The following is a 69,316-nucleotide window of genomic DNA, read 5'->3' as shown; positions in this document are numbered from 1 at the left end:
GAGAGAGGGATGGGAGGGAGGGGAGGGGAGGGGAGGGGAGGGGGGGAGGGAGGGGGAGGGAGAGAGGGGAGGGGAGGGGAGGGAGGGAGAGAGGGGAGGGAGGGAGGGGAGGGAGGGGAGAGAGGGAGGGGAGAGAGAGGGGGAGGGAGGGGGGGAGGGGAGGGAGGGAGGGGAGGGAGGGAGGGAGAGAGGGGAGGGAGGGAGGGGAGGGAGGGGAGGGAGGGAGGGGGAGGGGAGGGAGGGGAGGGAGAGAGGGGAGAGAGGGGAGGGGAGGGGGGGAGGGGAGGGAGGGGAGAGAGAGGGGAGGGAGGGGAGGGAGGGGAGAGAGGGGAGGTAGGGAGGGGAGAGAGGGGAGGGAGGGGAGAGAGGGGGGGGGGAGGGGAAGGGAGGGAGGGGAGGGAGGAGAGGGAGGGGATGGAGGGAGAGAGAGAGGGAGGGGAGGGGATGGGAGGGGGAGAAGAGAGGGAGGGAGGGAAGAGAGGGAGGGGAGGTTCCCACGATTTACCCCCACCGCGAGAGAGCGGAGCATTGACGTGGACCGGAGCTGAGCGCTGCTCGATAACGATGAGCGGCGAGGAGGAGTCCCTGCCGGCGCGCGGAGGAGACGCGGAGGAGACGCGTTCATCCCATTCAATTAGCGCCGCGTCCTGGGGGAGGCGGAGGGGCGGGGAGCGCGCGAGGACGGTGACCGCACACGCGGGCAACGACCGGCCCGCTCCCCCTCCCCCCACACTCCCGCCTCTCTCCCTCCTCCCTCCTCTGCCTTCATCCTTAGCTCTCTCTCTCTCCTTTCCTCTCTCCCTCCATGAATCTTTCCCTCCCTACATGGCTGTATCCTTCCTTGCCCCCCTCTCTCTCTCTTTCCTCGTTGCTTCTCGTCCTCCCGCTTTCCTTCCCCGCAGTCCTGCCTCCCTGCCTCTCCCCCTGCCTCCCTGCCTCTCCCCCTGCCTCCCAGCCTCTCCCCCTGCCTCCCTGCCTCTCCCCCTGCCTCCCAGCCTCTCCCCCTGCCTCCCAGCCTCTCCTCCTGCCTCCCTGCCTCTCCCCCTGCCTCCCAGCCTCTCCCCCTGCCTCTCCTGCCTCCCTGCCTCTCCCCCTGCCTCCCTGCCTCTCCCCTTGCCTCTCCCCCTGCCTCCCTGCCTCTCCCCCTGCCTCCCAGCCTCTCCCCCTGCCTCCCAGCCTCTCCCCCTGCCTCCCTGCCTCTCCCCCTGCCTCCTGCCTCTCCCCCTGCCTCCCAGCCTCTCCCCCTGCCTCCCTGCCTCTCCCCCTGCCTCCCTACCTCTCCCCCTGCCTCCCAGCCTCTCCCTCTGCCTCCCAGCCTCTCCCCCTGCCTCCCTGCCTCTCCTCCTGCCTCCCTGCCTCTCTGCCTCTCCCCCTGCCTCCCTGCCTCTCCCCCTGCCTCCCTGCCTCTCCCCCTGCCTCCCAGCCTCTCCCCCTGCCTCCCAGCCTCTCCTCCTGCCTCCCTGCCTCTCCCCCTGCCTCCCTACCTCTCCCCCTGCCTCCCAGCCTCTCCCCCTGCCTCCCAGCCTCTCCCCCTGCCTCCCTGCCTCTCCTCCTGCCTCCCTGCCTCTCCCCCTGCCTCTCCCCCTGCCTCCCTGCCTCTCCCCCTGCCTCCCTGCCTCTCCCCCTGCCTCCCAGCCTCTCCCCCTGCCTCCAGCCTCTCCTCCTGCCTCCCTGCCTCTCCTCCTGCCTCCCTGCCTCTCTGCCTCTCCCCCTGCCTCTCTCCCTGCCTCCCTGCCTCTCCCCTGCCTCCCTGCCTCTCCCCCTGCCTCCCAGCCTCTCCCCCTGCCTCCCAGCCTCTCCTCCTGCCTCCCTGCCTCTCCTCCTGCCTCCCTGCCTCTCTGCCTCTCCCCCTGCCTCTCTCCCTGCCTCCCTGCCTCTCCCCCTGCCTCTCCCCCTGCCTCCCTGCCTCTCACTCTGCCTCTCACTCTGCCTCTGCCCCTGCCTCCCCCCCTGCCTCCCAGCCTCCATCCATGCTGCCCTGCATCCTTTTCTGATTTTCTCTCTCCCACAGCCTTTCCCCCCTGCTACTCTTCCCGTTCCTCTCCCTGCCTCTCGCCTGAAGCCCCCCCCCCACCCCCCTGAGAGGTCCAGGCGTGTCGACATCAAACCTCCCTGCTCCCCTGAGCTGTCCGCCGCCAAATTGGCCCTCCACACTGCAACAATGAGGCGGTACCTCGGACTCGCTGTGCATCGCTGAACATTGGGGGCGGGAGATCCCCGGGTCGCTGGTGGTCTGGAGTAGGTGGCACGCGGCAAGTAGTAGCCAATGGCGAGATGCATACTGAATGTGGCGTGCCGGGTGTATGGAAATGTCTTCGACTCGCGAGCGACTCCAAAGTCTCCTGGCAGCCACGAATTCAAGGCCGACGTCGAAGGGCAGAGGCCGCTGTGGGGTTGGGAGGGGGCCGGTTTCAAGGCCGGTGCCTCGAGGCCAAATCGTGGGACCGAGCGCCAGGTGCAGGCCGAGAGACAATGTCCTGGAGGCCTGCGTCTGGTCTCCGAGACCCGACACGACTCCGGTTTCACGGCGTGGCCCCGGGGCCTCACCGCGGGGGGGGGGGGCCCGGGGCCGCCCTGCACGGGGAGGCGGCGGCGGCGCTCCGCCCGCCAGGGGGCGTCGCGGCGCCGCGGGGAGTTCGCGGCCGCGATTCGTCGCGGGGTCGTCACCACACGGATCGATTCCTTTATCCAGATCGGTACCCGGTGGTTCCTTCCTGTGCCAAGTCCCTGCCGGCGCTCCGAGGCCCCATACGGGTTGTGAGAGTTTGAAAATAACATCTCATGATGACGGTGATGATAGCGATGATGTGGATCATGATACGGATGAGATGAACGATGTGGACGACGTTGATGATGATGATGGCTGATAGTGTTTGATGATGTGGCTTGGAAAGGATCGGCCGAAGCGACTCAAACCGTGGATCGGATACCGAGAGGCGACGACGATTCGGGCGCATGGCTCGCAAAGGAGGAGGCGAATTCGGGTGGAGGCCACTTGGCCTGGGGGTACCGCTCGCTGGAGTCCTGGCCGCGGGCCTCCCGTCCTTATCCCCTCCCTCTGCACGATCTCAGCTCGGTCATAATGTTGTCCTCGGCACCAGAGACGCGAACTCGAGATAAAAAAAAAAACTCCAACCACACGTGCCAGAGATTGTCACTCGAGGAGATGGAGCGATACAATCAGTTCCGTGTGCAAGCGTCAGATGGATTGTCGCACACAGGATTGTGAGAGGCATTCATCCAGCAGTGGAATAATCAAGGCTGATGATAACCAGTTGGCACTGGAACTCGTAATTTGGATCTGACCTCACGAGGGGGACACGGCAAAGGGGCTCCGTGTCTAACGGACTCGAGACAGGAGCGGCTCCCCTGACAGACCACTTGATGTTAAGAGCCCACGCCGCGTGGTGCACAGTGGACGTGGGGAACAGAGACGCAGAGAGGGGGCCGTCTCGCGTCGCACGCGCCGCTCGGCGTTTGATATGTTCCAGATGACACGGGCACACAATGCCCCTGCTCCTCCTCTTGCGAGTAAATGCACCCCCTTCCCCCGAATTCGTTACCTTGCAAATTTCGGAGCCTCTGAGCTCCTCCCTTGCAGGGGCAGAGAGAACGGCGAACGCTGCTGCTTATGATGCCAATGGTGACAATGCCGCTGCTGTTGGTGATTCTTCTGAGGATGATGCTGCTAATGGCAATGTAGCTGATGCAGATGGTAATGATGCTGCTGATGGTGATGCTGCTGATGGTAATGTAGCTGATGCAGATGGTGATGATGCTGCTGGTGATAATGGTACTCCTGATGATGGTAATGATGCTGATGATGGTAATGATGCTGGTGATAATTATGCTGATTATGGTAATGATGCTGGTGATGATGATGCTGATGATGGTAATGATGCTGATGATGGTAAGGATGGTGATGATGATGCTGATGGTGATGATGGTAATGATGCTGGTGATGGTAATGATGTTGATGGTGATACTGATGGTGATGATGGTAATGATGGTGATGGTGATGATGGTATTGATGCTGATGATGGTAATGATACTGATGGTAATGATGGTGATGATGGTAATGATGCTGATGATGGTAATGATGCTGATGGTGATGATGGTGATGATGGCAATGATGCTGATGGTGATGATGGTAATGATACTGATGATGGTAAAGATTCTGATGGTGATGATGGTAATGATGCTGATGGTGATGATGATGGTGATGATGGTAATGATGGTGATGTGCTTCGTGGCTCTGGAATCCATGAGCTACTCGCTTCTCATCCCTCCCCCCCCCCCCCCCCCCCCCAGTGCGTTCCCGCGGCTCTGCTCCGCGCGCCGAGATGAATGAACGTTGCGTCTCCCCTCCTCATTACGACGCTGCGACCTTGCGGAGATATTCGAGCACTTTTTAATGCAAGTCTTTTGCCCAGAAATGCCAACAACGCTGCGTATTGCCAGCCTTAGCTGTGACGGATGGACGGGGGGGGGGGGGGGGGTCTGGCCACGGCTGGGGTTATCGGGGGAACCCAGAGAAGGGTGTCTCGCCCGCCCGGAGGAGGGGGCCTTGGCTCCCTAAAGCAGAGGGCCCCTGTACGCCGGCGCTGAGTTCAGTGGCGGCGTGGGAGGCACGGGGGTGGTGAGTGAAGGGATTTGAAGGGGGCGGGGAGCGATGTGGCTGCTTTATTTGGGCCCCGGAGACGGTCACTCGGAGGGGCGCGGCACGGGTGTTCGCTCACAAGGGGGCATTGTTAGGCTGGTGGAGGGGAGCGGATGAGGGGGTCCCGGTGGGTGGGCGCAAGCGCGTGTATTGGTGTGTGTGTGCATGTCTGTGAGTATCTCTGTGTGCTCTCTGTGTCAGTGTGTAGCCCACATGCCCAGCCACCCCATGGCCAGGCAGCTTCTGTTCGGCCGGATCGAGGGGGCTAAACGGGCGCGGCACGGGCTAGAGAAGAGATGGAGTGATGTGGTACAGGAGGATGTGGAGCTGAGTGGACTTGCCGATGACTGGTACCGGCAGTATCAAGATCGGCCTCTGTGGAGGAGGCTCATGAAGGACGCTACTGGACAGTTGGAGGCAGTCGCCCTCCAACAACAACGGAGGGCGGAGGAGCGACGCTCACAACAATGAGCGGAGCGCCGGGTGGCTAAAGCGCAGAGTTGGCGCAGTGGGGAGCACAGTTGGTGCATCTGCCATTCATCTCAGTCGGTCAACCCATGGCACCTGGGTCTGTTCTGTGACCTCTTGCCAGCGGGCCTTCGACACTTCACGTGGCCTCAAAGTGCACCTACCATGGCACAAGCGCCGTGGTAAAGTCACCATTTAGTGGTGATCAACGGTTATGTTATGTTATCGCTATGTATCTCTATGTGGTGTATATATATCTATGTGTATGTATATATGTGCGTGTCTCTAATTGTCCAGCAAAACAACCCCCTACCTCCCCGTGCCGGACGGGCAACGCTGTCGTGGGCAGTGCTGTGGGGGGAGGGGCAATTCCGATTGGCCTTTCCCCTTATGGCGTTTGTGACCACCACTGCGGCCAAAAGGGGGCTCTGGACGGGTGTGAGGGGCTGGTAACCCCTCCACCTTCAATTAATTACCGCTAAACCACGACGGAATTTTTTTATTAATAAACTTGTGCCAGAGCTCCGGGGGGACAGGCGTCTATGATAGCTCCTGGCCAAACCCCATTTGGCGGAGCCAGGAGACTTAATCCTTACCCTCGGGAAAGGTCCTGGCAAGGTTTATTCAATATCGCCTTGCTAGGCACGCTGAGGAGAGGCTTGCGGAGCCTCAATGCGGTTTCAGGAAAGGGCAGTCCTGCACAGATGCCATATTTTCTGTCCGTCTGCTACAGCAGAGGTGTAGGGAATTCCAACAAGACCTACATCTCTGCTTTATTGACCTGGTCAAGGCCTATAATACCATCAGTAGGCCTGGGCTCTGGGTTGTTCTTCGTGCTTTTGGAGTCCCTGACCCTCTGATCACGATCATTAAGGACCTTCATGATGGTAAGCGGGCCCGGGTAAAACTACGTGGCCAGGAGTCGGAGCCATTCCCTGTACACCTTGGGGTGCTACAGGGATGTCCTCTGGCTCCCACATTATTTAACATCTATTTTGACCACGTAGTTCGTGAAGTCTTCAATGGCTGTACTGGAGGAATTTCCATCTGGTACAGATACAATGGGAAGCTGATCGATGCCCGGGTGCGGTCAAGGCATGTCTCCCTATTGCTCAACCATGTTATGTATGCCGATGATTTGGTAATTGCTGTTCACTCAGAGGAGGAGTTGGAGGCGCTGCTGCTGAACCTGGAGCTTGCCACTAAGAGGTGGGACCTTACCATCAGCCCCACCAAAACTAAACACCTGGCTGGGATATTTTCTACCTTCGGACACTCCACCCCCACAACGCCCAATTGATGATAGGGCAGTTGTGGAGAAAGTGGAGAGTTTTCCATACCTGAGCAGTGTGCTCAGGTTTAACAGCAGAGGTCTCACTCCGAATCAGTCGAGCGGCAATATATTTTCATCGGTTGCGTAACGCTGTGTGGAAGCTACCTGGTCTGTCGCTCCACACGAAGCTTCAGGTCTTCTCGGCCACAGTCATTCCCTCCCTTCTCTATGCTTGCGAAACGTGGACCCCCCTAATGGAACATCTTTGCCGGTTAGGAACATTTAGGCTAGCCTGCCTACGATCCATCCTGGTTTAACCAGGCTGGGCGGCTGTTGTTGTGTCTCTGATCGTGTATATCTGGAGGCTGCTAGGCTTCTAGGGGTGCCATGGTGTCGAGATGTTAACGACCTCGTCTGGTATAAAGGTGGTCGTGGGTTCGATCGCGATGCTGACGCCTGTATATTTGGAGTGTATATGTCTATCTCCCCGTGGTCACGTGGATTTTCTCCGGGTACTCTGGTTTTTCCCTCCGAATTTTTGGGTGCTCATAAATTTCCACGTGATAAGCTACTTCCTTGAGCTCTTATGTGTGGCCGCGTCGCTTCTGGAAAAGCTATATAGCTCAGTGGGCCTCACCTGGTAAAATAAAAAAAAATCATTTAGTTTTTGTGCATACCATGGGCTTATAAACACAAACACGGTGTTCCAGCATCGCCACATTCACACACCATTATGGGTAGATGTCGAGTCAAAGTAAGAATTTTTGGTGGACTGTATAGTGACGGAACAACAGCGAATGCGGGCCCATGTCCTTGACACCAAGACCTACGGTGCACCTGGTCAGCCCACTGACCATCGGCTTTGTCGTCTCTAAAATGCGCCTGCCATTCTGCAATTGTGATGGTGGACGTCCACCTAGGACCCCAATTAAAACCATAATAGCCTGGTATAGGCTCGCTGATTAATGTTGCAAACGAAAATTCACCATCGCTTGTAGGTAGTTGGAGTGGTCGTCATCCCCCCTCTACCTGATGCCGACAGGAAATTGGTGAGGTTCAGGACTGTGGCTCATATAGCTGCTATGGCTGCATTGTATATGCATTCCAGACCTCCCCAGACACACTGGCTGATGAAGGAGGTGTTCCATCTAGCTAATAGAAAGCCGCAGACCCACTCACCATCTACAACGTCCCATGACTGAGAAGGGGGAGGGTTACTGCAGCATATGTTCAGAAGTTCAGAGAGCCGTGTCGCACTACACAGATGAGTGGTGGTCATAGATGAGGAGATGGAAACTGCAATAACAAGTTGTGATCATGAATCGCTGTTTTATTCCATAGAAAAAGTAACTTGCAGCGTCATGTCTATCATCCTTGATATAAAAAATCTCTGATCGCCAGGAACAGGTCTGGAGGTTTGCTGAGCATTTCTGTGATATCTTGGGGTAGGGTAAACCCCTCAACCCAAATATCATGGGGTAAGGTGGGATTGACCCTGCTAGGGCTGCTGTGCCTCGAATATTGGGGGGAATAGTCACCCCCTGTGAGTGACTGAGTGGCTGGTTAATGTGCCATCTGCTGATAAATTGCAAATAACAATCCAGAGCTCGAGACCAGGTTAAGCGCAGGCAGAGATGACCTCCCAAGTGGACTGCTGAGGCAGGGTGTCAATCGTGTGGCAGGCTACCCGTTTTATGACAAAACTGTCTGGAATTAAGCCCTGGTCGTCCCTAATTTTCAAGAACTCACCGGGGCATTTCTTTCCTCAGTGTGCTGAGATAGGTTCTGGCAAAGATGTGGTTTCAGGCCAAGATTGTCCTGTACAGACGCAATTTCTTTGTCCGTTTGCCACAGCAGAGCTGCAGAGATTTCCAACGTGGCCAACATTTAGTTTTATTGACCTGGTCAAGGCTGATGACATCATCAGGAGGCCAAGGCTTTGTATTAAAATTCGTATTTTTGGGGTCCACGACCCTATGCTCACAGTCATACACGATCTTGATGGTGGTGGGCAGGCCTGGATAAAGCGGTGCGATTGAGAGTCAGAGCCACTTTATATACACCTTGCGGTGGCCCCTTCACGAATTAACATTGTATTATTTGTATTATCACGTAGTTCAAGGCGCTTTCTATGGCTGTGCCACAGGAATTTCCATATGGTACAGACACAATGGGAAGCTGACCGATGGCCAGGTGTGGTCAAGGGATGGCTCCCTACTGGTCAACCATATTACATATGCTGACGATCTGCGAATGCTGCTGGATCAGGAGTGTGTCAAGAAGAGGTGGTGCCTTACCATCAGCCCCACCAAAATAAAGAAACCTGCCTGGTTATTTTATGTCATTAAATACTCCACTCACTAAACACTGAATGACCAGTGGTGCTTGTGGCCAGCTCCCGTTTGGCAGCAGAGGTCTCACTTTGCATTAGTCGACCAGCAGTATTTTTAAATCGGTTACGTAACATTGCGTGGAAGCTACTTGGCTTGTTGCTCCTTACGAAGCTCCAGATCTTCTCGGTCATAGTTATGCACCACTGTATCTTCACTACGAATAGCTGTGCTGGTTCGAAACATTCAGGCTAGCCTGCCTATGATTCATCCTGGGTTGAACCAGTCTAGATTATGTGAGGATCTCACAGATCTTTGAAAGATCTGGGCACAGTTCCATCAGTGAGCTAAGCTGGCAGGCGAGACTACGTTGGCTGGGCATGTAGCAACTTCTGTTCGGATGGAAAGTTCACGTGACCTTAAAGTGTACCTAGCCTGGCACTCGCACTGTGGTAATGTCACCCACACTAAGTGAAGAATGGCGGCTGCTGTTGTGAGTGTATCCCTATGTGTGTGTGTATCTACATGTAAATGTATCTGTGTGCATCTGTCTGTGTGTGTGTGCACGCGGCAGACTGCATGGCAAGGTGCCACGCTACCCCGTGCCTGGCCCTCCGCACCCCGCGACGCCCACGTGGTGCCACCCCCACCGCCCTGCCCCCTACCCCCCCACTTCTCCCCGCTGTTCCTGAACCGGGCACTGTTGGAGAGACCGCTGGCCGCTGTCTCGCGGACTCCAGATGAGAGCGCATGAATCATTACGCGAGTGCGCTAACGTGTGAGTGAATGTGTGAGTGTGTAAGTGAAGGAGTGCGTGCGTGAATGTGCGTGTGAGTGAATGAATGCAAGTCGATACATCTGCTGTTTGTATTTACCTGGCATCTCAAGGCAAAAGCAGCATCTGAAGATGCTGATACAGAACAGTGGGACATGGGCGGCAACATTGGGGAAAGGAGGCGCGTGTATTCCTTGGTTCATTCACTTTGCTGACAGAAAGATACAGCCATCGCGAAAGGGAAACCGATTAACCTGAACTTAAGAGAGCGACGGGGGGGGGGGGGGGGGTTGTCGAGAGAGCCGAGAAAGAGACCTCCCACAGAGCGAAGGTTGACTCGGGGCTCCGGTAGAACGCCTTCGATGCCGGAGCAGAGAGCGCGCGTGGAGGGGAGCCGAGTGAGAAGCGAGGGGAGAGCTGTCAGGGTGAAATGATGGGGGGCGCGAGGTAGGCGCAGGGCAAAACTTCTGGAGGATCATGAAGACGGTGAGTGCGTGATTGTGTTGGGGGGGCAGTGTAGGGTTCAGAGTTTTTTTTGGAGATGTAGTCTCGTTTACGGGTGCGGGTGAGAGGTCTAGAAACGTCACTCCAATTCTTAGGGCTGTTAGGAAGCCTACTGGTGTAAGCCCTCCGTGCTCCCCCTGTAATTTCTGATCCCCCTGCCCCCCCCTGCCCTCTACTCACCCGTATATGCTGCTCCCTCCTGATCCCCCTGTCCCTTGCTCTCTCAATCTCCGCCTCCGCTGCTCCCCTCTCCCATGGGAGTGCTCGCCGAGATCCCGCGGGATGGCCATGGGTGTCGGAGCAGGGTGAGGGGACGATCGGCATCCCCACGAGGGGGGGGGGGGGGCGGGGATGTGTGCGGTATCCCCCACCCCACCTCCCCCCTTGTTGATCCATTCTCACAGCGGTGCCCGAGGAGAGCCGTGGAGGTCTCGGATTGCGCTCCGATTCCCAGGAATGGAGGAATCGTGTTTTCATTCCGAGACGTTGCTGTTTTTGGCTCAATGGGGTCGGACGCACGCGGATTTATGGGGCAGCTTCGGAAAACAATCGCGGGGCTCGGCCCGCCCAGGAATGAGGGCAGCCGCGAGACTCGGGGACCCCTCCTGCTCAACACCTGCTCAGCCACAACGCAGAGACACCCACAGGAAAACACAAAGATTCCCCGTTATTGCCCTAACCGACTGTTGGGGCAAGTGCTGTCAGCGAGTACCTATGAAGGCCGGCACGGCACACAACAGGGTGGGGTGACGATAACTGCGCCCGGTCGCTTTTGTGTCCCGAGCGACGATGTTTACAAACTCCACACGAGCACGAACTGTGTGCTGTAGGTGACACTCATGCCTCGCGGTACAGGGCACGTGTGGCCACTTCTAATAATGGGTGATTGGCTTTCACTGGGGTCATCTCTCACCTGAGTCTCCCACCCTTAATCTCCCACCTGAGTCTCCCACCTGTGTCTCCTCTCTCCCCGCGGCTTGCTGCTTTCCGGTCCCGTGGAGCCACCGAGGCGGCGGCTTTGAAGCGCCGGGGCTGAAGTCTCGGTCTCGCCAGGATCGTAAAACAGCGGCTGGAGTTTATTTTCTTTTTTCCGCTGTTTTCATGATCGCCAGAAGAAGAACAAAAAACGGGTCGCGGAATTTGCGTTAAAACACCGCGCAGATCCCGTGCTGGAGAGCTCGTCCCCATGACCCTGGCGCACCTGTCTACCGCTCGCCCCGACGCACCTGGGCGCCCCTACCCGCATACCCCGTCCCTCCTCCTGCAGCTCCCCCCCCCCCCCCCCCCCACTCCTGCAGCTCCCTCGCCTCCTCCAGGACCCCAGATCCATCCATTGATTCCTCCACCCTTGTTGAGAACTCGGCATGCCCACTGTTTCGTCTCAACAATACTGTTCAACCAGCTCCCTGCAGGTCCCAACAACACACTCACCCGTCCTCACCCACTCACCCATCCACTCACCCACTCACCCATCCACTCACCCACTCACCCACCCACTCACCCATCCACTCACCCATACACTCACCCACCCACTCACCCATCCACTCACCCACCCACTCACCCATCCACTCACCCACTCACCCATCCACTCACCCACTCACCCACCCACTCACCCACTCACCCATCCACTCACCCACTCACCCATCCACTCACCCATCCACTCACCCACTCACCCACCCACTCACCCATCCACTCACCCACTCACCCATCCACTCACCCACTCACCCATCCACTCACCACCTTGCCAGGTCACCTCACTCTTCCCTTTGCTTCTTCCTCACGCTGCTCCACTTTGGAATTCGCTCCAATTTGGAATTCCCTCCCATCATCGTCTCTTTACCGCAGCTCTTACAATAATAATGTCGCTCTATTACAGACACTTGTTACACTGTTATCTCCTACAACTCTGATAAAGGGTGCTGTTTATGGCTGGCCGCTTACGATTTGGGCTTTTTGGGACTGTGTCCAACTCAAACCTCAGAATATCGCCTCTCTGGGTGAAGTGTTCATACTCGGGACTCCGTCAAAGTGAGAGCCGGAAGGTCACCAGCCTGGATTCACGCAACGCCTGACTCTGCTGATGCGACACTAAATGTCGAAACCAGTCCACAGTTTGTGTTGAACCAAGGCTGCTGTAACGATGCACTTCCAGGCCGTGTGGCTGATGGGATGTATAAACACAGACGGCTGTGTGAAGGAGGCGCATCGTCTGCGTGTTCCTGTTGCTATATTCTTCACCACGACGCTCATGATTGTGTGCCATGGAATGGGGGAGTGGTTCTTGGTCTGCGTGAACCCTGCCGTCTGATCCGTGGTCCCGAGTTCCTGCTCCCTGGTTACTTGGCATCTGTCTGCTGCTGACGGGACGGGAGAGGAGGGGGGGTAGGCTTGCCCCCTGTGACTCCGCTCTCCTGTACTGCTGCTTCTTCTGATGCTGCTGCTGCGCCTGATTGGGCTGTTTAACTTCTACTGCTACCTCCAGACATCAACAAACCGTTGTCGTCTGCCGTCCACAGGTGACGGCGATGAGGACCGCGGAGAGTTGGGGCGCAGGAGTGGGGAAGAGCAAGGAGAGTGCAGGGGAGGATGGAGGAGCGGGGGGGGGGGGGAGCAGCGAGAAGGAGAGAGCGGCTCGAGTGGAATGCGTTTGTGGTGCTGCGAGAGCTGAGGCACGACTGAGCACAGCAAGGGTGTGTGGAGAAGGAGTAGAAGGAGAGGAAGCAGAAGCAGCTGGGGGAGGGAGGGGATCAGGGAGACGCGCGGAGTCGAGGAGACAGCCCCGACACAGAGAAAACGGTTACATCTCAACTACACACGCGCGTGGGAGTCGGGGAGGGGGAGCGGGGAGAGCGGGGAGGAGGAGGGAGGGAGAGAGAGCTACTCCAGCCCGGCCTCATTAAATCAGCTGAGCTTGGCGTGAGGGAGACCCCGTCGCGGGGTCGGGCCGGGGATAACGAGGCGTGATTACGGGACGCGACCGGCTGAGCCCGCGGGACAGCGGGAGTCGCGCGCGCCCGCCAGCCCCTTCCCCTCCCTCTCGCCCCCTCCCGCCGCGGGGCTCCACGCAGCACGTGTAGAGACGACGCCTGGTGGAGTGGCTCTCCCTGGAGGGCGTCTGTCTCGCTGGTTATGGACGAAGTGCTGTGCTGGTCGCGGGGCACTCCGAACGCCGCGTTTATCGTGGTTTTGCCGAATTAAGATGGAGAGAGAGAAAAAAAAAAACCCACACGAATTTAGTGCGATGGGTTTTTTATGCAGTCGTCCGTGGTGACCTCGCCACGACTGAGAACCCGGATTAATCACGGGCGGCCGGAACCCGGTATCCACGGTGCCGGCTCAGGGGATTTGTCACGACCGTGTCAGAAATACTGAGCCGCCGGCGGTCAACCTCTTCTGTGGATCTCTCACTGGGACCCTGACCAATGTCTGTAATCAAAGGCGTGCGCACGGGTGACGAGAGTGGGGCTCAAGTCGCGCGCAATCAAATTTATTCTGCGTTCTGCAGATCAAGCAACACGATCCAGAGATCAGAATCACCGCGAGACACAATCTGCAAGAGACGTCACGCACCGACCGTGCTACTAAATGTCCACGGCTTGGCCGTGACTGCAGAGGCACCCACAGCGGAGGTCGTGCCATCGGGGCCCTCCTTCAGAGCGCCGAGTGGAGCGCAGGACACGCGTGTCCCTTGAGACGGCGCAGCGCGGCGCGCGCGGCCCCGCCGCCACCGCCGTCGAGGCGGAAGGCGGCCGTGAGCAGGAGGCGCGGTCCCGCGCGGCGACCCATGACGAGGAGGGGAGCGGCCCCGCGGGGCCCGTCGAGCTGCGGACACGAGCAGCGCGCCCCGTTCCTCAGCGTCAGTACGAGGCGCCGCAGGTCCCGGGGCCGCAGGGGCCCCGCGCGCAGGATCCGCCGCCTCTTGCGGCTCCCGATGACGCGGCGGTCCCGCTCGGTGCGACGGACCTCCTTGATGCGCATTCTCAGGGCTGTAGGTACGGGAGGGCACGGCAGGTGGGGGCAGGTGAGTGCCAATACGACGGAGCACGTGTGCGCACGGCAGGTCATGGGTGGTCACTGGAAGTCGTGGGCTCAGTGGAATCACAAATGTAAGGAATGCCATGGACGAACTCCCTAGGAGATCACATCGCAGGTGGGCACAGGACGTGGGAGGTAACGAAGATCTTGCGAGGTCAGAGACCATCACTAAAAGCCATGGCGGTCACGAAAGGTCATGGACGGGCACGGGAAGTTGCAGGCAGCCACAGGTGGTCGTGGGGGAGGGGCGTAGGAGTCTCGGTGGCTGGAAGCGTCTGCATGGCGGCATTTGAAAAAGGCGTCGTGAAAACCCACACGATAACAATGATGAGAATGATGATTCTAACGATGGTGATGCTTACCCTAAAAATGTAAATGATGATTTAATTTGACGCTGAAATGTCCCCGGGACGTAATACTGAGTGGGCAGAGAATCTCATTGACCTCCTTGCTCCCTGTTAAAGCGAAGGACTGAGGGATCCAGACACCCGTCTACCCCCTCGCCTCCCTCCTCCTCGCACTCCCCCCTCCTCATCTCCCTCCGCCCACCCCTAAACCCGGGCACACCCTCTCAAGCACAAAGCCGCGTCTCTCTCCCTCGTGCAACTCTCTGCGCTTCCTGGGATGGAGGTGATGGTGTCGCGGCCTCCTCCGTGTGCCGGAGCCGAGGGCCTCTGTGCGGCAACAGCGGGGCCTTTGTCAGAGACAACTCCAGCGGAGGAGGGGAGGGGGACAGTCGGGGGGGGGGGGGGAGTCTCCCCCCGCGAGGAGGGGGAGGAGCGGCGCAGCCAAGGAACTATCTCACGCAGAGAGACGATCGAGATTCAGTGAGTGCATTGTGCAAATTCTAAATAGCTTCGAGGAGGACCAGATAACTAAAGTTCGGCACAGGTGCGTCTATCCCTGTAGCTGTACAACATTAACACCAGTACGGTAGTTTAGAATATTCGGGCCCACACAGGACCAGTTGGATTCATCCTCTGTGCCAGACGAAAGTTCTGCGTCGCTATTACTCTCGTGCCGATCGTTTACGAAATAACCCCCAGAATCGGCGAAGTCGTTGGGCCCCAATGCCCGTCCGGTGTGACGCTAAAGCCAATACAAAGCGGCTGAAACGCGCTAGCGACTGCTCCTCTCGGAAATTCTCCACGAGTCTCAATATTTTTATTCTCGAGGGTCCTGCATTGGCATGTTTGGCGAAATGAATGCTTGGCTTCGTGTAAAGAGGGCACTGAATTCCAAAGTAAAAAAAGATCACCACGCACACGACAGGAACGCACAGAAGGGTTCACGAACCCACGTGTTGTGCGCCCCATAACCACCTCTCTCATCCCTCTATCGCCATATCCCGTAGCGCATCTCACTCTGCTCATCTCCTGATGCGCGATTCGGGAGTTCGAGAAGAACGACTTGAGGGAGGAGGGGCGGGGGGTGTTGAGACGCGCGGATTAATCAAAATCAGAAGATATTTTTCATACGTGTCCAGTAAGGGGCGGGTCCGAACCTCACAACAACAAACAATACAACGACACAATAGGCGTGTTAAGTTAGGAAAGGTAAACAAATCAAGGCCATAGCCATGGAGTCAACATTTGGGGGGGACCAAATCTTCCAGAGTGTCTGGGGGTCCCAACCCAGAAAAATATGTAAATTTGAAAACCCATTTCCTGCCTAAAATATAAAAAATTGTATTGTATTACATTGCTCTGTTTTTACTTTGTTTTACCATTTCTTGTTTCATTGTATGTAATTGCAGAGATTAGGGATTAATAAAGTACAACCATAACCACAATCATATAAACATAAATTTATGCATTGATTTATATGAAGACAAGTCCAGATATTGTGGCCAAGGTTGAGCAAATTCTTGTTTTTATTTACAGAGCAATTATTTCTTCTAGCAATATATTGGGGGGGGGGGACATTTTGAGTATATTTGAATATTGGGGGGGGGATGTGTCCCCCTCCAATATATATTATAATTACGGCCGTGAAACAATTAACTTAAAAATACATACAAATAAAACAATTAAAAAAATCCTTGCCAGGTAAAGCCAACTGAGCTATTAGATTGTTTTTCAGAAGCGACCTGGCCTCAAATCATTGCTCAACGAAGTGGCTTATCACGTGGACGGACATGTATAGCAGCAGAATCTTCTAAATGCATATTTCTAAATGTGGATGGAAAAACCGGAGGACCCAGAGTAAAAAATCCGCGCGACCATGCACGACGGGGAAAGAGATGCCGCAAACCCCAAATATCGAGTCCGCGTGCTGCTCCGCATTCGTCTCACCGAACTCGCTGGCGCAGTACAGATCCGCGATGGTGTCGGGCAGGACGTCGCTCTCACACTGCGGGCAGAGCTCGGAGGCTGAGGGGAGGAGGCACGGGATCCGAGTGAGGCGGGGGGGGGGGGGCATGAGGGCACGGTAGTTAGGGGCCATGGGGGAACAAGGGGGGCAAAGGGTAGCGTCACTGTCACTCGAGATCTTGGGGCGATGTCTCCGTGGTGAGGTGGCGCGTCACCACACGGGACCCCTGACCCCGTCTCTGGCCCCCGTTCGCGCTGTGCCCCTCCGAAATCTCTGACCTCCGTGTCCCTGTCCCCATCTCTGTTCCCACGCGTGTCCGTGGGCGACTCCGCGTGGCTGTGCGTGTGCCCGTAGCCCAGTGGCAAAGCGAGCGTGCTGCGCGACAAACCCGGCGACTCGACGTCGATTTATGATCACGGATAACGTCACCTACGTGTGTAATCAGAATGATTATTGGGCCTCTCCAATGTCGACTAAGCCTTAGAAGAGTACCAGATTCGGTGTGGGAAGTGGTGCTGGCTCCACAGCCCCTCGTGCTCTATTCTCGCCTTATGAGTCGCTCGCTAACAGCGCGTGTACTCACTCGTGTGCCCAATGTGTGCGCGTGTACCCGTCTGCCCTTCAGCCCTGCACCTGTAAGTATACACCCGGATCTCCCCGCGTCCCCTTTGTGCCCACGCCGCGCCTCATACCCGGCTGCGCCGCGTGTTGCCCGCCCTTGGACTGGAACTGGAGACCGATGCAGAGGTCTCGATCGAGCGGGAATCTCTCGCAGCGCAACATCTCGGGCCACGGGAAGCCGAACGCGTCCATGAGCGGAGCGCATGCGGCGCGCACGGACGCGCAGAGCGCGCGGCACGGCGCCACGGGGCGCGCCAGGCACACGGGCGCGAAGAGCGCGCAGAGGAGCAGCCGCGCGTCCGGGTGGCAGCGCCGCGCCAACAGCGGGACCCACGCTCCCGCCTGCTGCAGCACCTCGCCCATGCTGTCGTGGTCCAGCAGGTTGGGGAGGCGCATCGACGCGTAGCCGATGCCGTGGCACAGCCGCAGCTCGGGAGGGATGGGCACGCACGCCGGCCGCCGCGGGTGGAAGGCCGGACCCCACGTCCATCCTCCAGGGCCCGTGGAGATCTCGGAGTCCTCGGCGTGCGCGTCGCCCTGCCAGCTGTACGCGTACTCGTAGACGTCGCCCTCGTCCGCTGGAACGGCGGGCAGCGGCAGGTCAGCGTGTGTGTAGCGGGAAGGCAGCAGCAGCAGCAGGAAAAACGACACCACCGCGTCCCAGAGCAGGGCCCCGGGAGGGCCCCGTGCGCGCCTCATGGAGGGAGCAGGGACCCAGGCGTGGGGCACTCCTCGTGTCGGGGCGCTCCTGGGTGGTTACCTATGCACGGGATTGGTACTGAGTTGAAGAGCCAACCCAGAGCCTCACTTCCCCCGTGAGTCTCAGATCCTCGTTTCGTTTCTGACCTAGTGAATTCGGACTCACAGAGGTCTCAAAATGTAGACCCTGTAAGACGCCTCCCAGGCACAAAGCGACGCACATCGACAGTGGATATCCTTGCCCTGCACTTTGATCCTCCGCACAGAAATTCTGCTGTATGTGCGTCTCTACCCTTGTCAGCGAATATATATCTCACTGATTCTATCGGTGTGTGTGAGTGAGTATGTATGTGAGTCTGCCTTATCGTCTGTGAGTCTCGTCGTGGAGTCGGTGTCCCTGGGTCCCTGGGCGCTCCGCCCCGGGTCTCGAGACTCCGCTTTATTGCGTCGCGCCTGGTCCGGGGGAGGGGGTGCGGGAACTCGGCCAATCGAGGAACAGGACCCAGCTCTGACGAAGCGACTCTCGCCGTTGGTCCCCCATGCACCTGACCCCGCCTGGCCCCTGGGCGGGGGGACCCGGCTCCGTGGACTCCCGCGCCTACCCGTTGCCCCCCGTCCTTCTCCAACGCCGCGCCTACCCACACGCCCGCCTACAGAATGCTCACGATCCTGGCTGCCCCCGTGTCTCTCTTTCTCGTGACGTTGCTGTTCACTGCATGCCCTGCTGTGCCTACCGCCGACGCTGCATCTCCACGACTTTAATTGTGGTCGACACAGGTGACGACACAGGTGACTGAGCAGTGCCGTCAGGCGCAGTTGCAGGACCCAGCCGCGTGCAGTGTTGCTCGTGCCCCTTGTCTCGGGCAGGTGACAGGCACTGGGCAGGTTACAAACGGTGGACAGGGGCACGTGTGACAAGTAACATGTGACCTGTGACAGGTCTTGTGTGATGGGTGACGCGTGGGCTGTGACGTCTAAACAAGTGACATGATGACAGTTTCGATGTTGCGGGTCACATGTGCCGGGAAGCATGTTTAGCCTGACATATTACAGATGTCACGTGATACACGACATATGGAAGGCCAAGCCACGTGCAAGAGCTGACATGTCACAGGCGACACGTGTCGCGACAGGTGACAGGGCGGGTGGCATCGCTCCAGGCTTCACGGTACAGCCGAGGAGATGACTTTCCCGACGCGCACGAGTTTACCAATCAATAGGCGCGGATGGTGGCTCATGCAGGCGACTGGAAAACGGGGGGGCGAGGGGGGGGTGAGGTTGAGTGATTCCACTCTCCCGCTCCTCCACCGCGCCCCCTCCCCTACCAAACACGTGTCCGTGCCGCGGGTAATTAGCGCTAATTGGGAGCACTCACGGACTCAGTCGCGTTCAACCCGCGCCTGTGCAACGTGGCTCGCGCGCTTTCACCTCCATTATCTCGGCTTTCTGCTCCGCTTAGTGTGAGATCGTTAGCGCTAATTAGGCAATAATAGCTTTGTTTAAAACGCCACGCGCTCGATTGTTGCTCCAAACTGCGGCGCGGGGGAAGGGAGATCGCAGCCTCATCTCGGCCCAATTAAGTCCCTCGCCATCCCTCCGCCCCGCGACGGTGGCGGCGGAAACGGGAGCTGGCGGGGAGAGGCGCAGGAGAAGCACAACCACCACTCCACGGCATCCTCCAATCCTCTCCTCGGAGCCGAGGTGAGAAAGTCCCAACCCCCCCCCACCCTCCCACCACCCGAGAGCTCTGGGGAGCCGGAGTGGTGTGGACCGTGCATGGGCAGGGAATACTCTTTGAGTGCTCACAACATTCTTCAGTGGGCTGCGAAGATTCGTGAAGACTCACGAAGCCTCACGAAGCCCCCCATGAAGACGCGTGAAGCTCCGTGCCTGCGCGTTGCCTGGCCGGATCCCGCCTCGGAGTCCGTGGGTGCGCGGCCCCTGGGGCCCAGGGGTCCAGGGGCCCAGGGGCCCAGGGGCCCAGGGGTCCAGGGGCCCAGGGGTCCAGGGGCCCAGGGGTCCAGGGGCCCAGGGGCCCAGGGGCCCAGGGGCCCAGGGGCCCAGGGGCCCAGGGGCCCAGGGGCCCAGGGGCCCAGGGGCCCAGGGGCCCAGGGGCCCAGGGGCCCAGGGGCCCAGGGGCCCAGGGGCCCAGGGGCCCAGGGGTCCCGTGTTTGTCCGCGGGGGAGGGGGCTGCGTGTGATTAATGGAGCCGCGCCGCAGTATAAGGTCGCGACCCCCCTCCCCACCCGCATCGCTAAAAGTACAAAGTGTGAGTGTTTGAATTGGCTGCTGTGCGCGATAAGCGAGAGGCGTTTAATGTCCCATATCGCGGTTCTTGGTGAATCATTCATCGCGCCACAAAGCCCCCCCGAGAACCGCACCCCGCACAGATAGGGAAGGGGGTGGGGGTAGGGGGCGAGGGATTGGTGGATGGGAGGGGAGGAGGTGGGCTCCCCCCCTCCCCCCCCTACGAAACCCTTCGCGTTGAGGAGGGGGGGGGGTTCCCCCGCGGCCGTATCCGTTTTGAATCGGTGAGCGAAGGAGACCCACGCGGCTGGACCTCCCCACCACCACTGCAGCTCCCCACGATATCGGGCGCGCTCCACGCGCCGAACGGCACAACGTCTGGTGAGGTTGAAGAGTGGTGGGAGGGGGGGGGTGAAGAGTGGTGGGAGGGGGGGGGGTGAAGAGTGGTGGGGGGGGGGGGTTGAAGATTGGTGGGAGGGGGGGGGTTGAAGAGTGGTGGGAGGGAGGGGTTGAAGAGGTGGTGAGAGGGGGGGGTGAAGAGTGGTGGGAGGGGGGGGTGAAGAGTGGTGGGAGGGGGGGGGGTTGAAGAGTGGTGGGAGGGGGGGGGTGAAGAGGTGGTGGGAGGGGGGGGGTGAAGAGTGGTGGGAGGGGGGGTTGAAGAGTGGTGGGAGGGGGGGTTGAAGAATGGTGGGAGGGGGGGGTGAAGAGTGGTGGGGGGGGGGTTGAAGAGTGGTGGGGGGGGTTGAAGAGTGGTGGGGGGGGGTTGAAGAGTGGTGGGAGGGGGGGGGTTGAAGAGTGGTGGGGGGGGGTTGAAGAGTGGTGGGGGGGGGTTGAAGAGTGGTGGGAGGGGGGGTTGAAGAGTGGTGGGAGGGGGGGGGTTGAAGATTGGTGGGAGGGGGGGGGGGTTGAAGTGTTTCCATTACAGGTAATACAATTTTTTTTATTTAAAAAGTTATATATGTTTTCTTACTCTGATCACATTTGCAATTTCCCCACACAGACAGGCCCACCGGCCCTCAACGCAGAGGTCACCACAGTCTCCGTTTGCAGTCAGCGCCTGGAAGGAGGAGGCAGAGCTGTACTAAAGGAACCAGGTTATCCGAGATCATCCCAAATTATTGTTCATTACACTCCTCCGTAGCCTTCCACAGTGGTGTGTGTGTGTGTGGATGATGGAGGGGTCTTCTGATGCAGAGCTCTCTGACCTCCATTTGAATGATGTTGTGGGATGTCTCAATGCATTAGACATCTTGCATAATGCACCCGTGTTTGTGTCTCCGTACTCATTCGCTCCGTCTCACTGATATGGTTGGCAGATGATGTCCAGGTCCCCGTGATGTCCTGCAGGATTTATTTGAGCATTCGTGTTTTGTGTGCGTGGGTTCGTTCGTGCGTGGGTCGTGCGTGTTGCACCGGGACAGTCTCCTCCGCAACCGTTTGAGACTGTGGGTTGCGAGAGTGCTGGAGGTCGGCTCCCCATGTTGCTGTTTGGCAGTTTCTGGAGAACACCGTTCCTGGAATTCACTTTCGATGTCATCGTCGTGATGCCCTCTTTTGAATGTCGTCGGTGTTCCGGTGGAAAGTGACGCCTCGGCCACGCTGGATGCTGATGGTGCCTCGAGGACTGTTCCATCTCGTAACGCCTGGCGCTGCCGCTTCGCCTGGTGGTATTCCAGCTGGAAGGAGCACACTCGCGGCTTGCTGGACTCGTATGTTGGCGTCTGATGAGTTAATGCGTTAAGACAATGCCACGCATTTATCCACGAAAGCCTCGGTGATGCTCATGATTATTTTGCTTGAGGGTCCTGCTACACAGGGATGTTTAGCCAATTCATGGATGAGTGTGCAGTAGCACTGTAGATAACCAGAGAAAAGACACGCACACGATAACACACTCAAAACTCCGTGCAGATAGAATCAACAATCCGTCTATCTACTGCCATCTCCTGATCACCGCGCAACGCCTGCTATTCCCAGATCGCTCCACCCAGCCCCATGTACTCGACCAGCAGCGGCGTAAGCAGCCTCCTCCGGCTATTCCGGAGCGATTGTCGCAGCTTATTTATTGTAAAATAGTTACGAATGTAGCGGCCACTAGTGGCTGCAGGAACTATGTTCACCTATTATTTGTGAGACTACGAATGCAAGTAAACGATCCTCACACCTGCGGATGTATCGTGAGATTAATAATCTATATCAAATCACCATACTTCAATGGGGATTGCCGTTGAACAGGCAATAACAAGTGACTGCGCTATTTTAGTGCACACAATCGACAAGCGGTACAAGAACAATAGGCCTCGTATTCAATGGGCTTGTATAATATTGTATAATACTGTATTGTATAATGTTGTATAATTTGCATCAATAAGTTATGTTGATTGCCATTTATAAATAACCCAACCGGCAATGGACACCTATTGTCATGCATTTATTACCCCCCCCACCACCCGTTTCGCTCAAGAAGGGCTCTCAAGTGATGTTATCACATCTACCCCTCTAAGGAACGAAACGGGAGGATTTCTTCAAAAAACCTGGCTGTCGCCTGATGAAGCTAGTTGTAATTACTGGCGAAACGTCGTACTCGGATTGTAAATATTGTGGCTTTGCTCTCCAACACCCCAGTGTGCTGTATTAGTACCGAATTGGCATGTTCTGTTTAGGCCACAAACCTTAATTGGCTGTCGGGTGGTGGCGGGTTTGACAAATATTTACGCAAAAAAAACCGCTGTATAATGGACGAAATAAGATGAATAATTGCATCTTGACTCGCCTTACACCAGGCTGAAGACTGCTTGGCTTAAGAGATCGGCGGAACTTGGTGCATTCATCCAGTGCCGGATTATTATAGTAGCAAAAGTATCATATGTTACGGGCCCCGCACTTTCAAGGGCCCCGCGCTAAATGCTTTCAAGCGACCAAATTTGGTTCAGTGATTCTGCAATTGCTCTTACTATAGTACTACACCGCCTTCAACTTTTATGAACGACTGGATGTTTAAGGTTAGCAATTTGTCGTATTATCTGGCTGCAAAGCAAATGAGAAAATACAATTACTTTACTGTGCAAGTTAACAATTTGTATTGTAATATATCTTTAAAATATGGGGGCCCCTTTTTAAAACATGCTACAGGCCCCGCACTGGCTTAATCCGGCACTGCGTTCATCGGCGTTTCGGGTCCGCGAGTGAAATAGACTGCGTGAACTCAGCCGTGGCCCTCCTTGGAACGAACTGATCCTCGTCACTCGCTCGGGGCAAGGCAGGAGGGGACGCAGCGCCGCCTCGCGTTTGCTTGGCCCGGCGCGGCGAGGGGACGCGGACCCGAGCGGCTCCCGGGCGCCACCTCGTGGCGGCGCCCGGGAGCGGACTCCGCTCGTGCAGCAACAGGCGCGGCAACAGCAGCTGCTGCTGGCTTGATTTGTTACCAAGGCAGGGTCGTGAGAGGTGGCGATGGCTTGAGGGAGAGCCTTCATCAGACGTGGAGTGATCATGGCTGAAGGCTTGGGGGGGGGAGGGTGTACACTACCTTATTTACAAGGTACACCCAATCCTGCCGATTTTACAAGGTGCACCCAAACCATAATTCGTTTTTTTTATTAGGTGCATCCAAACCGGAATAATTTCACAAGGTTCACCCAATCCATAGCGTTTTTAAAATGTGCAGCCAAACCATAGACACATTTACAAGGTGCGCCCACACCGATTTGTCCCGTCTCGTAGAAGAGGCACGTGGGCTCATTGGTCCACTATCCCGAGCGCTCGCACACCTCACGTGGCCACCTCATTAATCTCCCCACGAATCGCACCAATCCACTCATTAACCTCATCAATCAGCCAGCATCTGTCCCGCGCGCCGCCGCTGATTGCCGCCCGTGAGCGCCACGCAACTCGCCATTAATAACCGCGGCCACTTAGCGAGTCACGCTGCACGGGTGATAGACGCTAATTACGAATTCACTAATTAGTGTTCACTCATTACCCTCACTAATGAAGCTTACCGATTACGCTTACTCATCGTGCCCGGGTTCTTAAATATACGTGTAAAATATATACGGGACAGGTTGCTCGTTTAAACATGGACTTGGTACAGGGGTGTCACTTAAATGATCGGAAGACGTACAATGAGTCTCAAGGCTCTGCAGAATGGTGTCCTGCACGGTTTTCGGGGGCGACGATTATTGTGTTTTCCAATGTGCGCGTTTTTAAAATTTGGCAATGCCCAACTCCCTCTTGAATGACGTCACGGAATCTTTCACCTCTCCTGTGAAGCAGACGGCGCGTTGAAAAGTCGTGTTAATACTCAACTATACAAAAAAAATGTTTTACCAGGTCAAGCCCACTGAGCTCTATAGCTATGTTTCAGAAGCGACCTGGCCGCCAAAAAATGTTGGCTCGACAGTGGTTTACCACGTGGAAATGTATAGCAGCCAACTACTTTAAACGCGCGGTGTTGATTCTAAATATGGAGGGGGAAAACCGGAGGAGAGGACTCTGATGAGACCCGGAGAAAAATCCACGCGACCACGAGCAGAGAGACATCGCAAAATCTAAATATACAGCAGGCGTCAGGGTTGGAATCGAACCCACGACCTTCCGCAGTGTTAAACAGGGTGGCCTGCGCGGATCGAACCATGAAACTCAACAACCAGCGAGTCCACCGTCCGTAGTACTGGGGACCGTGGATAGCTCATGGAGATTGCTGTAGCTCAATAGAGGTGAGGCGCGTGGCTGGTATGGGCCTCGGTGCAAAGGAATTAAATTGACTTCTCCTGTACACCCCCCCCTCCCCTATTCGTCGTCGGGCACCTGGTCCACTTCGGTCTGTGCAGTTGCACTGCCTGCACACTCGCTCGATAATACCTCCATCCACAGGGCAGACGGCGATAGAGATAAGGGGTTGCTCAAGCCGGATTCGCCTGCGTCAATAGCACGATGGAACATTGGCAGGAACCTGGGTTCTCTGTGCATGGCCCCTGGCACTGGAGGGCGCGGGGAGGCTTGAGAAACCGGCATCAGATCAGGCCGATAGACGTTTGGAATCGAGCCGCGTCCTTGGCAGGTGCGTAATCGGGTTGTTGCGTAATGTTGTATAACAGCGCCAGGGTTATGGCGGTGGCCGTGCCTCCAATCACAGGGCAGCAGCGCACCTGTAAATGGAGAAATGCTGCCTGAGGGGGTGTGGTGACTTGTACAGGTGCATATGCTGGGGGTGAGTGGGGGGAGCAGCAGATAAACAGGTTGTAAGGGGCATTACTGAAGCTGTGGGCAACGTGTCTCCTCGTGGCTCCAGGTTGGAGAGGTTATGAACTCCACCCCGGATGTTTCAGTCTCGAGCGACAATGCGTGCAGGTGGATTCGGCGAGGAATTGGATAGTGCGCTGGCAGAGTGGCGTCATCGTCGGTGCTTCCAATAGACCCAGGGAGTGGCACATTCGCCACTCATTGTCGATGTTCGCAATGTGAATTCGGTCGGTCGCCCTGGTTAATACTGCTGGTATATAAACCATACAATACGCACCATCTGCTTCACAGTGGACGTTAAGATCCCATGACGTCATTTTGAAAAGAAGGCCATCGTGTAGCGGCGTCGTGGTCCAAATTAGCCAAAAATATAAAAAAATGACTCGCAAAGTACTGGATGTGTAAACACGACAGATCGCGCCCCTTCTGCGAAAACATAGCAGGACCCTCGCGAACGAGCCTTAATTTTAGATTAGATTTTCCTGTCAAAAGAAGTTTGGTAATAACAGATTCACAGAACGAGTGACTGGGGTACTGGAAGTGGCTTCCCAGGAGACCTGGTTTGGTCGAGTTGGTGCAGCAGCGTGATCATCATCGAACACTGCCTTCGTGCCCCAATCATTAATCCACCAGACTGCAACACCAGGGGTGGTGTTTGTCCCCGACTTTCCTGCCACACCTTGCTCTGGAATTATATTTGCACTTTTTTTTAATTCGCGTCTTTCGTTTACCACCGTTAAATACCTCCCTTGTTGAGCAATACTCCTTGTCGGACCCTGTCCTCGTTCTGTCGCCTTCGTATTTTTTTAAATCGGTTTGTTGTGCCTGCGAACCCACGGATCTCCTCCATTGTACAATAGCTGGGGAAATGGCTAAACGGGATCAATACGTGTGACAAATAGAGTTAACTTAAACCCGTGGTTGGAAGGTTGCTCGGTGTTTGGCCATCGCTCCACCACGCCTGTAACCTCCACCACGCCTGTAACCTCCACCTTGCGCGATTTGCTCAATCCAATTTCGCTTAATAATGGCGCAATTGAACATTGGCAGTCGATGCAGTCGTCGCCCGTAACTGGGCTGGCACGTGGGCCATGGAAACCCGGTATCAGATCACAACTTTGGAGTCGAGCCGTGCCCTTGACAGGTGTTTCGCTCGGCTGTTGTGTAATGTTGGTAGAGTGAAAGCGAGTGTGCGTGATGCCACACTACAGGGGGCGGGGTGGGCGACGTGGCACAGTGTGCAGGGAGTGATGTGGGGTGTGTACAGAGGGTCCCTTTTTGATGTCGAGTCGAGCGAAAGTCTTTTCATCGGCTGCGTAACGCTGTGGATCATACCAGACCTCTGTCGCTCCATACAAAGCTTTGGGTCCTCTCGGTTAAAGTTATGTCCTTCCTCCCTTCTCTATGTTTGCGAAACATTGAGCACTCTAAATGAACATCTGCGCCGGTTTGAAACATTCAGGCTTGCCTACGATGAATTCTGCATTTTGCGAGTTCACAGAACCTTTGAAAGATCTGGACGCAGTCCCATCGGTGAGCTCCTTCGACAAGCGAGACTGCGTTGGCTGGGTTATGTAGCGCGCATGCCCAAGCAGCTATTTGGCCGGATAGAGGGGGTAAACGCGCACAACAGGGACTAGAGAAGAGATGGACTGATGTGGTACAGGATGTGGATCTGATTGGACTTGTCGATAACTGGTGTCAGTATTGTAAAGATTGGCCTCTTGCGGAGGTTCGTGATGGTCGCCGCCGGTGAGTTGCCAGTCAACGCTCACAACGAGCGGAGCGCCGGATGGCTAAAACTCACGAGTTGGCAGTGGGGAGCACAGTCGGTGCATCTGCCAGTCATCTCGATTAACCCATGGCACCTCGGTCTGTTCTGTGACCTGCCAGGGGGCCTTCGACCCTTCACGTGGCCTCAAAGTGCACCTTAGCCCGGGCACAGGCGCCGTGATGACATCACCGCCACTTAGTGGTGAACCACAGCTGTCGTTGAGAGGTGGGGTCAGGCCGTGGGTGCGGGGTGTTTACGCGTCAACGCGCAGAGCGGGAGTTTGGCGGCTCGGGGTAACGATCACCGGGAAATATTGACGCCGCGAGGGCCTCGGTGACGCTCGCGTTTCGCAACCCGCGCAGCTTCCGCGCCAAGCTCGCGGGAAAGGCCGGCGCGACGATTCGCGGCGGCAGCCCCTCCGATGCGTCCCCGACGACCCACGCCACGCGGGCAGCGCCGGCTCCGAGCCATCGCCATCTCGCAGAGCGCGGGGCCGCCACCACGTGGGGCACCGCCGCACCACGTGGGGCACCGCCAGCGCGCAAAGCATCACGGGGACCACACCGCCGCCATGAGGCGGTAGTGGGGCAATTGGTGACGACACATCCGGACACAACGGCGTGTGATGTCACGTCCGGTCTGCAACCTCATCCCTCCCACGACCCCCCCACCCCACAGATTCCGGGGGCGGGGCTCGCGCGGTGGGGTCGCGATAGAAGAGGGCGGGGTCCAGTGGGGGCGGGGTGGGGGTCGGGCGGGGCCAGGGCCCGAGTGGGAGGGGTCAAGCGGGGGCGGGGCCAGAGCCAGGAGGGACTATGCCGGGCTCCCATTGGTCGTCGCTCTGCGCGTGGATCGCGAGCTGAGTTCGCTGCATTACCATCATCGGCCGTGGTCAATCCACTGCTGGATGAAGGTTTTTTTTTTGGGCTGCCACCACACTCCCCACATTCCTGCGATGTTAACAATCCACCTAGCACCTGTACACGAGCTGATTTTAATTGCTACAACTGTCCACTCGGATGCGTACAATTCATTGGCTGCCTCTCCGTAATTTAAAAAAACAACCATCGTCCATCATCCTTAGTAGCCGTGTCGTGTATCTTACAATCCCAGCTAACTGGATACGCATGATGCCTTTTACCTGCGTGTGTGTCTCAATGCAATTTCAGGCATTCTATCTCCACGCTTCCTAACGCAATTTGCAGTGTTCCGTATGTCGGTTAATAACCATGTGTCGCAACCATATGTAGTAACAGCAGGCAGTGCGCTCTGATTAAACAAGTCTTGCTTTACAAGCATCAAATCGTTCGTGTCCACAAGCCGTGATGTCGATTCGGCAAGGCTCGGGTAACTTAAGATAATTGCAGGACTTCACAAAGAATGCCGTAACTTGGGCCAAAGATAAAACTCGATTAAAACTAAAGCTATGTACACCGAGGTGACTGAGTAAATCATTGTTGGAGGGGCCCAGTGGGACCGCAGCAGAGTGTCTACCTAAGGCAAGCAAGCCCTGGGTCAGCGTGAGCACTGTGATGGTCTAGGATTCACATTTTATATTGAAAAGTATCAAACTTAGGCGCCCAAAGAGAAACGGTCTAAACTAAGCGTTTGCTACTGTAAAAGACTGAGCACAAAGATGGAGAAAACAATTTCAAATTGTGCGCAAATAAACGTGGAAAGATGAATAATCTATGCGTTTTTGTTCACTGGTGGCTGAGATGTTAACTACTTCGCCTGGTGTACGGGAGGTCGTGGGTTCGACCCGACCCTGACGCCTGTTTTATGTGCAGTTTGCATGGTTCTCTCCCTGAAATCGCGTGGATTTTTCTCCAGGTCCTCCGGGTTTTCCCTCTACATTTAGAATGTACACGGGTTTAGAGTATTGGGCTGCTATAAATGTTTCACGTGATGGGCCACTTCGTTGAGCTACCATTTGTGAAAGCCAGGTCGCTTCTGAAAAAGCCGTAGCTCGGTGAGTCTTACCTGGTACAATAAAAATAGTAAAACAATTGTTTCGATTTAAAGCTTTTGTGACTGCAAGGATTCATCTTCTTTGGTTCTTTCGGTAAAGTCACGTAGAATGAGAATAAAATAATAAATTAATAAAATTAAATTACACAATGTAATTCTCACGACGTTTCGGCCACAACACAAGTAGCCTTCATTAGGTAAAGGGACGAGACTGTCTGGAGCTCCAGCGCTGTCCTCCAGACAGTCTCGTCCCTTCACCTGATGAAGGCCACTTGTGTTGTGGCCGAAACGTCGTGAGAATTGTTATTTTATTCTATTAATTTATTATTTATTCTCATTCTACGTTCCTTTTACCGAAAGAACCAAAGAAGACAATTAATTGTGCTTGTGTACCACCGCAAAACTCTCCTTAACTATTCCCTCCCGTCCCCCTGCCACCATAACTGCACCCCTACTTTATTTTAACCACACTCATCTTATGCACAAGTTTATAGTTGTAAAGCGTCTTGGAATAATGCGCTGTAAAACAATCTCTAAAGGATAAAGGTAGTCGATGCTCAAGAACAGTGAGGGAATACGCCGAAGGGGACGTGTACGGAGGAGATGGAGCGATTACATCGGCTGTAGAAGGCTTTCATCCAGCAGGAGTTTGATGACAGCCGGTGATAACCAACTGATGGATGAAAGCCTCCCCAGACGCCCTGCAGTCACGGGTAGACGAGGCGGGGGCGAATGGTCGAGATTTAAGTAAAGATGCAGCCCTGCAATGTCTTCATATCGTCGCTGCTGGCGAAAAGGGGGCCTCCGTTTGAGAGAGCTCTGAAGAGAGTCTCTTGTTTAGGGGCACATGGGGCCCACGGCGACCACATTCGCTGTCCGACCTCGCAGACATCGGGCGTATCGACAAGAAGAGAGGCGCCATCACAAGCGATGTTGTAATCGACTCTTAGAAGTAATTCGTCGATTATTATTGATCCCCATGCTGGGATTGGGCCGCGTGTTGGGAGCGGGGGGGCGGGCCCGGGCGCAGCTCGGAGGCCTCCATTGGCCGAGGCTGAGCGGTGCGCGCAGCCTCGCGGAGAGGGGGGGGGGGCAGTGTAGGCGTGTCCGCGCTCTCCATTGGCCGAGGCGGCGCGGAGGGTGTGTTCTGACGGTGTTGTGGGCGAGACCTCGTCGCCCATTGGCTGTTGGGGACGCGAGAACCCGGCGCGCGCGTCCGCCTTCGCGCACAGCGGCGGCGAGCGGAACATGGCGACGGCGCGGCCCGCGCTGCTCCGACTTTTGCTGCTGCTGCTCCTGCTCCTCCATTGCGCGGCGGGGCTCTCGGAGAGTGTGCAGGCCGATTCGGGGCCCTGGGCCCTCGGAGCGGTGGACGGCAGGCCGCGCTTCGTTGGCGTGCGGCTGGAGGATAAGGGCCAGGGCGCCTACGTGCAGGACGGCATCATCAAGGTGCAGGAGCGGAGCCGCGCGCGGCTGCGTCTCTTCGTCTACCGCAACGGCAGCGGCGACGGCGACGGGGGAGTCGGCGGCGGTGGGGAGCCGTGGCCGCCGCCCGCAGAATGGCTGGCCTTCGCCGACGCCGAGCAGGTGCAGCAAGGCCCAGGGCCCGAGGCATGTCCTCGCAGCTCGGACATCACGTACGTGGGCTATCTCGCGCGCAACGAGTACTCGGTGGTGGTCGAGGTGGACGTGAAATCTCTGCGCAAGAGCGAGACGGAGCGATTGTTCTACCTATGCACGAAGGGCATCGCCGGCCCCGCGGGGCTGGAGACGGGAGACAACTGGGTGGCGCACATGGGAAACGACAGCCGAATCGCCATGGTGGAGGAGAGGACGTCCATGCTGCCGCGCTGGCTGCAGATCCTGTTCATCGCCGTCCTGCTCTGCCTCTCGGGGATGTTCAGCGGCCTCAACCTGGGCCTCATGGCGCTCGATCCGATGGAGCTGCGCATCGTGCAGAACTGCGGCACGGCCAAGGAGAAGGCTTACGCCAAGAAGATCGAACCCATCCGCCGTCAGGGAAACTACCTGCTCTGCTCGCTGCTTCTGGGCAACGTGCTGGTGAACACGACGCTCACCATCCTCCTGGACGACCTCATCGGCTCCGGGGTGGTGGCCGTCATCGCGTCCACCGTGGGCATCGTCATCTTCGGCGAGATCGTGCCGCAGGCGCTGTGCTCCCGCCACGGCCTGGCCGTGGGCGCCAACACCATCGTACTCACCAAGCTCTTCATGATCCTCACCTTCCCCGCGTCCTTCCCCATCAGCAAGCTGCTGGACGTGGTGCTGGGCCAGGAGATCGGCACCGTCTACAACCGCGAGAAGCTCCTGGAGATGCTGAGAGTCACGGACCCCTACAACGACCTGGTGAAGGAGGAGCTGAACATCATCCAGGGCGCCCTGGAGCTGCGCGTCAAGACCGTGGAAGACGTGATGACGCCGCTCAAGGACTGCTTCATGCTGAGCGCCGACGCCGTGCTCGACTTCGGCACCATGTCCGAGATCATGCAGAGCGGCTACACGCGCATCCCCGTGTACGAGGACGAGCTGAGCAACGTGGTGGACCTGCTCTTCGTCAAGGACCTCGCTTTCGTCGACCCCGACGACTGCACCCCGCTCAAGACCATCACCAAGTTCTACAACCACCCGCTGCATTTCGTCTTCAACGACACCAAGCTGGACGCCATGCTCGAGGAGTTCAAGAAAGGTGAGGTCACCACCACCACCACCCTCCTCCTCCCCCCGGTCTACATTGTGTTGTGTCTCCAACCCCCCTCCCCACCTAGGCAGGCACGGCTTAATTTTTAACCGGGTCTGTCCAGATCGGCGACAAAAATATTTTCCCCACCACCGGCATACCACATCCAGTATACATGTCGCCATGCGCAGTGGCGCTTAGTCAGGTGCCTTGAGTCTATTGAAGATAAAAGACGTCATGGCCAGAGCTGTTGATGTCACTTTCTTCACCATCGTCTATTGGCGACTGCAAAAAAAATCTGTGATAATGAATCCCCTTGCCCTGAGGTGCCTGGGGTGGCCATGCCTCCCCCTCCTCTTCCCCACCGCCTTCCTCCCGTGAGCCTGGACCCCCTCTTGTTTTTGACCCCCCCCCCCGTGTTAATGTCCCCCCACCACCCCCGTGTTAATGTCCCCCCACCACCCCCGTGTTAATGTCCCCCCACCACCCCCGGTGCGTGCGAGTGCCGCCCGCCGCCCTCATTGCCTATTTAACCACAAAACACCGCAGTGCGTTTAGCAACATCTCTGAAGACGTGGAGAAGACGTGGGGGGGGGGGGTCCCACGGGCCCCCTTGTGTGTGCATCGCTGGGTTTGGATGGGTACAGGTGCGGCTGTGCGTACAGGTGTAGTCGCAGGTACGGCCGTGTCGAAGTTTTGCTGAAGTGGACGCAAGCTGTTACCCTGCAGGCCGGCTCTCTCGTTGAGATTGTATCGAAGGAGCGTTAATGAATGACGTCGTTAACGAGAGCAAACATTGTATTAATTGAGCGGACTAATTAACGCACGGGAGTATTAATGAACGGGAGTTGTAATGAAGCGAGGCGGGCGGGGGTGGTAGTAACGGGTTGGATGTGGTCGCTGTTGGTGGGGACATGTGGTGGTGGGAGACGGGGGGGGGGGGGGGTCTGTCCGGGGGGTTGTGCCGGGGTTTGCTCGGCCCCTGTAACGGGACGGTTCCCCCATCGCGGCGACGACGACGCTGTGCAGGGGATGACGATGACGCTGTGCAGGGGATGACGATGACGCTGTGCAGGGGATGACGACGACGCTGTGCAGGGGATGACGACGACGCTGTGCAGGGGACGACGACGACGACGCTGTGCAGAGGATGACGACGACGACGCTGTGCAGGGGATGATGACGACGACGCTGTGCAGGGGACGACGACGACGACGCTGTGCAGGGAATGACGACGACGACGCTGCTGTGCGGCAGCAACCGCTGCCATGTTGACGGCGTTGATGCGACGCATATTTAAATAATGAATGCCGTGGCTGCTCCCGTATTCGGGACCCGCGATGGGGATTTTACAGCTTGGGCGTGTTTGTGTTTTGGTGACTGTTTACCCAGGATACAAAGTTGCACTTAACTAATATTGCAACACTATTCTGGAAAATTACACGAAAGGGTTGCTCATTAATAACCGTATCGTAATTGCCTCTTAACGATTAGGTAGCCATTAAAATAGTGTGTCTGCAATACTTGTGATCTCTCGACCTGTGGGGCATAGTTATTGGGCGCACGTGCCAGCAGCTTGCTTGCTTGTCCCTGTGCTGGCACTGGGCCACCTACGCCCACGGAGCCGCGGCCCCAAGGGTGGGTTGTTTGAGCCACAGTAGGGGTCAACCAGCAAGCAGATGGCAGCTGCCTTTCACGATCCTCGTCTGGTGAGCCCTCAACACAGCGCTGTGGTGACAGCGGGTGAGGAGGGGAGCGAGATCTTGTTAAAGCGCCTGGAGTGACTCCGGTCCTCATTCTTCAATTGACAGACGTTCCCATTCATCCAGTGTTGGGTGAAAATATGCCACTGACCCCCCCCCCCCCCAGTATCAACCGTGGGGCAAATTATTGAAGCGATGTCATTTTTCGGTGACCAACGTTGCATATGACTTGAAATGCTGCTTAATCACGCTGGGTGGCGGCTGGAGATGATGACCGCGCTCACAGTGTGCAGTGGGCAAGTGCGCGTCGGGCGAACCTGAGGAAACTGCAGCGGCATGAGCCTCCCGCTGGCGAGGAGCGTGCGGGTGCCTCGGCGTGCGACTCGCTGGGACCCTTCCTGTTGTTGCTCCCGGTTCAGATACCCACTTCCCAGCGATAACAAAATTTCACCGAAAAACGGCGGCGTGAATGCGTGTCAGTGCCTGGGAAGAAAATAGACAAATAATTCAGACAAATCAATTATTTTTAAACAGGAACCTTGATTTTGACAGCCGGTGATATCACTTTGCAATGTTACAAAAACATGCCCCGTCTTGTGGAATGTTTGCCTAAGTGGCTTTCCCAAGCTCTGTCAGTCGTTAGTAGTTTCCTCTGTCACGTATTCCTGGGCCATTGTTACCTTGTTCAGCGAAGGTGAGAGAGGAGTCGGGATCCCAGTAATTAGTTCAATTTGGTTGTCCCAGACAAGGTGGTCCAATGGCCCAGAGTGGATATTTCACTTAACAAATAACTACCTGGGTGGAGAAATTGTTTTTTTTTTAAACCTACCTTCGTTATGTTGGTAATCTTTTTAGATGTGGGAACCATTTTCAAGGTATCGCGCTAATTAGCCGTCATTGACCTCCTAAATAATTCGGTAGCATTAATGTTTATGGACATTTGGTGCTGCCAATTTCTGCCCTGGCCCACGGGCTGCAGAACACTAAAGTGAGGACCCTCTGGGTGGGCCTTGTACGCTTCTGGAAAGATACTGACCCTTGTGTACATGTACAAGGTTGGCAGAATGGTTTAAATCAAAAATTAATTGATCGATTAGTCATGTATTTGGATCTGCAAAACATTTACTGTGAAATTGCTGAATCTGGAGAAAACATTAAATGTATGCACCAGTGAGTCGAAAGAGTAATTTTCCAAATTATTTTCATTAATTATTCATTAAAGATCCTCACTTAATCATGTGCTGTTATTGTGACATTGTTCAGTAAAAAGTGGAAATCGGTGTTTCATTAACAGCGTCCTTCTTGACAACGCGCCAATTATGCATATATGGATTATTGTAACAGGTTAGGTATGTAAACCTTATGTAAGAGGCAGGGGAGATGAGGGCTGGACTGCCGTGCGGTGCGAGTCTCCATGTCAGGAGTTCTGCTCTTAACTCAGACTTGTGACTAACCCGAGGCCTGGGCTGGGAGACTGAGTGTGCAGTTTGGGCAGCCAAACCTCCTCCCTGCTTCGTGTGGCGCAGTGGATACACAAGAACCACCTGGGTTTGAATACTGACTCTAGTGCCTTACTGTGCGCAGTTCGCATGTTCTCCCCCTGTTCTGCGTAGGTTTCTTCTGGTTTCCGCCCATGGCTAAAAAAACACGCACACAATGTAACTGGTTGTTGGCTAAAGATTCCAATGCTGAAATTTTTACCTGCAAATCACCCAATTGGGATTCCACACAGCAGCAACATCATCCCCTTTTGCGGAAACTTGGCAGGACCCTCCTGAAAGAGTCTTGAGACAAGGAAGTCCTCCTTGGGGTAAACAAGTGTAATAATTAATAATAATTTTTCCGCAGGCATCCACGATGCCCATCCGCTCCATTTCACAACTTTTGGAACGCGGCGCCCACTGTGTATCACAGCACCCACTCTCTGTATCACAGCCATAGAGACGTTTGCTGCTGGTTACTATGTCGATGCGTGTCCTGTTGCCGATGCCCAGACTTTTAAAGGAAGACGCAGCCCAAAGAACCAAACAGCTCGTGTAGCTGCACACCTCGGCATTGCATCAGACAGCCGCAGGGGAAGAACTTCTAAACGTAAATAAAACTGTATTGATATATTAAGGAACGTAGATGGACCTGGACAGGACACATCGCAAGGCAGGATGGTGGTCTGGATAGGGCGGATGACAGAAGGGCAGACTAAGACTGAATGCATCCAAGAGGACAATTGTCATGGAGATGGAGCGATGATATGGATGGTAGCAGCATTGGGACCGTGAGAGATGGCAGTGGCGTGGGGAATCTTTGATCCAGCAGTGGATATATTGGCCGATGATAATTAATTTGCTTCCCCTTGTCAATCCACTACTGGATGAAGGCCTCTCTTGCTTATCAGTCAGTGCTATTGGTAAATAGACACCAGTTATGTCCACCTGGTAATTTCACTGAACCGTCATTTTTGTATGATGGCAGTACAGTCGACTTTCTTATCGTTAAGCTTGTTTACACAGAATAACCTCACGGAGTCTCAAATCTCATTCGGGAGGATCCTGCTACGTTTTTGGTTATGGCAAGACTATATGTTTTCCAGGAAATTAATTTGTGATAATATTTTTTTGTTGCAAATTTGGACTGACACTGGCATGCAATGGCTTACTCGTCTTCGAATTATTTTACGGGATCTTTAATGTTCACTGAAGCAGACAGCAGGTAGTGTTTTTATGGTTAATAAACTCGTAGCATTAACTGGTGTGGCCTGACGGGATTCGTACCGCAAACCTTCGCAACAAGTGGCGGACACTTTACCACTGGGTGACGTCGCCGCCCCTGACTTGGATCGTTTGTGCTGTGCGGTGGCGTACACGGGTTGAACCCGTGACCGAGGTTGCCTTTTGAGCGATGCGTTAAACGCCGCGGGTTCCAGATGTGCCCCGATAGGGTAGGCCGGCCGAACTGTGTGGCGGGAATTGCGACACGCGCGTGGGACGACGGCGTGTTTTGTTTTCCCAAGCTCGAGGCTTTTCCCGAGGTAACCTTGCTTTGGACCGGGTGCCAGGGCCACAGTATCACAGAGCCGACTTAAGTCAAAGAATGCCAAAAATGCAAGCGAGACTAAAACAGTCTGGGAAGGAAATGTCATAAGGAAGCCGTGTCTGCGTTGTTTATTGTGGTAAATTTAAACGTAATGAAACCACATTTAGCTTCGCTACCCATGGGACAAGCAGGAAATGATGGTGGAGCTGTTAATGCGTGTGGCGCGGTACTTGTTGCTCTATTCGGCTGCTATTCCTGCCCAAGCAATTATTAGCAGAGCCTCTTGTTTTCTCGTCGGTGGAGAGCGGAGACGGTGCCTTTTGCCACTTTCCCTGCGCCGAGGAGCAACTCCATCCCGTCCAATCGGATGTCGAGAGGGATTCGGTTGTTCTCCTGGCACCTGCAAAGTGTCCGGGTTTGGGCTCTTTAGGGAAGGTAGAATCTAGCGGGACTGGTCACGAGCGGCCACTTCGTTGGCGTTTTGGCTCCGGAGCAAGTCATTCCAGTGCTGCCCTGTGCAGTCATTCAGGGCTCCCGATTCCTTATTTCTTTCTCAAAGTAAGAACTGTGCACTGCTCGCATCACTTCTGGGCCCGTTTGGCTCTTGTGATGCCATTCTGTAGAGCTGGGAGAGCTGCCTGCTGCCGCCGGGAGCGTGGTGCTTGTTGAGTGGCAGGGTGGTCACACAATGTAGGGGGCACAGCTGCTCGCCTCTATTAAATTTAACCTCGATCGTCGCTCCGTTCGTCTCTACAGTCCTGTGACAGTGCCCTCCCCACGGGGCCCACGCGTGGCACCTGCGTTAGTCACGCGGACATTGATGTGTCCCGCTGGGCCGCTCTATGATTTACCCCCCCCCACCCCCTTAATCAACGCATTCTGTTCAGGTACCTTGCTGCTGAACTTTGACCTGGGTGCTTAAAATATCACTGCGCATGCGGTGCCTGGTGGTCTACCAGGGCCGCTTCATGACCGGTGGTACATTTTGAGAGAGGGACGAAACCCAAAATGTTCTCTAGAATTGTGAATGAAAACATGGCTCGCTGACGGTGCACGCTGCCACCACCGAGGTGGGTAGGAAATGTTGTCATGTTTGCGTTCGCGGTTGGTCGTGGCTGCGGCACAGTATCACGCCGCTGGCAGCGTGCTGCCAAGTGCCTCGCGGTGTGTACATAAAAAAAACCCTTCAAATACGCCTCAGGAACCTTGGCAGACTCCCCTCTGTACAGTGTTAAAATGCTTTCTAACGTGACAAGCCAGGGCACGCAGTCAATATAAAAAATACAACAGGCACTGTGCGGTGAGGTGAGAGCAGTGTGTTTTTGAAGTGCCGGGTGGTAAAGAGTGCGTTCTCATGAGTCCCAAGTCCGTGCCGCTGTCATGCAGAACTCGTAACGGGACAGTTTAAGAGGCGTTAAACATCACCGACTTGACCCGTGAATTAGTGGGGAGGAGGGGGGGGGGGTTTGTTTATTTACATAGTTGCGTATTTTCGGTGTTTATTTTTCATTCGGCTCTGTTACAAAAGTGAAATCTGCACAGAGCTGTGGGCTGCGCAGCGCCAGTGCGGGGCCCTCGCTGTGATGAGGAGGGGAGCCTCGAGCGCGCCCGCTCACTCTCAGGTGCGTGTCGCATGTTTGAGGCCGGATAAGATCGCTGTGTAAGCACCGCTTAATCTACGCTCGCAGCCCACAAGCGCAGCCACTGTTTAGCATAACTCGCTTGCAGTTACAGTGGCGGCACGGGGAGGGGGGGGGAAGCGGTGGGAAGAAAAAGTGAGATACGTATCGTGGTCAGCTTCTCCTTCCACACGACGTGCCATTCTCTGCGTTGCGTCGTTGCTGTGTAAATTTGTTTTCCGACTTTTGCATGTGCTTAACCGGAACCTGCTGCTTAACCGGAACCTTGCGCTACCTTTGTTCAGGGACGAGATGGCGCTGCTGGCGGTGTTTGTTTGTGCACAGTGCCACCTAGCCGGCGCCAACCCCTTGGTCTTGAGGGACGTCACCCCAGCGAATGCCACAAGCAGCAGCAGCATGATCAGCGCTGTCCCCTGTGTCTTTGTGTCACGTCTCACGACACTCTACGTGGAACCCAATTAAGTGGCGTTTTGTTGCTTGGAAACACCCCGCTCCTATTTAGGTGTTAGGTGCCATGTCCGGACAGTGCCGTACGCACGTATGTTGAACTTCTTTCGCACCATACGTAGCCAACCGTGCTCATCGGAGGTGGGGAGGAAGGGCAACAAACCAAACTCAAAAAGCAGTTCTAATTAAATGAGTTTTCAATCTAGATGATTTAAAAGCACATCACTCGAGCAGCTTACTAATATGCCAATGGTTATAATGACACCAATTCAGATTTTTTTAAAATATAATTACTCACATGAGGTTGGCTGTCACACCACTGCTTGTTAGCTGCAGAACATGATTCCCGCATGGGGATTATATGTTTTGACCTCGCACAATTGTGACAGATGACCGACCTTTATAAATTTGTGGCCCAGATGACTCTCTTTTTCCGTGAAGGGTCTTTTTCCACATCAGCTGGCAGCTTGGGGTAGGCCCAGGCAAATGCGCCCCACAGATACGGCTCTTTAATGGCCTCCCATTAAAGCTGGGAAGGCTGCGGTGGCGCCCAGGCCGCGCAGTTGTGGTGAGCGCGTGGGAGCTTCGCGCTGCCCGTTACACAACAGCCGCCGCTGTTGTGCTCTTACTCACTGTCTGGGGCTTAGAGACGCACTCGTGATTTACTTTTTTCAGTCCGGCATCTTATCATCATTTTCATATTTGGTTGGGCCAGAGGTGGACAGAGCAAATTTTTCTCTTGCATTTGGCGCCAACCTCCTTAACTTGCTGGGGTTAATCCGTAAACGGGTTATTTGGGGGGGGGGGGGGGGTTGAGGGGTGGGATCGGACTGCGCACCCTCGGGAGAGAGGGGCGATGTGAACTTACTTGTGCACCCAACGAGAATGGGGTTGGAGTTTTCCACTCTGCACTGAGCCCCCCCCCCCGCACGCTCATTAGCACGCCTGATATTCGGAAAATCTTGCAGGGGATGGAAAAAGTGGCCATGGTATGCAGCGGTTGGAACGGTGGCACGTACGGCTCGCCCCGGGAACTTTCTTTGGATGGAGCGGGGTGGGGAGACACGTAGCATCTGCTTGGTTTGATCTTGGCCGTGCTGTGCGACGTTACCTGTGATGAGTGTTACTTTTGTCCAATTCCCCCCCCCCGCCTCCCCGGTTGATTACCCGGCTATGTCGATCCTTCCGTACATTTGCCATCGTAAACTGACTTACTTTCTTCTCCCTTTTGCTGCCATGTGCACGCAAAAAACACGTTCCGTTTTCAGGTAAGTCTCACCTGGCCATCGTCCAACGAGTGAATAATGAGGGGGAGGGCGACCCCTTCTACGAGGTGCTGGGCATTGTTACCTTGGAGGACGTTATCGAGGAGATCATCAAATCCGAAATCCTGGATGAAACCGACATGTACAGTGAGTCGCAGCACCTGCTGGAATCACCCTCCCTCCCCTCCTCCCTGCCCCTCCCTACTTCTGCTGCCCCCCACAACACAGATCACCATCGCCCTGACTGTACAAGTATTGCATTTAACGTCCACAAAAGATTCTCAAGTAATTAAATTGTGCGCATGCAACATTGTTATCCATTTCGTAACCAAAACAATTCGCCAAATAAAAATAGACGAGACATGAATGACTTGCTGGTCCAAAAATAGGCGGGTACCCGGAAGCATAACACAGAGGCGCTCGGCCACAATGAACCAGTTTAACTCGAAATAATGTTCACCTCCACCCTGCCGCTCCACCCTTTGCTGTGCCCTGCAGCTGACAACAAGTCCAAGAAGAAGGTTCTGCACAGAGAGCGCAAACAGGACTACTCTGCGTTCAAACCGTCGGAAAGCCAAACGAAGATTAAGATTTCTCCTCAGCTGCTGCTCGCCACGCACCGCTTCCTTGCTGCAGGTGCGTCAGGGCCTGGACGGGGGGGGGGGGGCCCATGAGGCCACTTGGGATCTTCGCTTCGCCGATTAAAGATTTATTCTAATGCGGAGTGGCGCAAATTATCTGAACTTTTTTCCTTAACTTTTGTTGCAGCTGCCGCACACCTAGGCTGCGTGTCCTGGGCTGTCCATTGATACCGGTTCATAGCTTCGTTATGAAGGAGACTTTAAAGTGACTTTTAGGCGTGGTGCATCGAGACCATTTGTTGTTTCCGCCACCCTTTTTTGCTACAAATTACTGCAGTGACATCGCTAGGGTGGTGTCCCGGAAATTCGCTTTAAATTGGGATTTTTTTTCTTTCAAAACTGAAGGTTCAAACTCGTTGCCAGCTAGGACCCTCGGCCTGGGATCTTGTCTGCAAGAGAACATTTAGTGGCCAAACAACAACATTGCAGTTTGTTAACCACAAATGGTATTCTAATCCGAAACTGTTTAGAATGGGTAAACGGTTTTGATAGTGAAGCCCACGAATGCATCGACCATGCGGTCCTGGCCCCGTCGCCGCCGCTACCCCAGGCCCCACGTTGACCCCATCCTCTCTGCCGTCCGTCCGTGCGTCCGCCCCAGAGCTTGAGCCTTTCAAGCCGGTGCAGGTATCGGAGAAAATCCTCCTGCGGCTTCTCAAGCATCCGAACGTGTTTCAGGAGATCAAGTTTGACGAGAAGAACCGCAAGGCTCCAGAACACTACCTCTATCAGCACAACAAGCCAGTTGACTACTTCATTCTGGTGCTGCAGGTACTGCCCCTCGTCACTTCCTCAAACCTAGGAGGTTGAGACTCCTCCCTGCCCCCTCCGCCCCCACCTTGGGTAATGAAACCAGCGGTGCACTGTAGGGTGCTGTGTATGGCAGAGTGAAATCTGCTGTTGCCCATTTCCTGACATTAATAGAAAAGAATTGCAGCTGTCATTGGTAATGATTGAAAAACGTCCCCGTTAAAGGCAGGAATGAGCAGAAGGCTTTGTTATCGGGCGTTAATGTCAGGAGTTTGGCGAGAGGTCATGTTAGTGGAGTGTGGGCTAGGAAGCCTAATCTTTGAGCATTATACTTAGAAAACCTTTGAAACGCTACCTAAGCTGGCCATACAAAGAGAACGCGCCCACAATGGAGCGTGGCGGGGTCTGACGTTACTGAAAATCGCTTGTCAAATTTGGAATTTTGTGCAATTGAGGGCCCCGTTGCAGTGGCGCCAACCTCCAATGCGGACTTTGGCGCGCGAGTGTGCGCCGCTGTCTTGGTGCATCCTGCTGCGCACGTGACTGTCCTGCTCGTTACAACTGACCTCCGATGTTGATTTCCCTCCTTACACATTCTGTGGTGCTGGCTGACATGAGCAGAGCCTCACAATGGGTTATGTACAGCATTGTTTTCTGATAGGCGTTCCATTCTACTTGACACAGACGGTTCGACACCATCAGATTAGCACGTCCAGCAGCACAATTTGTCAACGCAAAAATGAAGATGTTTAACCCGAGACATTCGTTAGTGGCTTGACAGACGAACTGTAGTGGTTCGTAACTTAACACCTTGGAGTTTAGAGAAGCTCCCCTGTTAATAAGCACTCGCGATGGTTACATTTTTGCTTCTCAAGTTTAAGTTAAGTTTGTTTCACCTGGTGAGAACTCAAGAGACCAGGATGGCCTCATTTGCAGAAATGACAAAAGCAACGGCATTAAACAAGTACTAAAATTAAGCAATTAGTAATTAGAACAAAAACAACTTTCGGAGAAGAAATCGAAAAACAGTGCACACGCATGAATCGGTAAAAAATTAAATTAATTTCCTGTTTCAATAAAGTTGGCTTGGACGAATTCCTTTTAAAAAGCATGTAAAGTAAGTTTCAGAAACCATTAGCATCAATTTCAGGCAATTATTGCACGGATATGTTAGGAGACGGATATATGTGGTGAACTTTTGAGTGTGCGTGTAAGGGCGCATGTGTCTCTGAACAAGGGGAGCGGTAGGGTAGCGGTTTGCGCGCTGCGCTACGAACTCGGAGATCTGAGTTGGATTCCTGCTCATGGCCAACACTAATGACAATTATCTGAACCGGTCCTGAGCTTCCCCTAGGTCGACTCACCTCAAATGAGTACTTGGTGCGGTGTGTAAACATCGCTACTGAGGAGACAAAGGCGACTGGGCGTGGTGCTGGCCACCGGACCCCCTCGTGTCCCGTGCCGGCCTTCGTAGGTGCTCGCTTACAGCACTTGCCCCAACAGTTTGTTAAGGCTATATGGGGCGTCTTTGTCTTTGTCTCTGAACAAAGGGCAAAGTGGAGGTGGAGGTCGGCAAGGAAGGAATGAAGTTCGAGAGCGGGGCCTTCTCATATTTTGGGATCCCCATCCTCACCTCATCCCCGCCAACAGGTACGTGCCCCCCCCGGCTGCAGCGTTCGCTCACCATGACACAGAAGCAGGAGGGGTTTTCGGAGCTTCACTCATGAGGGCGGCCGCCCACACCCCCACGACGCAGCAGGGCGTGCACGGCACCTCCATCGGTTACTCACAGATGGAGGTGCCACTGTGGAGGACGCGTAATGCTGTGGTCCTTAAGCGTTAAGCTGCCATCATCTTTGATAAGAACAACAAAAAAATGAGTTCTAACAGATTCATTCATTCATTGTCTTCTTCGTGTGTTGTGGGGTAGAAGAATGCATGAAAAAAGGAACATGTAGACTGATGGCAGCTTGATGCTTACAGGCCAGAGCTTCACATGTCTCGCTCTGTGGCTCACGAGTTGAGATGCCACTGAATGCATCCATTGATATGTTGGTAATAGTCTTGCTTAGCTATGTCATACTTGGATATGAACGGTACGATGTGAAAGTAATTTGAGATGGTGGCAAGTGCCCTCGTCCGTAGAATAGCAGTGTGAGGATGTAGGCCAGAACAACAGTCCTTCGGTTTAGTCATCGGCTATTAAAGACGACAAGCCGTGTTAACTATCTCTGTTGGCCCTGGGTTTGGCTTTTTGCCGTTTTGGGCATTCAGCAGACAACACTCACTTGTGTCGGAGACATCAACTGAACACGTGTTCAGGGCTCCTGTACTAGCAGGCGGCTGGCTGCCTGTGTGGGGCTGTCGCCAACTTGCCTTGCTTCGTGCCTCATTAATTCTCCTCCTGCGCTCTTTGTTAAGTGCCACCTCCATGTCTGCTTGCACTCTGTAGCGGCGCCCCCGGGGCGGTCACTGCAGTCTGACCCCGACGCCATTTCATTCCCACTGCCGCCGTTTGGAAAGTGCCTGCCCGTGCACCGCGCGGCGTACACACATGCGTGCGCGGGTGAGGCTGGGCAGCGTGCAGGCTGTACTCTGCCTCGCGCCAGCCCTGAGTCGCTGCGTACCTACGCGATGCGCGATTGCGCTCCCTCCACACGGTCCAGCCTTATTCATGGCCAGTGATTTGTCGCACTTTTTGTTTTTTTGCGTGTTCTTTCCGTTATGTTTTTTAAGTATAGTGGTCACCGCAACCACCGGCTCTCGGAGAAGCTGGGTGGGCTCTGCTGATACCGATGACCTAAAAACCAAATTTTTACTTGGTTCCCTACACTGTGAGACATGGGCATTGATTGTCCTCTACCGAGCGTGTTATTGTCCGCTTGAGCGATCATTTTTTTCGTATGGCGTTTGGCGCAGATCCGTCCATCGTGACTCGTTAGCCCCGACACGGCAGCCAGCGTACCCCGACGACCTGCTGTCGTTCGGCACGGTGCCCTGAGCTAGGAGCCACCGCAAGGCCTCCCCACAATGCACAAGATTTATTTGCACAATACCAGATCCAAAACTGTGCTTACACTGCATTCGGGCCCAAATAAAACAATGATTGTCTAAAGAGTGGAACGTCATGAGGATCCAAGGATGGAAATGTCTCTTTAGGAAGTGTGCTTTTTTGTGTCACTAGTATTTTATAGCTGAAAAAAATCTCCGGGAGAGTTTACTTTTTAATATCAAACAGCTTTTGATGGAAACCTGTCCAGGTGCGAGGGCCAGTGTCAAGATCATGGGTGCTTTCTGCAGGGATGGCAGTGCTGCTGAACGGAGCTGCAGCTCTGCTTCCTGTAAACGAGCTCTATCCAGACCACGTTCATCAGAGGCGCCACCCAGTTCTGAGCACCTGTTCCATTGGTCGTGCAGTATTCTCTTTCAGAGCCGTTGTTTTAGCTCAGGAAAGCGCGCATGGTTGAAGCCTCAATGTTTAGCCGTCTGTCCTCTGACCGAAGGGACTTTCCTTGGCACAGGCTTAGGCAGTCTGTCTTGTCCGGTCGTCGCCTGGTATTTGCCTCCTATACCATTAAAGGGGCGGGTGCGTGGCCAGTTGCTCGTCCAGCCGCACCAGGTGAGGGTCCTGAGCAGACGAGTCTGGGCTACCACAAGCTCGCAGTCCTCCTACTACTGGAGGCACTTTAATTTGTGGAGATAACTTTACCTTGTGACACACACAAAACAAGTACTGTGCATAACATGTTGGTGCCGGTAATTGTTGTGGAAATGTCAATGCATTGACGTTTCCACTGCGATAACGGAGCGCCGTGATGTTGTCTCGTACCCGTGTGCCAGGCACAGTCTTGTACCGGTGTTCGGCCTAGCGCTGTCTTGTACGAGTCTTCTGCCCATTGCTGTCGCATGCCAAACGCTGTGCTCAATGTCGTCTTGTACCAGTGTTGTGCCACCTCTGTGCTTCGTCCTGTCTCGTGTCGTGTTGTTTCCGGCAGCCGTCTGCGCCCCTGTTGTACCAAAATTGTTGTAAGTTGCTCATGCCTTTGTCCTGCTTACGGTGAGAGCGCGTCGCCACCCCGATGCGTGTGTCTGGCCGACAGGTTTAGAGATGCTGAGGTTGAGGAAATGGTCATCGGGGACCTTCTGGTGTACGTATGCCACTGATGTTGCATTGCTCACAACTGGTTTCACTAAAAGAAGGAGTTGCCGTTTAAAAAGTTTGTCCCCACCCTCAGAACTGCATTAATACTCACCGTTTGTGTAACCTTTGAAAGGCTTGCCTCGCGCGCTGGTGATGCCGACCCTTGTACCGCGTGAGGCTGCCCGCACGTTCTACCGCCGCCCGTTTGTAGAACGAGGATCCCCGTTCATGCCGCTCGGCTCGCGGCGCTTCCTGCCGAATTGAAACCGGTGGCGGGGGCTGGGCGCTCGCGAGTGCGGCCCCAGGCTGCGGATGCGCTGCCTGGCGTCGCGGCATGAGGAGTCGCCGGCCCACAGCACCGGGCGGCCCCTGAGCTTTGGCCGTGCGTGTCCCTTGGGCTGGCCGGTGTGCAATGCATGACCGGACTGACTCACTCGAGGATTACATAATACTGAGCCCACGCGTTTGCATGCGATCACCGGCGTGCGTTCCCTGTGATTAAACCGTGTGCATTAACTGTGCCGCTACCGCGTTGGGAATTTTGCACCACAAAGGGAAGTTGTCTGCTAAGTAAGAGCAGCTTTTAAACAGCTGCACTGGCAGTCACGCCCTCGCAGCAAGAGGGCAGCAGCGGTGTCGCGTCTGCGTCTGTTCTTCCGCCCTGCTGGGCGAGGTGCAGCCCGGCCAGCACGGTTTCCCAGTGTGCCTGTGGGCTTCTTGTCGCCCCGGTGATGGTGCAGCCTTGCCCGAGTGCAACCCCTCCAGCGGAGCCGGAGCCGCATCCACCCCAAGGGAGGAGGGGTGTCAGGCGAATGGTTGCGTGGAGCACGCTTTGAGTGTCACTGGGCCTGGAAGCCGTGCTCTCGGTTAGGTTGCAGCACCACCACGGTGGAGCCGTGTAGGGGGGGGGGAGGTGTCCCTAACGTGGCGGTGGCCACAGGGCATCATGGTAAAGGAGGGGAGAGCAGGGTGCCGACGGATAACGCGTGGCTTGTGGTCGAGATGGTTTTTTGCAGAGCAGCCTTCGGGTTTGAGAGGCCCAGTCATTCCGTTGGTGTGCCTTGTTTAACCGAGAGGTGAAACTCATCGAAACTTGTGAAACATTTGGGCCTCTTTTGCAAGGGTGACCTGGATTCCATCAAGACATAAGATAAAATATATTTAAATTTAACAGATCTAGACTACAATTTGAACAATATAATAAAATGTAAATAAGGCTGAATAAACAACGTGCATTGCAATAAAAAAATCCAATGTATAACAATATTTATAATATGTACACGTGGGTATTTCTTTTAGTACAAATCGTAGTAGGAGAACGAGTGTGGCGGAGTTTGACGTGAGGGCCACTGCAGGACCAAGGTGGGGGTGGTGGTGACAGGGGGACCGGCTTTTCTGCCGTTGTGCAGCTTGGATCAGGAATGCAAAGCCACATTACAGGGTCCGCATGCGGCGAGAGTCTATTAAACCCGGAAGTGAGCTTTTAACACTAAGACGATCGCCGTTCATTGAGACGCACGTTCCCCCACGCTTCCACTTCACCGAGGCTGTGCGCTGGGTTCCCGAGTCCTACGCCTGCTCCTGCCGTCCACCGCTAACGCGTCGCCGCATTGTGAGAGCCTTCGGTGCGATCACTGTGCCCTCTTTCTGCTAGGCGCTCACGGAGACGTGAGCATAACACCATGCGAAAACACTGCCACCGTTGATGTGAGCAGCTAACACTGGTCCCGTGCTGCCGGTCGGTCAGAGCCAAAGCTGGCGCTGAAAACACCTCGTGCCAACAATGGTGTCGTGATGGAGATCTCTGGTGTCCGGTAATGGAGCCGTTTGTCCTTGACTCTCTCGGCTGCTTGCGCTGGGACTGGCGCTGCGGTTGAGTCTGTGCCTATGCGATGCGGAAGGTGTGGCTGTAATGATTGTGTTCCCTGCGTCTTTTCCCTCTCTTCCCCGGAATCCCGGAACTCCCTTCACCCCCCCCCCCCCCCCCGCTCCTTCAATCCTGGCCCCCATCACGGCCGCACTCGTAGTGCCCTACTCGCTCTCCCGAACCCTGGTCCTCAGCCGGGCCGAGTCGCTTGCCGGCTCCCCAGGTAATGCGACGCGCACCTCATGTACCCCACACCCCCCTCTACCCACGTGCCCCCCCCCCCACACCCAGCGCCGCTTGCAGCTGCATGTCCCCCTGTCCATTGGATTCCCATTCGTACCCGAGGTCCACACGCCTGCATTGTTCCATGAGCTCCGTGCTGTTATTAACCAGTCTCTCGCGACGACGCGCCCTTCTCTGCTGTTTCTTTTCTACCCCCTCCAAAAACCTCGCGAGCACGTAGCTCGCCGTGCGCCGAGTTTGTCACAACGCAGGCGAGGGGTGAGGGGGCCGCAGGCCGCGTCTCCATTAGGGCGCCCGTGGCGGCGTGTCGCGTCGAGAGGGTCGCGTTGTGGCGCGTTTTTGCGCTTGCATGCGTGTTCATCCCACCCCACGGTGTGTCGGCGCATCGTACTTGCGTTGCGCAAATTAAAGTGGGTGTGTTTTTAATACATTTCTTTTGCTGGCTGTTTGTGCTTTGCATTTTGTGTTGTGTCTTTCTGGCTGCGAAGTAGTGGAACAATGTGGAGGTCAGTACCCGGAAATTTAACGCCCCCTTCCCCCCCCCCCCACCTCACTGACCGGTTACGCAGTCACCAACGCCTGCCAGTGCCCCCCACCCCCCCCCTCCCCTCCACAAGTATCTCCTTTGTCTTTGTCACCCTGTCCGCTGTACAAACCCGCACGCTGTTGATCCGTCGATTTTTAGCCGTACTCGTCCATGGGTCCCCAGGCTGAGCTGTCGGGGCCAACGGGGCCACTGGTCTGAGCAGTTGCTCGCAGCGCATATTGGATGGGTGCACTGCTGGATGATTGAAGTCCAAGGCGGTCGGGGGTTGTGCACTGCTAGCCAGGAGTCATGCCAATTGCCTTGCTCTAATGGCGCCAATTACCCGTGTAAAAATACTTTCATGATTGACGGCTTCCTCTCAGTTCTCAGTAGTAGAACTGATGATCCCGACCCGTACGCCGGGAACGCCGCTTGTTGTGCCAGTGACCGCCCCACAGTTAACCCCTGTCTCTCGGCCACGCGCCGACAGAAAACTCCATTGTCGTTTTTGTCGCAATGCGTTTTCTCGGCAGTGAATCCATCGCCATCGCACAGCTTGGCCCTGAACCGCTCGGACTCCCTGAACCGCACAGAGCCGACGGGCGGCAGCAACAACCAGCTCAACATCCCGCTGCTGCAGCCCTACGTGCCCGACTATTGTGTGCATGCCGTCACCGACCTGCAGTACGTGAAGGTGAGGCCACCGCGACGCTCGTGCGTACGGCGGCGATGCCGTTGTTGCCCCGCGGTTGCCGTTCCCCCCCCTCCCCCCGTCATCCCCTTGTGTGCCGGGAGGTGACCCGAGCGTGCGTGCGCACGTCACCCGCAGATCACACGGCAGCAGTACTGGAATGCGATGGCGGCCTCCAAGCTGGACAGCTCTCCCCACTCCCCGGACACGGCGGACGGTAGCCCGCCAACGTCCGCGCGCGAGCTGTCCAACTCTGTGCACAACGAGACGGCCCACCTGCTCAACGAGCACAACTGTGTGGCGCGTAAGTCGGCGCAGGGCTCCTACACCGAGAGCTCAATATAGGAGAGCTGCGCTGCAGAGACTTTCCCTAACGTGGAGAGAGAGGAGGGGGGGAGAGAGTGTAACGTTAACGAATCGCAGCGGTAATGATAATTTAAAAAAACAAAAACGACACGTATTTAAGAGACTTTTTCCCCCCACGCCTGCCACCCACCGACCCAGCACGTGCATGCAGCACTGAGCTAATCGGGAAGTTTTAACGAGCGAAGAACGGCAGGACTGACGATTTCGGCGCCGCCGAGCGGCACGCCGCGGCCCCGCTTGCTTTGTCTTTGACTGCTGCCCCGTGTGGTCGTCGTTCCCCTCCTCCGCCTGCTCGCCGCCGCCGCCGCCTGGTGATTCGGAAAGGCAGCCGTCGCACACGCGCTCTCTCGTGCCGCCGCCGCCGCCGCCAACATCGAAACCATGCATCGCTGCTGATTGTACCGGCTTGTGAGTCTCCTTGCCTGAGCCAAAAAACGTGTTATACCAAAGATACGCTATTACGGTGACAGAATTTAAACGGGACGTCTATGCAGTAAGTTATATTGGAAAAACATAACACCCGACCGACCTCACGGTTAAAAATTACGTTTCGACCCACGGACGGCACGTGTCTGTCCGTACGGGTGCATTTTACGTACCGTAACGTGTAACTCGTACGTGTACACGCACGACTGTAAAACGTGTGCGGCGTCGAGCTGCCGTGTGGCTGGCTGCAGGCAACAGAGAATGTGAAGGGCTGCTTGTTTGTTTTTTGGGAGCAGTAACGAACACAGGCGGTCCGGGGGCATGCTCGCCCGAGTGCTCTTTACGGCTTGTCCTCGTTTTTAATTGACTAACATTTTAAGCTGCTGTGTTGGACACCGAGTTGGCATGCTGGAATTGTGAATGTACCCTAACGAGCTTAAGAGAATGAATGTAAGTTGATCTGGGGTGAGCTCGCCGTGTGTGGTTCGGCCCTCCAGTTAAGGCATTGTGCAATTTCATTTTTTGCCGACAACTTTGTGAAAGTGCTCTGCAAAACGGCGACGTAAGTGAGCAATTGGCGTGGACGTGTCGGTTCGCCAGCCGCTAGTTGCAGCGCGCTGGGAAGAGTGACGGGGGGGGGGAAGGTGGGGTGGGTGGTGGTGGCTGTGCGCTTCGCAGGCCGCTCAGGAGCTGCGCTCCGGCCTGCGTCAGCCAGGTTGCCAGGCCGCGTGCCATACGGCACTGCGTGCCAGCGCTGCTAGGGGTTGTGACGATGGGAGGGGGGGCGGGGAGCGGGGGGGGGGGGGCATTGTGGCGACGCCGTCCCGGTGACTCCTTTCGCCCAGTAATTGGAAGTTGCTGATGAGTGCTTAAATCTCAAACGCGCGGCGATGAGAATCAAAGTGTCAGGCGTCGTGGTATTGGACAAAGGCTTCCGAGATGTTTCACACTCACGAGCGTTGTAGTGGAAGGCAGCGCAATACTAGCTGCTCACGTAGGAATGCAAATTGTCTTATAGACGTCCCCTCGAGAAGGACTTTAGCTTAAATTGGCTGCGTAGAAGTAGAGTTTTTTTTTTCCCATGTTCATTTATTTATTGTTTGTTTGGGGGGGCAGGGCAGAGTTTAATATAAGCAGTGATTTTTAATGAAGCAATGGTGGGGTGGGTGTGTAGGCCAGGGGGCGAGGTTTTTGTCTGCTAACGTGGGGGGCTTCGCCCCCTTGCTGTGTATTTACCCGACCTACAGTGTGGTAGTTATACATATTTTTGTGCAAAATCCTGTACCTAATTGTACCTAAGCATAATAACGTTTTATCAGATTACCTGATGTCTGTAAATAGTTAATTCTCGTCAGAAATAGCCACAGAATGGAGCATATGTTCATTTAATGTTATGTATTTAAAGTTTAAACTATTGGGTTGTTTTTCCACGTCTGATGTGAATGCATAAGGGTGACTAGCAGGTTAATGGCACCGCGCGTAGAGTAACGTGTACTAAATCCATTGCTTTGTATATGCTGTAATAAACACGTACCATTTTGGTTAACTGGTGCACCGTGTGTCCCTGTCGCGCGGCCATGCTCGCTTGGGGTGATGGCGCCGCGATGCACCCCGTCCGCTCCATCCTCCTCCTCATCGCTGCCGCCATTGTCGTCACTGTCGCTGTCCGCGCAGCGTATAGAGGCGCCGCTCGGTGCGGTGTTGCACCGGCTGCAGTTTTTGTCAGTTGGGGGCAGTGCCTTTGATTTCGAGGTGTTTATTGGACAGTCGCTTCATCAAAAACGAGTGATATAATCCCCAGAAGAAAGTTAAACTCCGAAATTCCTATCAAATGAATGTAATATTTGCTCAACGCAATTTCTAACTTTAACGTCGGGCATGGGGTTTGCGTGCGCGCCCGCCCGCCCGCCAGCCAGCCCTAAATCAGGTCAGGGTGCAGGTTGGGTAACGCTTGCCCTGACGGCTAAATGTCTAACTCCAACGTGATTTATTGATGAACCTGCACACATGTTGACTACTAACCCCCCCCCGCATCTTCCCTGCAGTGACGCTTGGCGGCGTCGCTGCACTCAGCGCGTGAGCGTCCGGTGCACGGCAGCGTTGTTGAGAGGCATGGGTGTGCATCTCCACTTCTTACCTTCCCCGATTTGAGATGCAATCGCTGACAGCGTCTAAAGTGGATGTTCCATACTTCCGGTTCTCCTCTCTCCTCACCTACCCCTCTCATCACCGACCCCTGTCTTCTGTTCTTTCTCCCCCTCCTCACAACGCAACTGCTCACCTGTCCCTCACTCTCCTTGTTTGCTTCCGTCTCCCTCTCCTCACCTGTCCTCGCGTGTGTGTGGCCACCGCCTTGTGAGGATGTGTGTGTGTGTGCACGCGTGTGTGTGTGTGTGTGTACATTTCTTGTCTTGCAGAAGGTAAACAGGCCAGCCCGGATGGCCACACTGATGTGTTGATCGCCATTCCTGAAGAGTTCAACAGAAAGGGTACCCATGATGCAGCACTGAACGTGTGCGTGCGCGTGTAATGTGTGTGCATGATTGTGTTTCCAAGTGTGGTTCAGTAGTGCAGTAGTTGGGGCACTGTGCATAGACCTAGCGATTTGTGTTCACTTTCTGCTCACGGCCAACATCAGTAACGAATCGGCCATGGGTCTTCTGCGGCGTGTGTAACCATCAACACTGGGTAGACAGACGGCTGGGCCTGGTTCCGGCCGCTCCACCCCTGAGTGTGCCGTGCCGGCATTCATCGGTGCTCATTAACAGCACTTGCTCCAAAAGCCTGAAAAGCCTATATGATGCATCTGTCTTTGTTTATAACTGTGTGAGAGAAAATTAGAGAATGTATGTAAACTAATTACCCTGCTGAAGGAAATTATTAAACAAGTAGCATCGTGTTTAACAGGCGGTTGCGTTAATAGGTGTGCTGTTAATGTCCATTCGGGTTCTGTGCAATTTGCATATATTGGAGCTAAAGCTGCTCGAAGATAATTTGTTGAAAGGCAATGGTCTGTTTTCACCAAATAAAAAATAAATGGCAATTAGCCCCATAAGCCCATAGGCCTTTTGAGCCATTGTTTTCCAGCAGAATATTTTTATTCGGGTGCTCTGGCCAAGTTTTTGCTCGCTGAGTCTCATCGGCAGATCATGACTCATAATGAGATTTAGAGTTGATGAGGCTCATAATTTGAAACCAGGAAAAGTTTACTATTTTAGCAACTGCTGCTGGAAAACGTGGGTTAAAAAGGCATGTAGGCTGATGCAGAAAGTGTAATTTTGATTTTACTGTGGTGAAGCTGACCACGGTCGATGATTGCATTGCGCCCCACACATTATCCACCGTGACAGTGCGTAGCAAACTCCGTATGATGCTGATAGCAATAACGTGAACGTACCAGGCTTCAGGATGAAGCCTGGTACGTTCAGGATGAAGCCTGGGGGGAGAGGGGTCCACTGCTTTTAAAATAAATTGCTTGGACCTAATGAGAACCTTTGGCGTCCCACTGGTCCGAGCTGCACGTGTGACCACAAAAGGGCCACGGTGGTGGGATTTTAACTCCCTCGCCTCGTATACAGGATTGTGTGGGTTCGACCCTGACGCCTGCATATTTGGAGTTTGCATGTTCTCCCCGTGGTCGCGTGGATTTTTCTCCCGGTCCTACAGTTTTTCCCTCTACATTTAGATTCAACGTGCGTTTAGAGTATTTGGCTGCTATAAATTTCCACACGATAAGCCACTTAGTTGAGCTCTTCTGAAAAAAGAGCTATATAGCTCAGTGGGCCTTTCCTGGTAAAATTTTTTTTTAAATAGTTTGGTTTAGAGATGCAATGAGTCACAAAAGCTCCACGTCGGTTCCAGGCCAAGTAGGCACAGTGACTGACCCCTCTTCACAGTGACCGTTTAAATATAGTTTAAGATTTAAATGGTAAAGTAAAACCATCATGAGGAATCGGGCTACGTGTTAAATACCACTACCCTCAATCCATTGAAGCCAAGCAGAGGATGAGGGTTCAAGCCAAAGTGCCGTGGGACAAGGCTCGGTGCTTTAAACCTGCCGTGACGTAAGAATCTAAATTAGAAGTGCCGCGCTTAACGGTGCCGACGGCGCAGAGGCACGGGGAAGCACTGAGGCGGAGACGCCCAACACGTCGCCTACGCAGTTGTGTGTTCAACAAGATCTCGGCTGTTGCGAGGACCACCATGACCTTGCTCAACCATTCGTGCCACAGCACATCGCATCCCTCTGACAGTGAAGAATCCATAGCCACAATAGAGTACATTTTACTGTGAAGGTGGCGCAACGCACAGAGCGGTGCTGTATGGTCCACAGACGGAGTCGGCAGAGGGGCCGCTGAGAGTGGCGGCGGCGGCGGTCGGGCTGGTAGTGTGGTGCGGAGTGGAGGCCGGGCCGGGGCAGTGGCGGACGCAGAAAAGTCTCCCTTGGACGAGGACGGCCACGAGTCGATGGGGAAGAAGCTGATGCGCCATCTGAGTGAGTTGCCTACGCCCCGGTCTTATTTTCTCCCCCGCCCCTCCCGCTTGGCGAAGAGCACGCAAGGAGTTTGCTTAAAATTCTGGAGGTGTAAAATAGCTTGCGTACAAGACCATTATTTAACGGAGTCTTATTTTTTTCCTGGTTACCTCCACAATGTGCCAGAGACGTTGCAAAGCGAAATTTCCATTCAGAACTTAAAGAACCTGGAGTGCAGGGTCACATTATGTTCAACAACGACCCCAGAAAAAAACGGCGCAGAACCGCTTCTGAAATCTCTCCAATGGGCTTCTTTACCCCCAGCTAGGGGGACGCACTTCTTACCTGCAAAGAGGCTTTGATGCATGGGAATTTTTTTTCTTATTCGTCCTGAGAGGAGCGGTTCCCAATCTGTGCGGTGCTCTGCAAGGCCCTGGCAAGTGTCCTTGGAGCCGTGAAGGTGCAGTTTTTGTTCACAAGACACCGTATTCTGCATATTGCACGGCTATTTAGAGTTTATTCCCGACTCGTCAAGTGACTGCTGATTGCTGCCATTGTTGAGTGACATCATTCAATATGCAATTTCTGCGTGGTGATCTGTGGGTCCAGAAATAGAGAACCGCTGCCTTAAAGCATAAATATACAAAAATGTGTCAAACAACTTTGACAACTTATCAAGTCATTCGGTAAACGGGTTGATAAAAGGAACTCGTCACGTTGCAGAGCCCTCATGGTTAATGGGTGTTTTGATTTAAACCTACCATCTCGGCAGTGCCAACTCGGCTCCGGCAATGGTTATACAGCCCCGACAGAAGTAATCGCTCAATCAGCTGCTGGGCATTGCTGTTGTGGCAGGGCTATATCGTGGCTTTTTAGGTGAGTGGCCCTGAAGGATGTCGCGGTGGCTGTTTCTGCGGCGTGTGCAGGTGGCAGGAGGAGTAAGAAGAGCCGCGAGCGGGAGGATTGGCTGCAATCCGAGGCGTTTTAGGCTGCCGCCCGTCACCACTCGCCCGCTCCCAGAGCGGACCCGAGTGTGGCACGTCGCTCGGCATGGTCACTTCTACAGAGGCCGCTCCGCTGCATGGGAGTCATCACAGCAGAGGGAGAGCATCTGTATGCAGCGGGGAAACTCAGTGGTGCCACCCTCTGATTAAGGGGCATTGCGAATAATCACTCGCTTATTGAGAATTGTTGATAATTCTCATTCTGATTGGAAATGTAAAGAACCGACAAGTGTACACGTACAGACGCACACTCTGACACACAGTGGCACATTACCACGCACACAGTCAACCACGTCTAAACTGGTGTCAGTGCAGCTTCAGTGGGTGATGGTTGCTGTAGCTGGCTCTTGGTAGCTATAATTGTTGGTTGCTATGTGTATCCTGCATTACTGCACAAGATTGACGTAACAAGGCTGGCCTACATAATTGTATATGCTTCAGCTCTTGGGGTCAAATAAAAAGAAATGAATGTAAAATCATTGGCAGAGTGCATGTGTACAAAACAGAATTCCCTTTAATGCAAGCAGCCACCCGCACGCTCCTAGATTTGGGAAAAAATGAGAGAACAAGAGATAGTGAGGTTTTATCAGCCTCGGTGAACTTTGTGTGTGTGTGTGTAGCTATACACGCGCACACACAGTAGCACACGCAGTGCATTTACTGCTGGTGTACATATAGGATATATTCTTTACCTTAACGTAGTACGTTTGTGTATATAATGCATGTGTGCACATATACACTTAGCGCGTGTATGTGTGGGGAGGTCAAATGACGCACACAACGGCAATATTGTGGACGTTCGCCATTTGAGGAATTTTTGGTTTTTATCACCGGTGGCCGCAAGGGCTGAGGGGTGTGGGTGTTGTGGGGGCTGTGGCGGGGGGGAAGGACGGACATGTCGGTGCCACGCTGCCCTCGGCTTGCCAAATGTTTTGCCTTTTTAAAAAAAATTATCGCTCCACGCTGTAGAAATCTTCAACCAAAATTATTACATTTGTCACCCATGTTGTTTTTAAAACGTTTAAGCGGATGCTGCGAGTGAGTTTGTCAGGTTCCTGGTGAACGCGCTCGCCGGAGACCTCCGGGAGCGCGGCAGTTTGTGTGCGGCGTGGAGCTCTGCGCGTCTAGAGGATGGTGAACCCTGAAACCCGGTGCATTGCCTGGACCGGTCTCGACGTTTCCGAGTGGAGCCCAGCGGGGATGCCGGATCACGGCCACGCCTGCCGCGTGTTGCTGGGAGTGTTCGCTCGTCGTCACCGAGACTGTCGACGGGGCTTTGCCCACCCCCTGCGAGATCCCTGGGAGTCGGCTGGGGTTGGCGGGGGGGTCTAGGCACGCGCAGGGCTCCACTTTTTGTGCGTGTTTGTTTTGGGGCTTGGCATTGCCAGCCTCGGGTTTTTGTGCCACGGCAAAGGCAGCTGGTGTGTGATGTAAAACCGCAGAAAACGCGACCCGGCAGCCTGGGCCGGGCGGTCGAGAGTTGCTACCATGTGCAGCTAAGCACACAAGGCCGGACCGTCATGGTGCTAGACTTTGACATGTCCTTATACCCAGTCCAAACGCCTTAATTGTGTTTGACTTTGCAAATCGCAATACACGTGTGTGTATATGTGCACTGTATGTGTACTTATGCATGTGCATGTGTTTTGCATGTTGCACATGGAATCATTCTCTTGATGGCAAATTGCCATTGATCATACGGGCCCTGTGCAGGAGACAGTGCCGCAGATTTATATTCGTAACCCTTATTTAAGGATCAATATTTAAAAGCGTTGCGGTCTTTTGCAATCTTGTACTTCAGTCTATTTGGGAAATGTGCGCAGCCTTCGGATATCCGGCTGGTCCGACTGAACGCCGTGTGGGCCGATGCCAGGGACCTGTCTGTGTGATAATCCACCAAGGCCGACCGCAGTCGACTCAGGAACCCCCCTCTCCATTCTCGCATCCCTGCTCGCGGACTCGGCCCCACGCCCCATACCACAGGGCTCCTATGGGAACAGATTGGCAAGTGCGGGTCCGCTCCAGAAATATGATCGTGTGACGACGCTGCTTCACGGGAGCCTTAAATAGTGTTCTGTCGTGTATAGGAGGCCCTTTAAACGTAACGTGGCATTGTCACAGTTGGGTCGCTGTCTAAACACAAGTGTTATATTGTGGGGTATCTCAGCGCAGCAAGACTGTGTACAGTGTTATCTTGTGTCTGGAGTGCCATGAAGTATTATGTCATGTGTGTCCGGATTCCTACACACAACACGGCGGTGTCACGCGTCTGGGGTCCACCTCACGGTGCTGCGGAGTCTTTGATGGCAAATCCACCACCACCGAGTGATGTTATGACGATTTATTTACGCATCTTTGTCAAACCACCAACTTTCCGTGGTGATCGTGGGGAGGGGGGGGGGTTGTTTCATTAGAATTCACCATGATGGCCATTGCGAGTTGGTGAAGTGATGGGGCGCCCGAGACCGGTTCAGATATCACTCGCCACCTGGTGTGAGTCATGGCTGGCAATTCAACTCGGGTCACCAGATTCAGTGCAGTGGTGTGAACCAGTGCTGCATTGTGCCACGTGTGATGTATGGGTCAACGGACGTGATGCCATGCTGTTTTTGTGTCAAGCTCATCTCAAGGGAATAAAGAGTAACATCTGAAGCACTTGTGCGTTGCTTTGGGGAGAAGTTTTTTGCCGAGCGTGGGCGAGACAGAGAGATGCCGAGTGTTTAAACTTGCACGTTCACAGCCAAATGGCGTCACACGTGAAGCGGTTTGCATACACGAATGAAGGTTTTTTTTCTATCCCTTGTTCAAATAACTCACGGCTGATGTGGCGCCTGTAAACCTGAGGGGCACAGCTGCAGGTAAAGATTCGGGATTTGAAACAGTGAAATAAAAAGATACTACGGTACAAATCATGTTTCTCAAACCAAAATCGTACAGCAGATGTAAAATTCCCACGTTTCGAGTAAAAACGTGGGTGGCTTTTTTTCCAACCGAGCCAGAAATATATTTGGCCCTTTTTCGTCGGCCTCGTGCAGCCTCTGCCACAAAATCCTCGAAACGGTTTCAGCAGCGCGCCGCGAGTTGTGTGCACCGTGCGCTTTGTAAAGCTGAAACCCCTGGTCAGAGTTCAGGTGGGTTCCCATGCTCGATATGATGAAGCCGCGTGGCATCTGAGTGAACTTCCTCACTGCAATGGTTACTGTTTCTCATTGGTTTAATTTCACCTGACTGTTGATGAGACACTGAATGTCCAAACCTGCCCAGAGTTTGCTCATGTTAAAACAATGCTGGTGAAATTATTTCCCCGTGTGACCGATGGGATATAAACAAAACACGTATTTGTTAATGTGGGGGGACAGATATGGGAAGGGGGGGGGGCGTACGTATTGTCTGCTTCTATATATGCGACATTATTGGCAGTATCAAAATTATGAAAAAATAAGAATAGGTTTTATCCTTTCTGGCAACAAAACAGGTGTTACACCACAGATACCTTTTGCAAGGCATCAATTCTGCATTAACCACGCGTACTTGTGGCAAAACATGCTCTGATAATATCCACAGTCTTTGCAACTGATTGGTCTACTCCAGAGGACAGCTTTCTTAATCGCCTTGTCTCACTAGTGTTAGACCAGAGGACGTCCAAAGGGAAACGGCGCAAAGACGAAGCAAGTGTCAGTGCATTTATCGCTCGGGTTGAGCAGTGTATTATCTGCTTATATAATGTCTCTTTCCACAACGACGCGGATAATTATTTCGTGTCGTACTTTCCCGTTGGTTCTCGCGCCGTCGCCAATCGGCGCGGTTCGACTCGAGTGTGATGGCATTGATGAGTCCCTTCCAGAGCAGTCGTGACTTTCTCCCTGAGCTGGACAGGAAAGATGTCGTTTTTGTGGTCCTGTGATTTCTCGAGGCGCCTGTCTCTCCGTCTCAGCCGTTTTGATCACGACTCAGCTGCTGCTTCTATTGCGCCATCAAGTTAAACAAACCCACGCGACCTCCACAACCTCCACACAGTGCCGTCCATTGTAGCCGTAGAGGAGTCGCACGAATCGAGTGTTCGCTTGGCCACGCCTCTGCGGTCTTGGCATCTTAATAAACACAGCCTCCATTAATACAAATAATAGTTTATCTTTACGACCTCGATTTGTCATTAAACAAATAGGCAGATCATTCTTCACATATGTCCCTCCAAATAAAAAATAATTTATTTTACACATCCCATCGGCCACGTCTTGGGTTTTGCTAATGGAAAAATGCATTGGAGCAGTTTCGACAACCCTCGTCTCATCAGCAGTCAGGCTTGCTTGAACCAATGCTGGTAACCTGCTAGATGTTTATTGGCAAGGAGCAAGTTATTTATTGCGCTTGGTGGCCCTGGACAGCCATCCCTGACAAGTGAATCTCAATGCTTTTTCTGGGTTTTTTCCACTAGGTGGGCAATGTTGTTCCGATATGAAATCCCAGCATTGGGGTGTTATTATTGGCCAATTTCACAGTTTTACATGGGGGACCTCCTGATTCGTGGCGCAAGATTATAAATTACAAAACACAAAATGAGAAATAGCGTTCCTCGGAGGCCCCATTCAGTGCGCAGGCAGGTGCAACTGCACCGGGGAGCGAATTCGCACAGAGGGCCCCCATTAAAATCCTGGCCACAGGGCTCTTCTGCTCTACGAAGCACCGGTCCACGTGGCTGCGCTCAGAGGCAACAACTACAGCGGAGAGAAATGAGAGACCCCCAGGTACCCCCTCGGTCCCCCGTCGTGCCCCGGGATAACTCCGCGACTCGGACGCCGGGGCCATTGGGCTGCCTGCCGGGACCCGCGGGAGCTCGACTGGTTGAGGTTGCTCCGGCGTCCCTACGCCAGGGGGCGCACGGGGCCTCGTGGGGGGGGGGGTGGACGCTGCTGGGTCTCCCGCCTCCCGGTGCCGCCTCACCGCTTCGGCCGACCTCGTCGATTCGGAACCACCACCCCACCACCCTCTTGGCTCCGCCCAGAGGCCGCCACGTACGAAGGGGGAGTGGCGCGGGAACCCGCGGGACCCCGCCAGTGTCCGCGACGCCGCGGTCGCAGGGGGCCCACGGCGAGCGAGGGGGCCCACGGCGAGCGAGGGGATGGTGCGGAAGGCGGATCGCGAGACCCTGCAGCTGATCGCCGAGGTGGCCGTGCGAGTTCTGCTGTTTGGCGTCTTCTGGTGAGGACTCGATGAGGTGGTGCTGGTGGAGAGGGTTGCCACGTGTCCGGAGTTTGCTTGCTGTGTACCGAGACGTGGTGGTGGTGGTATTGTGCTGAGCTGTCGGATCGACTTCGCCCAGGGGTCGGCAAAACCTGCGGCTCTTTCAGGACTGCAGTGCGGCTCTTGAAATGAAAAAAAACATCTTATTTTGTTTGCCGGCCCCTGACCATAGAAGTCCAGTACACCATGGTAGTCCAGTTTACCATGGGAGTCCAGTTTACCATGGGAGTCCAGTTTACCATGGTAGTCTGGTTTACCATGATAGTCGGGTTTACCATGGGAGTCCAGTTTACCATAAAAGTTCAGTACACCATGGTAGTCCAGTTTACCATGGTAGTCCGGTTTACAATGTGAGTCTAGTTTACCATGATAGTCCAGTTTACCATGGTAGTCCAGTTTACCATGCAAGTCCAGTTTACAATGTGAGTCCAGTTTACCATGGTAGTCCGGTTTACCATGGGAGTCCAGTTTACCATGGTAGTCCGGTTTACAGTAGGAGTCCAGTTTACCATGGGAGTCCAGTTTACCATGGGAGTCCAGTTTACCATGGGAGTCCAGTTTACTATGGGAGTCCAGTTTACAGTGGGAGTCCAGTTTACCATGTGAGTCCAGTTTACCATGGTAGTCCAGTTTACCATGGGAATCCAGTTTACTATGGGAGTCCAGTTTACAGTGGGAGTCCAGTTTACCATGGGAGTCCAGTTTACTATGGGAGTCCAGTTTACAGTGGGAGTCCAGTTTACCATGGGAGTCCAGTTTACAGTGGGAGTCCAGTTTACCATGGGAGTCCAGTTTACCATGGTAGTACGGTTTACAGTGGGAGTCCAGTTTACCATAGGAGTCCAGTTTACCATGGTAGTCCGGTTTACAGTGGGAGTCCAGTTTACCATGGTAGTCCAGTTTACCATGGTAGTCTGGTTTACCATGGTAGTCTGGTTTACCATGGGAGTCCAGTTTACCATGGCAGTCCAGTTTACCATGGTAGTCCAGTTTACCATGGAAGTCCAGTTTAACATGGTAGTCCAGTTTACCATGGAAGTCCAGTTTACCATGGTAGTCCAGTTTACCATGGTAGTCCGGTTTACAGTGGGAGTCCAGTTTACCATGGTAGTCCAGTTTACCATGGTAGTCTGGTTTACCATGGGAGTCCAGTTTACCATGGGAGTCCAGTTTACCATGGTAGTCCAGTTTACAATGGGAGTCCAGTTTACCATGGGAGTCCAGTTTACCATGGTAGTCCGGTTTACAGTGGGAGTCCAGTTTACCATGGGAGTCCGGTTTACAGTGGGAGTCCAGTTTACCATGGTAGTCTGGTTTACCATGGTAGTCTGGTTTACCATGGGAGTCCAGTTTACCATGGTAGTCCAGTTTACCATGGAAGTCCAGTTTACCATGGTAGTCCAGTTTACCATGGAAGTCCAGTTTACCATGGTAGTACAGTTTACCATGGTAGTCCGGTTTACAGTGGGAGTCCAGTTTACCATGGTAGTCCGGTTTACCATGGTAGTCTGGTTTACCATGGTAGTCTGGTTTACCATGGGAGTCCAGTTTACCATGTGAGTCCAGTTTACAATGGGAGTCCAGTTTACCATGGTAGTCCAGTTTACCATGGAAGTCCAGTTTACCATGGTAGTCCAGTTTACCATGGTAGTCCGGTTTACAGTGGGAGTCCAGTTTACCATGGGAGTCCAGTTTACCATGGTAGTCCAGTTTACCATGGAAGTCCAGTTTACCATGGTAGTACAGTTTACCATGGTAGTCCGGTTTACAGTGGGAGTCCAGTTTACCATGGTAGTCCAGTTTACCATGGTAGTCTGGTTTACCATGTGAGTCCAGTTTACAATGGGAGTCCAGTTTACCATGGGAGTCCAGTTTACCATGGGAGTCCAGTTTACCATGGTAGTCTGGTTTACCATGGGAGTTCAGTACACCATGGGAGTCCAGTTTACCATGGACAAGGGTCGACAACTTACGGCTCTGGAGCCGCATGCGTCACATTAATGACTGTTCGGGACGTTTTTTTATTGTAATGAGCGACTTCCGCGACACGTCGTGTAGAGGGCACTCTTCTTTATTCCACGTACGGGCACAGCACAGGCCAACGTTATCGGCTTCCTCTCCAAGTACACGCTTAGATATGAACGTTCTACAGACTACACACACGGTCGATCACACGGCGGGTTCCACCCGTCCGCTCCCGGTCTCGCCGCTGGCTGACGGCGTGCCGGGGGGGGCGGTGGAACTCCGCAGGAGATCCGCCACGTGGCCGGACGACGGAGAGAGATGACGGCGAGCAGCGACGCAGTCCGGACCCAAGACTCCACACACCGACCACGAGTCCTCCTCCGCCTCCGCTTGTATTGCCGCAGGCGCGGCTAGGCTCCGCCTCCGGCCACGCCCTCTCTTAGAACTTTCTAGCAGGTTCTCGGCCGGCCCAGCCCCTCACCTTTGGCCTAGATACCTCTCCCTCTAGGGATTGGATAATGTTTATAATGGTGCCTGTACCCGTGCTTCCCTTTTCCAACCAGTAGATGTCACTATCTCATTATATTATTAAGGATCACCGTCTCGTATTCACCACACGCATTGCTGTTTGTGATTTTTTTGTTGAATACCGAATTCGAAAAACAATAACTCTTCTTGATTTCGGTTGCCGACCCCTGACTTAGACCACTAGAAACGTGTCCCGGATTTTGGTCTGCAGTGGAAAGCCCCAAAGGTGTGGCGCTGCCCCCTGTGGTAGTGGCGGCGGCAGAGGAATGAGGCAACTTGAAACGACCAAACCTTGTGGTTTTGAAAGCCAACAGCGTCTGCTGCTGTTCGTGTAAGGAAGGCACTGAAGGCTTAACGGGACCCAGAGATCACGCTGGGGATCTGCATCCAGTTGCAGAATACACCGTAGGGGCCCCCACCCGCCCCACATTGCAATTTAATCTGATGCTGAAAAACGGCGAAAGTTGAGGGAAATTGTCACCTTAGGACTTAGGTGAATTCGGCAATGTGATCTCTTCCACACCATGCCACGCTGTGACCACACCTAGGTACAGAACCGCGCCACTCTGCTGCTGCTGCTGCTGCCGACTGGGCGTGTGCTCGGGTCCTGTGTGCGTGGCGTCAAAGTGTACCTAGCCTGGCGCAAAGCACAGTGGGGACGTCGCCATCTCTGAATGACGAATGTTGTTGTCGTCGTTGCGTGCTTGGGGGCAGGTGGAGCGAGAGCCTGCGGCCCTTTGAGAGGAAGATCCAGCCTGAGGAGATGTGGCTGTACCGCAACCCTCCCGTGAAGAGCGACGTATTCCCCACGTCCATCATGTTTGTATGGAGAGCAGCAGCATTACTTCGTTGTGTTATTATTGTTATCGCTGGGCTTGTTTACCCGGGAAAGCCTCGCCGAGTCTCAAGGTCTCTTTCAGGAGAGTTCTGCCAAGTTTTCGCAGGAGGGAGCGATGTTGCTTTTGTCTAATCCCAGTAGAGTAATTTTCATGTAATTTTTCAGCATTGGGATATTTGGGCAATATCAGTTAGTGTGCATGAGTGTGTTTTATTCAACTATGGGAGGAAACCCAAAACCCCACAGGAAACCCGTGCAGAAATGGGGGAGAACAGATAAACCTCACAGAAAAAGGCATCCGAGATGGGCATTGAACCCAGGCCCTTGTTGCTGTGAGGCAAGAGCGTTACCACCCTCATCATAGCATTAACAGACAACCAGTGATGCTAGTTAATGTACTTCCTTGTTTCCAAATATATTTCCCGTGCCCAAATGTACCCAAAAGTAGTTCAATATACATACAAAAAAGGCATTGCATGTCAGCTAAAGCACCATGCTCATGAAAACCTGAACCCATAACCGTTGCTGTTCTGCTGTCATTACCACCGCCCTCAGGCCATCTCATTTTCTGCTCCGCTGGTGGCAATCTTCATATGCTGGTTGCTGCAGCGTCAGAACCGGGCCGACGCCACGCATGCGCTTCTCGGTAGGAACCACACCGGCGGCAAAAGACTTCTTCACTGTGCAACCCCCCCCCCCCCATTCACGGTGACGTGAAGTCACTCTTGAATGGTTGGGGTGCGGTTTTGTTTCTAATGTCGGTGAAAGAGTCGGAGCGTAATTCTTAAAGAGGAAGTGCGAGCGGCACGGATAATCTGCACTGACGAGGGTTGTGGCTTCTGTCCCCCCAGCCTCCTCGCTGGCACTGGCCCTGAACGGCGTTCTGACCAACACTGTGAAGCTGATCGTGGGGAGGTGAGCCGGGCAAGGAAACCTGCGATTATAGCACAACAGGTCTGATCATAACTGTAAAAGCACGAGAACGATGATGTGTCATTTGGAAATAATTACGACCGCTGTGCGTGTTGACAGGCCGAGGCCAGACTTTTTTTTCCGGTGTTTTCCGGACGGCAAGCAGACCAGTGACCTACAATGCTCCGGTGCTCCTGACGACGTCATCGAAGGTCGCAAGAGCTTCCCAAGTGGCCACTCCTCATGTACGAAACTTGCTCTTCCGTGATGGAAGTTGTGTCCCTGTCTTGGGAGGTTGCAAAAGAGCGAGAACAGATCCTGGCAGCTGGCTGTAGGGCCAGCTGGTTCAGAAGACGTCGATGTGCCAGGGAGGGCTTCGCACCAGAAATGACCAATCAAGGTCCCACTTGACTTTGTGTCGAGGTGTGGACATTTACGACTGTCGACCACAAGCTGCACATCTCCACAACACTGCATCGCACAGTAGACATTTGGGAATGACGGCGCACAGCGGGAGTTTGTTTTTGCGCGAGTGTGTGCATACTTCCGGGAGTTTGCGTACGCGTCTGTAAATGTGGCCAATAGTAACTGTTCCAACAGTCCGTCACAGGCCACTATACAGGGGATGTTTTTCTTTGCGTAGTTGCGTTTGCAGGGCTGGGCTTCACGGCGCTCTACATGGCGGGAAAGCTGCACTGCTTCTCGGAGGGCGGACGGGGCAGGGCTTGGCGCCTCTGCCTGGCGCTGCTGCCCCTCCACAGCGCGGCCGTGATCGCCCTGTCCCGCACATGTGACTACAAGCACCACTGGCAGGGTGAGACTGCACTCGTGCTGACACCAACAAGAGTGTTGGGAAAATATGGGAGAGAGATTTTACAGGATTGCTTTGAGGATAAACAGTTATAATTTTGAAAAGTAATAATGATTTAAATGTATTTAAGTAGATACGTGTCATTTGTAAAAATAAAGTGTTTTTTTTTTCAAAAATGTTAAACGGTGGTGTATTTTTAGTTTACCATCTGATTTCAACTGCAGATTGAATTAAGCAGAATCATTCAGTTTGGGCCATTGCAGATCACGAGAAAATTATTTTTTTTATCTATTCATTGTAAATTATTACGCCTTGTCAATGCAACCACATCTCCCAATGCTGTACAGTAACGGTGGGCATACAGTATTGATCTTGGTGGTGAGTCATTGGCACTCTATTTACGTTGGGGATGCGTTCCTGGAAAACACGATGTTAGGCAAAACAACGTAAAATCAAAACCTATTTTACCATTTACTGAATAATATAAATCTAGGATACGTTCCTGGGGCGAATTTTGAAAATATATTTTTTAATTAAAAAATTAAATATAGTTTTTTTTTTTTAAATAATTACGATAAGCCCACAATGTATCTGTCCCGCGCGTGACGTCACTCCACATGAGGCCCACTCCCTTGCGTCACGTCACTTCACACGAGGCCCACCCCCGCGTGACGTCACACCACATGAGGCCCACACCTCATTAATATGCATGAGTGGGTGGATTTTTGCACAAACGCAGAGGAAGGTCCAGCTGAATGAAATAATTTATTATGCAAAGTCGTTTAAAATATGACATTTATTTACAGAAAGTGAAGGTAAAAAATAAATATCTGCAGCACACTGCTACATCCGTACGTGACGTTACTGCAAAAGAGCCCCCCCCCCCGTCATTAATAATCATGAGCGGGTGGATTTTTACACTCCAGCAGAAGAAGGTCGAGCGGAAAGAAATATTTTCACGCAAATTTGCTTGAAATTTGACGTTTCTTTATTGAAAAAGTTAATCAAATTACTAATATAATTACTAATATAATAAGCCAAGAATGTGTGTCCCCTGTGTGTGACGTCACTGCACATGAGGCCCACCCCCCCTGCGTGATGTCACTCCATATGAGGCACACTCCCCTCCCTCATTAATATTCATGAGGGTGGATTTTTACACCAATGCAGAGGAAGGTCGAGCTGAATTAAATAATTTATTACGCAAAGTGGCTTCAAATATGACGACGTTTCTTTACAGAAAGTGACGGCAAAAAATAAATCTACGCAGCACATTGCTACATCCGTGCATGACGTCACTGCAAAAGAGACCCCCCCCCATTCATTAATATTCATGCCCGTGTGGAAATTTACACTGACGCACACATGCCGCACCCCTCATTAATAATCATGAGCGGGTGACGTTACTCCACATGCCGCACCTCTCCCTCCCTCAATAATAATCATGAGCTGAACAATTTTTCTATTGAATATTTCAGATTTACTGCAATATGCACCTGTCCTTGGATGGGCCAAAAAGCTCGTATTAAATACGTACCAAAAAAAAATAACAAAATTTCTCCAAAAAGATATACAGGCAGTCCCCGACTTACGAGCGCTCAACTTACGAACATCCTCACTTATGAAGGAGTTTCCATGAGTGACTGCAGGAATTCATATTCTTTAGGTCTTTTGGTAAAGTCACGTAGATAGGTTAAAAGAAAATAACAAAAAACTACGACGTTTCAATCGCAACACAAGCGGTGGAATTGTTCAACGCAGCGATCCTCCATGAGATGAAATGATACCCAAGCAACCCACTGGGAGTGTGTATGAAAATGAGTGTATGAAAGTGAGTGTGTGTGCGCGTGCACGCCCCCACCCCCCACTCCGTATATGTGTGGGGAGTGAGAGTGCAATAGTTAGCGCGCTGCGCTACGAACCCGACGAACCAATTTCGATTCCCGCTCACGATCAACACCGGTGATGATTATCTGAAAGAGTCCTGAGCCTCCCCTAGGTTGACTCAGCCTTAAATGAGTACCTGGTACTGGCCACCCATTCCCCTCGTGTGCTGTGCTGGCCTTCATAGGTGCTCGTTAACAGCACTTGCCCCAATAGTCTGTTAAGGCTATATGGGGGATCCGTCATCATCGTTGCTGTGTGTGTGCGTGCGCGTGCTCACACGGGCTACCGTGTGTGTGCAATTGTGGGGGTTCAATGCAGCTTCTGATAAGCAAGCCTGCATCAGGACTCGAGGTAAGTGAAAATAAAGCAGATTTATTTATATGTTACTTTATTTAACCTTTTATTTACTATACATTCATTATCACAGTATTACATGCACATGTTCAATATTTCGTATTTATGAGTTTAACAATTCTACCCTTTTTTGTAGACCCATAATACATAACATTGACCGTATGCCTATTTAAATACAGTACACTATTGGGTTCTGACTTACGAACTGTTCTGATTTACAAACAGGTCTTGGGAACGGAATCCGTTCATAAGTCAAGGATTGCCTGTGTACTGTAACTAGTTTCAATATGGGTTAACACAGAGTACTCACCACAGATGGCAGCGGAGATTGCATTTAGAGAGGGTATTCCAGTATCCGGCATTACGTACGGTGCGAAAGTAGTTCAACATACATACATTGCGATGTTGTAAATACTGAGGCTTGAGTGCCCTTTTGGGGGCGCTGTGGCATTGTGTCATCACGTACGCTGCCCAAACTACTGCATTCTTATCTTTACATTTTTAAAAACGACGTTATAGTGAAACAACATAAATAGGAGCAATGCAAATAGAAGACTTCCTGTACTTGCTTGTGTTTACTTGGTTTGATTTGATTGGAATGCCTATCTGATATCTGTGCATGATGCATTTCGGAACTCTTCTGAAAATGATGACCTTTACTTAGGACCTGGTGAAGTAATAAACTTCAACTGTAGACATATGAGGGAGGATATCAGCGTAACCTCTGTGTGTCCGTCGTGTGTCGAATTGCGTATAGATGTGCTGGTGGGTTCGCTGCTCGGGCTGGCGTGTGCTGTGGTCGCCTATCGCCAGCACTACCCGGCACTGGGCCACGCCAAATCACACCACCCGATCGTCTCCATCAGGACCCGGCGCACCAGTGAGCGGGAACCCCCGGCCTCGTATGACCTCGATGTCTGATGGAGCAGGAGCAGCAGAAGAAGTCACTTGGGCTGCACATGATATGGAGGGTTCCATGTCCTTGACCATTTGACAAAGATCAAGAATAAATACACAACTGGAGCATGTGCACCTTCTGGTGGTAGGACATGGCCCCGATGAACCTGAAAACTAGAGGATCTGAAACATTTCAGCACATCTATCACCGTTCCTTTGTGAAACTCAACTGCAGTTGTAGTCCACATTCCACTGTGTGACTCGTGGTGTTTTTTGAGTCTCGGGAAGCCAGATCGGCAGTGTCAAATGCAGCGGTCGGATCGCTGGTGCGCGTCCACGGGGCAAATTGTTGCCACCTGTTCAAGTTTGTGTCCGTTTCTTCAATTTCACAAACACAAAATGCACATTCCGTTGCCTTGGGAGCGAGCGAGGCGTTGTCGGTTACCTCGTGACCAAGTCCAATAAAAATGTCGGGCAAAGCCTGGTGTCCAGATAACCCAGTGTGGTTGTGTGAATTTTCTTTGGTATGGGCAAGGCCACCCAGAGCTGCTGGGAGGCCCAGGGCAGAATGCAGCATGGCGGGTCCCCCTTATTCTACCATCCACAGGTCCGTATTGGGCAGGGTTCCCAGGGAATTGGCACCTCTCTTCAGGTGGCAACAGTTGACTTGTACTGACATCTGGTGTTATGTTGAACTATTCCAGTTAATTGCACAGTTTTGATAGACCTAGGCTGAGAGATATATCTGAGTTTGGTCTACGGTTTGGTTTACAGTGGAAAAGGTGCCAATCCTAGTTATGGGCATCTATTATTATGCGAGGCTTGGGGCAATTTACCCCTTTTGCTGCCACCGCTGCTCTGGATGCCACCAAGCTACAAGCACGGTGCCCAAACCAAAGATGATAACATGATGCGTGTCAAAATAGTGTGACCTCTTGCGACAGCATTCGCATGAACTGCTCTTACTGCCATACCAGTGTCTCGAGTGATTTGTTTGATCCACGTATCACGGGGGCGACCATGGGGGTGTAGTGCAGTTTTCATATCTACGCATATCCTG

The 69,316-nt window shown here is 53.8% G+C and overlaps 3 protein-coding genes and 1 long non-coding RNA gene across 9 annotated transcripts; 3 read left to right on the top strand and 1 right to left on the bottom strand.

Moving 5' to 3' along the window:
* Positions 1-13,481: 13,481 nt before the first annotated feature.
* On the bottom strand, positions 13,482-18,401 carry LOC116940726 (secreted frizzled-related protein 5-like). The gene is made up of 3 exons (XM_032950903.2): positions 17,051-18,401; positions 16,340-16,417; positions 13,482-13,996 (listed from the first exon to the last, which is right to left on the bottom strand). Exons 1-3 carry the CDS (start codon positions 17,676-17,678, stop codon positions 13,662-13,664), a joined length of 1,041 nt encoding a protein of 346 aa, XP_032806794.1. The 5' UTR covers positions 17,679-18,401; the 3' UTR covers positions 13,482-13,661.
* A 967-nt stretch (positions 18,402-19,368) lies between these two features.
* On the top strand, positions 19,369-22,339 carry LOC142924139 (uncharacterized). Its single transcript, XR_012941285.1, has 3 exons — positions 19,369-19,379; positions 20,926-21,019; positions 21,509-22,339. It is a non-coding gene; the product is annotated as an uncharacterized LOC142924139 (long non-coding RNA).
* A 7,685-nt stretch (positions 22,340-30,024) lies between these two features.
* LOC116940727 (metal transporter CNNM2-like) lies at positions 30,025-57,478 on the top strand. 6 transcript variants are annotated; one of them, XM_076065802.1, is made up of 13 exons: positions 30,025-31,618; positions 39,698-39,841; positions 40,193-40,330; positions 40,937-41,106; positions 42,636-42,735; positions 45,186-45,233; positions 47,254-47,316; positions 47,825-47,842; positions 48,396-48,556; positions 48,692-48,857; positions 51,763-51,834; positions 53,679-53,840; positions 54,746-57,478. In XM_076065802.1, exons 1-13 carry the CDS (start codon positions 30,160-30,162, stop codon positions 54,805-54,807), a joined length of 2,763 nt encoding a protein of 920 aa, XP_075921917.1. In that variant the 5' UTR covers positions 30,025-30,159; the 3' UTR covers positions 54,808-57,478. The 6 variants fall into 6 exon arrangements, with proteins under 6 accessions (XP_075921917.1, XP_075921916.1, XP_032806800.1 ...); XM_076065801.1 differs by lacking the exon at positions 54,746-57,478 and having other exon boundaries at positions 30,106-31,618; positions 51,763-51,859; positions 53,679-53,837; XM_032950909.2 differs by lacking the exon at positions 45,186-45,233 and having other exon boundaries at positions 30,108-31,618.
* Positions 57,479-59,798: 2,320 nt separating this feature from the next.
* LOC116940729 (phospholipid phosphatase 4-like) lies at positions 59,799-68,752 on the top strand. The gene is made up of 7 exons (XM_032950910.2): positions 59,799-60,022; positions 63,272-63,380; positions 63,951-64,041; positions 64,247-64,310; positions 64,428-64,552; positions 64,951-65,121; positions 68,117-68,752. The coding sequence occupies exons 1-7, from the start codon at positions 59,943-59,945 to the stop codon at positions 68,278-68,280; spliced, it is 804 nt and encodes a 267-aa protein (XP_032806801.2). The 5' UTR covers positions 59,799-59,942; the 3' UTR covers positions 68,281-68,752.
* Positions 68,753-69,316: the final 564 nt, after the last annotated feature.

This window comes from Petromyzon marinus, chromosome 9 (assembly GCF_048934315.1).
Source record: "Petromyzon marinus isolate PM22_M1 ecotype Great Lakes invasive population chromosome 9, UKy_Petmar_22M1.pri1.0, whole genome shotgun sequence".
Classification (NCBI taxonomy): domain Eukaryota; kingdom Metazoa; phylum Chordata; class Hyperoartia; order Petromyzontiformes; family Petromyzontidae; genus Petromyzon; species Petromyzon marinus.
This window is presented reverse-complemented; position numbering and strand designations above follow the sequence as displayed.

What these genes read in the sequence shown, in the direction of transcription:
- LOC116940726 (XM_032950903.2), bottom strand. Translation starts at nt 17,678, where the DNA reads ATGAGGCGCGCACGGGGCCCTCCCGGGGCCCTGCTCTGGGACGCGGTG. An exon ending in GCAACACGCGGCGCAGCCGG is followed by an intron (nt 16,418 to 17,050) that starts GTATGAGGCGCG and finishes TCCTCCCCTCAG; the next exon opens with CCTCCGAGCTCTGCCCGCAG. An exon ending in GTACTGCGCCAGCGAGTTCG is followed by an intron (nt 13,997 to 16,339) that starts GTGAGACGAATG and finishes CCGTACCTACAG; the next exon opens with CCCTGAGAATGCGCATCAAG.
- LOC116940727 (XM_076065802.1), top strand. Translation starts at nt 30,160, where the DNA reads ATGGCGACGGCGCGGCCCGCGCTGCTCCGACTTTTGCTGCTGCTGCTC. An exon ending in GCACCGCTTCCTTGCTGCAG is followed by an intron (nt 40,331 to 40,936) that starts GTGCGTCAGGGC and finishes CGTCCGCCCCAG; the next exon opens with AGCTTGAGCCTTTCAAGCCG. An exon ending in CCGACCTGCAGTACGTGAAG is followed by an intron (nt 48,557 to 48,691) that starts GTGAGGCCACCG and finishes CGTCACCCGCAG; the next exon opens with ATCACACGGCAGCAGTACTG.
- LOC116940729 (XM_032950910.2), top strand. Translation starts at nt 59,943, where the DNA reads ATGGTGCGGAAGGCGGATCGCGAGACCCTGCAGCTGATCGCCGAGGTG. An exon ending in TCCCCACGTCCATCATGTTT is followed by an intron (nt 63,381 to 63,950) that starts GTATGGAGAGCA and finishes CACCGCCCTCAG; the next exon opens with GCCATCTCATTTTCTGCTCC. An exon ending in GTGAAGCTGATCGTGGGGAG is followed by an intron (nt 64,311 to 64,427) that starts GTGAGCCGGGCA and finishes GCGTGTTGACAG; the next exon opens with GCCGAGGCCAGACTTTTTTT.